The 71,729-nt window shown below is 42.7% G+C and overlaps 4 protein-coding genes across 5 annotated transcripts in view; 3 read left to right on the top strand and 1 right to left on the bottom strand.

Annotated features, from left to right (window-relative positions):
* LOC147300625 (kelch-like protein 10) overlaps window positions 1–2,828 on the top strand; it is a 7,459-nt gene extending 4,631 nt beyond the window's left edge. For both annotated transcript variants that reach the window (XM_086285072.1, XM_086285071.1), the window contains exon 5: window positions 496–2,828. In XM_086285072.1, coding sequence (XP_086141198.1) covers window positions 496–858 — 363 coding nt within the window. In that variant the 3' untranslated portion in view covers window positions 859–2,828. The remainder of the gene's footprint in view (window positions 1–495) is intronic.
* A 24,968-nt stretch (window positions 2,829–27,796) lies between these two features.
* LOC147300624 (TELO2-interacting protein 1 homolog) lies at window positions 27,797–35,457 on the bottom strand. Its single transcript, XM_086285095.1, has 5 exons — window positions 35,225–35,457; window positions 33,944–34,114; window positions 30,323–30,471; window positions 29,863–30,003; window positions 27,797–27,963 (listed from the first exon to the last, which is right to left on the bottom strand). Exons 3-5 carry the CDS (start codon window positions 30,374–30,376, stop codon window positions 27,895–27,897), a joined length of 264 nt encoding a protein of 87 aa, XP_086141221.1. The 5' UTR covers window positions 30,377–30,471; window positions 33,944–34,114; window positions 35,225–35,457; the 3' UTR covers window positions 27,797–27,894.
* A 2,377-nt stretch (window positions 35,458–37,834) lies between these two features.
* On the top strand, window positions 37,835–66,610 carry LOC147300622 (uncharacterized). Its single transcript, XM_086285057.1, has 7 exons — window positions 37,835–38,085; window positions 40,868–41,083; window positions 41,465–41,560; window positions 43,170–43,325; window positions 45,352–45,567; window positions 52,675–52,926; window positions 63,322–66,610. Exons 1-7 carry the CDS (start codon window positions 37,923–37,925, stop codon window positions 64,356–64,358), a joined length of 2,136 nt encoding a protein of 711 aa, XP_086141183.1. The 5' UTR covers window positions 37,835–37,922; the 3' UTR covers window positions 64,359–66,610.
* On the top strand, window positions 46,304–52,301 carry LOC147300623 (uncharacterized). Its single transcript, XM_086285101.1, has 4 exons — window positions 46,304–46,331; window positions 47,594–47,809; window positions 49,836–50,051; window positions 52,078–52,301. Exons 1-4 carry the CDS (start codon window positions 46,304–46,306, stop codon window positions 52,299–52,301), a joined length of 684 nt encoding a protein of 227 aa, XP_086141227.1.
* Window positions 66,611–71,729: the final 5,119 nt, after the last annotated feature.

Genomic DNA, 71,729 nt, shown 5'->3' with positions numbered 1-71,729 from the left:
GCTTGAGTGAAAAAAGGTCTCATACAGACTTCCACAACAGCTGGCTTCTACTTTATTTTACTTTCTCCTTTTAATTCAGAAGTCATTTTCACACACCACTGCACCCTGATCTTTTCTAGACATTCCCAACAAATGCGGGCCTGTGAAAATGCAAATACTGGGACGTTAATGGGCCTTTTTTAAACAACTTTTATGTGTAAACTCCATATAACAGCATGAGAATATGTCAGGTAGCTGTTCGCTTTATCCAGGTAAAACCCTAAACCAATCAGAGTATTTCCAGTAGTCAGATCACACCTAAGGTAAACAATTTCCTTGTATCTGCTACATATTAAGGGCAACTTTGGACAATATTGCAACTTAATTCTTCCGTCACTTTCTGGAGTATCTGTGCAAAAGCAGCTAAAGACATATAGCAGGTGCATTTTCTTACAGGGGTACGGTGAAGCTGGTTACACTTACATTCAATCATTTGAGCCACGTATTTACTTTTAGGTTGGTGGCTTCGATGGAAACAACTATCTGCGCACCGCTGAGGCTTACAACCCGCATACCAACACGTGGAACCTCGTGTTCTCTATGCTGACCCCCCGCAGCAACTTTGGCATTGAGGTAATTGATGATCGCCTCTTTGTCGTCGGGGGTTTCAATGGCTTCACCACCACTTCGGACGTCGAGTACTACACCGCTTTAACCAATGAGTGGTATGAGGCGTGCGACATGGATATTTTCCGCACAGACTTGAGCTGCTGTGTGATGTCCGGACTTTCCAACCTGACTGAGTACACCTTTCCTCGTGACTTCCTGCCACTTGAGGATGTTCTGAAATTAGCAATGGAGTCACCAGAGTCCACGTAAAATCTTTAAAGTGCAGTACTGCCATGTGTCAACATCTGAGTCTCGAACATGAAGGACTGAAATAAATCTTTAGAGCATTAAACTGCTGGTGAACTGGACATTTTATGTATGTATCTCAAAAACTTTCAGTAGGAGAGCCTGCACTGTAGATACTGGGTTTTATTAAGAGAATGCAATTGCAACAATAACAAATTGAAAAGATTTTTTCATTCCCTGTAATGTATGGCTGCTGAGCAGCCATACCAGACATGCACACAGGGTGACCAGATCACAATAAGCCGCATGTCGGACTTTTCAACTCTTGCTAGGTAAACACCATAAGAATAAAGGGAAGTTTTCACTCTCCCTTGTTATTTCAGCTGCGGTTCTGTCTGGTAACAGTCTATAGGTTTGAGTAAGGATGTATCCAATATTTTACAGTTGTACTAGCCAATACCCAATAAAGCAATTCTTACTTTTATACCAAACTAGTCAGTCTCAGCTTAGTCAATTTACTCTTTCACAGTAGAGCCTATTTTCTGAATAGTCTTCTGTCTAAACTCAAGATTAAAGAAAAAAAAAAATCTTAAAATTAACTAAAAGCGAGGCTGTCTCTGCACTGCACAAACCAAACACAAAATGTCGGCATGTTAGCCAATATTATCGTGCACCCTTAATTATAACACTGGGCTAACCTGGCCAAATTACAAACAAAAATCAATCACAACCAACATGGACTGTAGTAGCCGTGGAAGGAGAGAGGAAGTCCTTTCCTATAGTCCATCTGACCATATTGGCTTTACTGGCCAATAAAAGCAGTCCACTCAGCCATGCTCTTCTTGTAAGATGATGTGAGATCTCTCTCATGGATTTTGTCCAAGAGAACCTCCGTCTGTATGACGGAAAGCAGAGTGGCTACACACTTTGGGTATGTAAGGTGAAGGGTGTAATAGTAGGCCATAAGGTATAAAGCACCCTCGGTAACCAAGTCTTTTGGAAATGTGGTTATTGGCACATCTCCTACCGCTAGGATGCAGTTGGATGGACTCACAATCAGGACTGGGCAGGAGAGAGGACGTTTCATCAGATAGGTATTAGGGTCTTCTTGGTCCTTTAACACATAACACAGACATACTTTTGTAAGGATGATGCACTTTTGTTTCAAACACATAACTAAAGCTAATGTAACCCTGGTAAGATTTACAGCAATCAGAAGTACAGGGTTCTTTGAATGCATCGTAGTCCTTGTCTGATAGTTTAATTTCCGGGCTTGCCCTGAAGGCACCATCTGCAGCTCCGTGCGCGTGAAGGTGTGGTGTAGAGGAAAAAGGACGGCAAGGAAAAACTCCATGCTGCCGCGGAGCACGGTTTTTTCCAGTTGAAAGAGAGGAAAGAGGTTTAATTAACATTTGTGAGAGAGCTGTCGTTAGCGGTGAACCACAGATGGGTACCTACCTGAAAGGAGCCGGAGTATTTCTTTGAACTTTTTGAACTATTCTGACTGGTTTTTTTTTTGAGGTACAGTTCCATGGGTGCCAAGTGAGGAGCTGGTATCGTGGGTCTAAGACACTGTTGCTGCTGTGGAGGCCTTCTCTGTGTCAGGACGCCGACACGTTGATGCCTGCCGTACCAGGAGGGCGGTAGGGAAAAAAACAAAAGGAAGCCCACCTGAGAGATACCTTATCATTTTCTTTGCTACTTTTTCTCCGCCTGAGATTCAGGTCGTTTTCAGTTCTTAACCCAGGACAGTGGGTAACTGAATAAACTGACACCATAAGGAACTGGACACTCACGTGCTATTTTCTTTTCTTTTTCCTTTTCTTTGGGGTGTTGAAATATTGTGTTTCTTGTCTTACATCTATTTTGATTGTTTCAATTATTTTTGTGATGCATTTGAGATGGTTACTGCATTTGAAGGTATCCCTACATTGAGGATGAGCAAAGGGAACTGATCCAAAAGGAAATATATAAAGCAAACTTTGTTTCATAAACCTGTGGTCGTGCGTGTTATGTGGGTTGGAAGTCTCATTGCTCTTACAGAGTTGCTACCGCCAATCTCCTTCCCAAACCTAGATTCGGATATTGTAGACATTGCACTTGGGCGAGCAGTATAGATCATCTCTTTATAGATAGAGGGACACACGTCCAGGTTACATAAAAAGTGGCGAGCCAGCCAGGAGATTGGTTAATAGTAGCTTTCTGATCTTCCACCCCACACTACGCACGTTTGAGATTTTTGAGATTTGTTCCACTGAGTCAGGTATGGATATTTGCAATCGTTTTGAGGTTAATGGTCAAAACTCCCTGTATGTAACAGGTATAGGACCAGAATACACAGATGAGGAAATAACTGCTGTGTTCAAAGTTAATGGAGATATTTCCAAATTAGTGAGGATCCCTGACGAATCAGGACAACCAGAGGGTAGAACCCTGGTCCAGTATGCATCTGACAGGTCTATCTCTAGAATCGACCCCATTACTTTGGGTACCGTACCAAGTCCAAAGGACCCAGCTGTGATGTGGTTTGCGAGGACCATTAGAGATGTTTGTCAGGAAGTGGTGGGGAGGGAGATAGCTTGCAGATACCTGGACGAACTAAAGTCTGTCGCAGGCAGTGGCAGGAAAGGTTTCTTGAATGTGCTTCAGGAGGAACTGCATGGGAACCAGGGCACATCACATGACGTACGCAGTAATGCTACACAGCCCTATGCAGCTCAAAATGCTAACACACCTAATAATGATCAAAATGAGCCTGCAGAGCCCACACATGTTTATAGTGCATCTGCTAGTTTACCAACGAGCCCAGTCCACATCAGTGAGGATGTTTTTAACCCCCCCCCCAGATCCAGAGAGTGATTGTGGAGCATGTCATCCGAAGTGAGTCCACCACTTCACCATCCCCACAAATAAGGTTGCGCACCTTCTCTGGGCGGATGCCAAGGCCAAATGGTGAGGTGGACTACGAAACATGGCACACCCAAGTTGATCTTCTCCTTAACGATCCTTCCTTGAATGATGCTCACAAGGTGAGAAGGATTCTTGAGAGCTTGCTGAGTCCAGCAGCTGATGTTGTGAAGCCTCTTGGCATCTCTTCACCACCAAGTGTCTACATCACTCAACTTGACTCTGCTTTTGGTGTTGTGGAGGATGGAGAGGAGTTGTTTGCGGCATTTCTCGGCTCTAACCAAGATAGTGGAGAGAAGCCATCAGCATACTTGAACAGGCTCCATAGCCTCCTCACAAGAGCAATTTCTAGAGGGGGAGCCTCAGCTGGAAATTCCAATGATCATTTGCTCAGACAGTTTTGTAGGGGCTGTTGGGATCAGAGCATCATCATCGGCTTACAGTTAGAGTGCAAAAAGGGAAATCCACCAACATTTCCTGAATTCCTCCTCATGCTGAGAACTGAGGAAGACCGCCGTTCCACAAAGCTAGATAGGATGAAAAAGCATTTAGGTGCTTCGAAAGCTAACATGTATGCCCACCATGTTTTTGATATGCCCTCTTATGACTGTGAGCCTGTCCCACTGACTAACTCAAAGCCGAATGAGACATCAAAGCTTGAAAAGAAAGTAAACGAGCTAACTAAACAGTTGGAAAAGCTAAACAAAAAGCCACCGAGCCTCACTCATGATAGTAATCCTCCCCTAGTGGTAAAAGCAAAGCGAGATGAAACCTCTGATATTGAGAACAAGATAGCTGAACTGACAAAGCAAGTTGAAAAACTAGCACAAAATCAGAGAGAGAGTACTGAAAAGACCGACTGCTTTGCAATCAGTAGTAGTAACATGAAGAGGGGCCTTAAGGTGCCTGGAATGCCGAGGCCGTGGTTTTGTTTTAAGTGTGGGGAAGACAACCACATTGCTGCTCATTGCTCGAATGAACCCAACCCAGCACTGGTTCGCAAGAAAAATGCAGAACTCCGGGAGAGGCAGGATAAGTTTTTAGCTCAGCAGGCTGCTTCCCCATTCACTTTAAACTAGTAGCAGCTCCTGTAGTGGGACGTCCAGGAGCTGCAGTTGATGATAACCCCTGTCCCAACAGATCAGTTGATGGTGCTGGAACACAGAAGAAAGTCATAACCCACACAATGACTGAAACCTACCGTTGCACAGAGCGATCTATACCTGCAGGGCTTGTAGGTCCTCGTTGTGCGGCTTCTGTCTTTCTTGAGGGTGTGCAGTGTGAGTCCATAATGGACACCGGCTCACAAGTTACAACAGTGTCCGAGTGTTTCCATAGGAACCATCTGTCTCACTTACCTATACATCCAATTCATGCCCTTCTTGAAATCGAAGGAGCAGGTGGACAGCAGGTCCCCTATCTTGGTTACATAGAAGCGCGTGTCACTTTCCCGCTGTCTGTTTCTGGCAGGAAAGAGGAGCTAGTCGTGTTAGCACTTGTGGTGCCAGAGTGTCAGTTCAACAGCAGGACCCCCCTGTTGATTGGTACCAATGTGTTATTACGACTTTATGAACAAGTACTTGAACAGGATGGTCCAGAGGTTGTTTGCAAACTCTTCTCTAGAGATTTTGCAGTGATCTTCCAGCATATTGCCCAGATCCATGACCTCAACAACCATGCTCATCCTGTCAGGTTACATGGTGGAAACCCCATCACCATCCCTGCAAAACAAAAGTGCTGCATCACAGGTGATGTCAGGTTGAAAAGGAACAGTCAGACCACATTTGTGCTTGAACCCAATGAACATCACAGGTTGCCAGGTGGCGTGTTCCTTGAAGCTGCTCTGATGGACATTCCATTTAAGTCTAGCTGCAAGGTCCCGGTCGTCCTGCGCAATCTTAGTGACCATGATGTTACGCTGCAGCCAAAATGCATCATTGCTCAAATATGTGCAGCTCAGCAGGTCACATCACTTGGACCAGTGAAAGGTGACTCTCATCACAATAAGCCTGACAGTGACAACCTCGAGTTCAATCTTGATGATTCACCAATATCTGAACAATGGAAAGATCGTATCATCACCAAGCTTAGATCTATTCCAGAAGTCTTTGCTGTGGATGACCTGTCATATGGTCACACCACTGCAGTGAAACATCACATCAGGCTACATGACGAGACTCCTTTTAAGGAGAGGCCAAGGCCTATTCATCCCAGTGACAGGGAGGCAGTCAAGGAGCATCTTAAAGAACTGCTTGATGCAGGAATCATTAAAGAGTCACAGAGCCCTTTTGCATCCCCAGTGGTCTTGGTCCGGAAAAAGAATGGTTCTATCAGGTTATGCATCGACTACAGGAAGCTAAATGCTCGAACCATCAGAGATGCATACGCTCTTCCGAACATTGAGGAGACCTTTGCTGCCCTTAGCGGTGCTAAATGGTTCTCCGTCATGGACCTTAAATCTGGTTATTACCAGGTTGAGATGGCCGAAGAAGACAAGCCTAAAACCGCTTTCACGTGTCCCCTCGGCTTCTTTGAATTCAATCGCATGCCTCAGGGTGTCACGAACGCACCAAGCACTTTTCAGCGCCTTATGGAAAGGTGTGTCGGTGACTTGCATCTCAATGAGGTATTGGTGTTTCTGGACGACTTGATTGTCTTTTCAGACACATTGGAAGAACATGAAGCACGACTCATGAAGGTGCTGAACCGTCTTAAAGATTTCGGTCTAAAGCTTTCTCCGGAGAAATGTCACTTCTTTAAGACGTCAGTAAAGTATCTTGGTCATGTCGTGGATGCACGAGGAGTTCATACTGACCCTGACAAGATATCCGCCTTGAGAGACTGGCCTCGTCCTTCAAATAGGAAAGAGCTTAAATGTTTCTTAGGCTTCGCTGGGTATTATCGGCGGTTTGTCGAAGGATATTCCCAGATAGCCAAACCTCTTAATAGCCTGACAGCAGGCTACTATCCACCAAAGAAAAGGGGCAAAGTGTACAAGAGGGAACGCTTCACGACTCTTGTGAGCCCTAATGCACCGCTCGGTGAGGAGTGGACTTCGGAGTGTGAGAGTGCATTCAGAACCCTGATCAAGAAACTGACGTCTGCGCCCATCCTTGCTTTTGCGAATCCACAACTACCATATGTTGTACATACTGACGCTTGTCGCGATGGATTGGGGGCAGCGCTCTATCAAGAGCAGGAGGGGAAGCTCAGAGTTGTCGCGTATGCCAGTCGAGGTCTTTCCAAGAGCGAGAGAAACTACCCTACGCACAAACTCGAATTCTTGGCCTTAAAGTGGGCCGTTTGTGAAAAGTTCAGTGATTTCCTTTATGGGTCAAGTTTCACTGTGCTTACCGACAACAACCCCCTCACATACGTCTTGACATCTGCGAAGTTAGATGCTGCTGGTCATCGCTGGTTAGCCGCTCTTTCTACTTACCAGTTTACCATCAAGTACAGAGCAGGGCAGGCCAACCGCGATGCAGATGGGTTATCCCGGCGGCCTCAAGGTCCGCCTCTTGAGGATGAAGCTTTCACTAAAGAAAGAGAGAGAATAGAGGACATGAAAAAACGGTTCATGGAAGCAGGAGATGACATGGATCATGAGGTGTTCTCTGCATTATGTCAACGTCATCTTGTGATGGTTAAAGATGAACGTCACCCTCATTCAGAGCAGCCTGTCATTGCGGAGTCTCTTGTTGTCGACCCTTCTGTAGTGCCTGATGTTTTCGATGAGGGCACTTTACCATCCATGGCTAACTCTGACTGGTGTAATGCTCAAAATAATGATCCGTCTCTCTCACGTGTCATCACCTTTGTGAGGAGAGCTGTAAAACCCAGTTTCAGAGAGACAAACCTTGAACATCCCGATGTCAAACTTCTTTTTAGGGAGTGGAAAAAACTTGAACTCAGGGATGGTGTCCTGTACAGGAAGTGGTCTGAGCGAGGCGAACTGGTGTATCAGTTGGTCTTACCCGAACAGTTCAGAGAGAGGGCACTGCAAGGAGTGCATGATGATGTTGGCCATCTCGGTTCTGAGCGTGCACTTCAGCTTGCTCGTGCCAGGTTCTACTGGCCGAGAATGGCCAGAGACATCGAGGAGAAGTGCAAAAAGTGCGAACGCTGTTTCAGGCGGAAGGCTGTGCCTCAGAGGGCCGCGCCTTTGGAAAACATTTCTGTTACTTATCCACTTGAACTTCTTTGTATGGATTATCTATCCCTTGAGCCGGATGATAGAGACACGAGAAACATTTTAGTCATCACCGACCACTTTACAAAATTTGCTGTGGCGGTGCCGACTAGGGATCAGAAAGCCAGAACTGTTGCGAAGGCTTTATGGGAGAACTTTATTGTTCACTACGGGTTCCCCAGTCGTCTGCTCAGCGACCAGGGCAGGGACTTTGAGTCTAAGACGATCAGAGAACTCTGCACACTGATTGGAGCAGACAAAGTTCGTACCACCCCGTACCATCCCCGGGGAAACCCAGTGGAACGATTTAACCGGACCCTCCTTGGTATGCTAGGGACCCTGGAAGAAAGAGACAAATATCATTGGAGAGATTTTGTCAAACCTCTGGTCCACGCATACAATTGCACGAGAAACAGTACAACAGGCTATTCGCCTTACGAACTAATGTTTGGTAGGCAGCCCAGACTGCCAATTGATCTTGTCCTGGGAATCCAACCTGATATGGCAAGTCACAAGACCCACTCAGAGTATGTCAAGGGCCTTCGTCAACGCCTACAGGAGAGCTACTCATTAGCTGCTAAAAATGCCAAGAAGATGGGAGAGAAGAACAAGGCTAGGTTTGACAGGGAGGTCAGGGCAGCTGAACTCTTAGAAGGGGATAGGGTCTTAGTGAGAAACGTGAATATCAGGGGGAAACACAAACTGGCAGATCGGTGGGAACAGAAAATCCATGTTGTTGTCAGACGGATTAGCGACAGTCCTGTTTATGTAGTCAAACCTGAGACAGGGGAGGGGCCACACCGTACGTTGCATAGAGACCTTCTTTTGCCGTGCGGGTTCCTACCTGTAACTGAGATCAGAGAGCAAAGTTCTTCCACTGACGCATCGAGGAAAATGAGACTGAGGGGCAAAACAACAAAAGGCGTGCAAGGGGACACTGATTGTCAGGAGGACGAGTCGTACAGTGATGAAGATGAACTGTATCCTAATACATGGATGCCAGAAATCATCACGAAGGGTCCTTTCCTGCAGAGGGAAGGAGGCTTCAATGAGCCTCAGCCAGTTTCCAGGGTATTAAACCCAGACACCCCTTCTTTTGTGCCCCAAAGTTCCGCACACTTACCTGAAAGACCTACTCACGAGCTTCAACCAGGAACTCCTTATGTTAGCTCTGAGAATAGTGGTTCAGTTACACATCCTACTTCACACTGTAGGACTCCGGACCATATTGTCATTGATATTCCTGAACCTGATGTGACACAAATCTCACCTGATGAAGAGAACACAGATCTCATCACCACAGACCCTGTAGTTGCAGACACTGACAATGTAGTATCTGAGAGTCAAGAGTCCGAGAACGCAAGTGTCCGGCGTTCTACTAGGGAGAGACGTCCGCCTCGGAAACTCACCTACGATGAGCTGGGGGAGCCTTTAACCTTGGCCATTAGTTCATTCTTTCAGGCTTTAGGGGCTGCTATTTCACATGTGTCTGTACCGGTAGGGGCAGGTATGCATGCTGGGACTCATGCAGTCTAGAGGGGGAGAATGTAACCCTGGTAAGATTTACAGCAATCAGAAGTACAGGGTTCTTTGAATGCATCGTAGTCCTTGTCTGATAGTTTAATTTCCGGGCTTGCCCTGAAGGCACCATCTGCAGCTCCGTGCGCGTGAAGGTGTGGTGTAGAGGAAAAAGGACGGCAAGGGAAAACTCCATGCTGCCGCGGAGCACGGTTTTTTCCAGTTGAAAGAGAGGAAAGAGGTTTAATTAACATTTGTGAGAGAGCTGTCGTTAGCGGTGAACCACAGATGGGTACCTACCTGAAAGGAGCCGGAGTATTTCTTTGAACTTTTTGAACTATTCTGACTGGTTTTTTTTTTGAGGTACAGTTCCATGGGTGCCAAGTGAGGAGCTGGTATCGTGGGTCTAAGACACTGTTGCTGCTGTGGAGGCCTTCTCTGTGTCAGGACGCCGACACGTTGATGCCTGCCGTACCAGGAGGGCGGTAGGGAAAAAAACAAAAGGAAGCCCACCTGAGAGATACCTTATCATTTTCTTTGCTACTTTTTCTCCGCCTGAGATTCAGGTCGTTTTCAGTTCTTAACCCAGGACAGTGGGTAACTGAATAAACTGACACCATAAGGAACTGGACACTCACGTGCTATTTTCTTTTCTTTTTCCTTTTCTTTGGGGTGTTGAAATATTGTGTTTCTTGTCTTACATCTATTTTGATTGTTTCAATTATTTTTGTGATGCATTTGAGATGGTTACTGCATTTGAAGGTATCCCTACATTGAGGATGAGCAAAGGGAACTGATCCAAAAGGAAATATATAAAGCAAACTTTGTTTCATAAACCTGTGGTCGTGCGTGTTATGTGGGTTGGAAGTCTCATTGCTCTTACAGAGTTGCTACCGCCAATCTCCTTCCCAAACCTAGATTCGGATATTGTAGACATTGCACTTGGGCGAGCAGTATAGATCATCTCTTTATAGATAGAGGGACACACGTCCAGGTTACACTAAATTACAACAAAAGTTGAGGTTCTGAGAAAACACATCTGAAATTGCTACTTTTAATTATTCTCGATGGAATTGCTGTTCACATCTGTCTAGCCTTCCTGAAAAACAGAAAACCAAGGCTACATTTAATTAGGTATCATTGAGGTGATAAAAATGTGCTACCACGTAATGCATCCATGTTTGTATTTACTGGTCACAGAGATCTAACCTGTGAGAACCCTCATTCCAAAAATGTGTTTTAGGTGCCTTTTGAAGGCTTAGAACATATAATATGTGAATATAAAATACTTTGGCACTCATCAGAAGCATTTTTTAATACTGTTGTCCCAAAAAGAACAAAAACAAAAAACAACTACTACATTTTACACAACTCACCTCAAGGACATGCACCAGAGCCTCACTCGCATCCCGTGCCCTCTTTGGAGGAGCAGAGGTGGATGGGAAGAGTGATGGCAGCACATGTAGGATCTCAAGAGCCTGTTCAGCTATACAGAAAAAAGAATCATCATCTCATTACCACACTTAAACAAAATCCTCAAGCATGTCCAGCAAAATCGCTGGACATGCTCGTAGGCAAGAAGTGAAGCAGCACATGGCGGGGAGAAATGAGGGGTGAGAACAGACACAATTTTGCACCGGAGGTTTTCGGGAAGCTTTTATTTTGGTATTTCCGTTGATTCGTACAATAAATTTGCATATTAGCCTAAACATTTAGGTTTAACATTTAACATTTAGATTTAAATATAATATTTAGATTTAATATTTAACATTTAGATTTAATATTTAACATTTGATGAAAAGTTACAAATATTTTACTAAATGTTGTAAAAAATTACTCGAAAAAACATGTTTTTGTAAGGTTTTGAGCTAAATGTGGAAAAATGTTGCCGTTAATTTCAGCATGTTTCAGTTTACAAACGGCGCCCCATAATTATCAGACTATTTTTGCCGATTACTGCTCACAATTTCTTTGTATTTTGACTTCAAACAACATTTTTTTTTGCGATTAAGTGTCAACAGAGATACAGAAAAGTGGTTACACCTAAAAAGCAAGGTCACTGAAGGCAGCGGTGTGGTTGTACAATGGTGCTGTAACCTTGTCCTGTCACCAGGGGGCGACGTCAAAATATCTGCTGTTGTCTTGTTGGCCCTTGGCTTACGGTGCATTCCAGATTGAGTCGGAAGTCGGAATTCCTGAGCTCCCAGTAGTAATTTTCATCTGGAACTCCCCCTCAACTAGTATTTCCTTCTTGGAAAGTCAGAGCAGGCAGCCTCAACAATCCAAGATGGTGACAGAGAACATAAACATAATCTGCTCTGTCACTCACCTGTATTTGTGACTCATGATATAAGCCACATGCTAAGCACTTACCACATTCTATCAATGAACGTGCTGCAGCTAAAATAAATCCCATCTTACTTTGCTTTTCTGACTTTCCTGCTGGAATGCACAAACTCGGGAATGACGTCACTGCCAAAAAGGACCACAGACATCAGAACATTGACACAGCTGCCAGGTTGGAAAAGTGAAGCAACAAAACAAAAAAACTGTACTCCATTTACAGGCCACCAGGGGGCGACCCCTGCGTCTGTAAAAGACTTCTGGCCCTATAGAGGTCTCTGGGACCTCTGTGAACAGTTCCCTGATGTGTTCAAGGGTTCAGTTTCTCATTTCAGAACACAGCTGAAATGATCAAGACTCACTGAAGGGGTGTGAAATGTGTCTAAATCTAGGGAACAGAGGCCTGATCGACGATATGTTCTGCAGACTCGTGTCTTTGTTCATAAACAGAAAAATGAAGGTAAAACACAAAGGCTTCCTTCAGTTTGACCTCTCAAAGGTCAAGGTCAGTCCAGTCTAACATGTTTTACTTTAACATGAAACGCTGCTATGACCGAGTCTCAAACAACAGAAAATCCAGAGTCTGCTCATCAGCTAACGACTCTGTTTTATGCTGTCGGTGGGTTAAATATCATGAAACGCCTCATTCAGTCAGCTGCATGTTCTTTAGAACCAAACTGGCTGCTCGAACTGATGAATGATACCACACTGAGCTCTCTGCAAGGGAACGAATGAGCTCGATTCCCTAAAATATCAGCCAGCGAGTCCAAACACACTGATTTTTACTAACGGATAAAATGATGTTAACTTTTCTATCAACTTCTTTTGCTCGTTATCACCTTATTAACTGTTCGGGGGTGAGAATGAAGCCTTGTACAAACTCTGGGTAAAGTAGTGTTTAGAAACGAGAACACTGAACGGGAAGTTAAAACACATCATAGACACCTCAGCTTCACTACTGGAACTTCAACATTATGCACTACACACTGTACAGTAATGCCACTGTTTTGCACATGTCTCAACTCTGTATATTTTTATATATTTTATTTTATTTTTACTCTATTTAATTTGTAAAAATGTGTATACACACACACACACACACACACACACACACACACACACACACACAGAAAAACATTTAGTATACACATCCAGAAATGCATATACTATTATATATTGTACATATATTTATTAGTTTCAGATTAGCCATCCTTGTATTTTGCTTTGTTTACGTTATTGTATTTGCACAACTCTGTTGCTTGTGAAGCTCGCACACAAGAATTTCACTCACATGTACTGTACCAATGTACCTGCACATGTGATGTGACAATAAAAGTGATTTGATTTGATTTGATAAAAGAAAAAGGCGCAGCGGTGTTCCTTCTCCGAGTGGGGGGGCTTCTTCCGTCTCCAGGCGTCTTCAGGAGTTTTTAAGTTTCCTTGGTGTAGAGGCTAAGCCTACGCTTGAAGCCACTGAGGTGGTCGTTAACGGGGGTGACGCGATGTCACTGGTATGCATGAATGTTCACAGTCCAATAAATCCAGCAGTATGTATCTTGTCATTTTTGGTCTTTATTCCGTATCGACATAGCATAACAGCGCAACGGTCACAAACTGTTTGCCTTCTCAATGACACACCTGACGCCGATTACGTGCGTCTACCTTAAATACCTTTACATTACATAATCAAAACAGAAAAAGGTAACCTCTAGTGACCACATAAGGTATTAACCCAAGAATGGCTCCTACACCCCGGCCCCTAATTGAAATGGCTATCAGACATGGCAATTCTAATCACAAAGAAAATAAGGAGCCACTAATAGAGTCTACTTTAGACCTATACATTCACATAAATAAACATAAGTAACACACTTTTAGATTACAGTCTCATGTAACAAGCAAAGTTTGGTTACAGGTCTTTCCAGAATATTAGTCTTTGTTTTTAAACGTGCAGATCGCACGAGTCCTTTTTTGTCACAAATGGCTTCCAGAACTCTTCCAAGTGGCCAGGAACCACGCGGTGCAGAAGAATCCATTATAATGACTATATCTCCAGGTTTTAGATTCTTCTTCTTTTGGTTCCATTTTTGTCTCTCCTGTAACAAAGGCAGGTATTCGCGTATCCATCGTTTCCAAAAAAGGTCTGAGATGTACTGAGCCTGTTTCCATCTTCTCTTCAGATACATATCCTGAGGGTCAAATAGTCCGGGTGGTAAAGGTGGTTTTCCTTTCATCAGGAGGATGTGATTTGGTGTAAGTGGCTCTAGGTCTTTTGGATCATCAGAAAGCTTTGTGATGGGTCTGTCATTTAAAATTGCTTCAATTTCACATAGAACCGTATTTAAGCCATCGTCGTCCAACTGTTGTTGCTGAAGAACGGATCTCAGAATCTTTCTGATCATACGAATTATCCGTTCCCAAATTCCACCATGATGTGATGCTCCAGGCGGATTAAAACTCCATCTTATTCCAATGTGTCGCAAAGCATCCGCTATTTGGGTATGTTTCAGCGATTCAAGAGCCTCCCTTAACTCTCTGTCTGCTCCGACAAAGTTGGTTCCATTGTCCGATTGGATGTGAGCGACTTGACCTCTTCGACTCACAAAACGACGCAAAGCATTAATGCAGGCATCTGTGTTTAGAGAGCTAGCCACTTCCAAGTGCACTGCTCGGCTGGCTAAACAGGTGAAAATGACTCCATAGCGTTTAGCTGTACCTCGTCCTCTTTTCACTTCAATAGGTCCGAAGTAATCAACCCCGACATTGGTGAATGGTGGGTTATCTGGCAAGATTCTTTCCTTGAGTAAATCTGCCATCTTTTGCTCCAAGGCTTTTCCATGATATTTCCTGCAAAAATTACATTCTGCGATAACCTTCCTTACAGCTGAGTTGGCCTTTGTGATCCAGTATCTTCTCCTTAGTGTGGATAAGGTGTGGTTACGACCGCTATGACCAAGCTGTTGATGAATGTGCTTTAGGATGAGACTTGCTACATGTTGATCCTTTGCAAGAACAAAGGGATGCTTTATTTCTTCTGGTAAGGAGCCCTTTGTCAGTCGTCCCCCAACTCTTAAGAGGCCTTTATCGTCAAGATAAGGATCTAATCTATAAATTGAGCTGTGCCTGCTCACAGAACCTTTCCCACTTGACAACGTAGCAACCTCCTCTCCAAATCGTTGTTGCTGGCAAAATCTAATAATGGCAAGCTCAGCTTCCAGAAGATCCTTTGAAGATAGTCTGTACAGTTGCGTTTTCTTTACTTTCTCCTTTGTAGTACCTTTACAAATTGGGTTATCTGAGTAAGGTTGCGGTCTTTTTTTCTTATTTCTCATTGAACGAAGGATTTCCTTCAGTCTAAGGAACCAAGCAACAGCAACCTTGAGCCTTCTCCAGTCTGAGAAGTACACCATCAATTGACATGTAGCATCTAGCAAGTCTTTTACCTGAGTAACATTTACTGTGGCCTCACCTTTGACTTCAGGGTCCTCTGGTTCTAAGGAGCATTCCATTAAATTGGTTGGCCAATCACTTTCCGGCTTCTGCAGAAAGCTTGGTCCTTCGATCCAGCGGCTGCTATGAACAACGTTCCCAGCCTTGAGCCCTCTTGTAGCATCATCTGCTGGGTTTTTCTTCGAGCTTACATATCTCCATTGTGATTGTTTAGTTGCAGTTGTAATGAATGAGACTCTGTTTGCCACAAAGGTAAGGAATCGTTTATCCTCATTCATTATATATTTTAATACAGATGTACTATCTGTCCAAAATATAGATTGCTCGAGTTTCATTCTCAACTGAGCCCTTAACATGAGATCCACTCGGACGGCAACTACAGCAGCTGTTAGTTCCAGACGTGGAATAGTGACAGGTTTTAGAGGTGTTACTCTTGCCTTGCCCATCAAGAACGCGACGTGGATGGATTTCCTATTATCTTGCATGCGCAGATATGACACGGTTCCATATCCAGATTCACCAGCATCTGAAAAATGGTGTAGCTGTGCATGTGAGAGAGGTCCAAACTCTCTTGGTTGTATACACCTTTTAACCTTGAAATGGGAAAGCATTTGCAAATCACTGAGCCAACCTTTCCACTTTTGCAACATGGTTTGGGGTATTGGTTCATCCCATCCCAGTTTCCTTTTGCAAAGCTCCTGCTGCATTCCTTTGGCAGGCAGCAGGACTGGTGCAAGAAATCCCAATGGATCGTAAATGGAACTTGATATTGATAACATTCCACGCCTAGTACAGGATTTTTGAGGGATATCCATTTTGAAGTTGAATGTATCAGTTTCCACGCACCACTGCAAGCCCAGAGCTCTTTCTACCGGAAGTTTGTCTCTGTCAAGATTTAATTCTTTCAAGTCTTTAGCCCTTTGCTCCTCAGAGATACTTTGCAACAGGGTGCGATTGTTACTGACCCACTTGGTCAGTGTAAATCCTCCCCTTTGACTGTGCTGAAAGATCTTTGACCAAATCGACAGCATCTGAGGTGGAGGCCACACTCTTTAAACAGTCGTCCACATAGAAGTTCTCTTTCAGCGTTTCACATACCTTGTCTAGGAATTCAGTCTTATTGTCCTCAGCTGTTTTTCTCAAAGCGAAACTGGCGCAGCTAGGGGAAGATACTGCACCGAACAGATGAACAGTCATGCGAAACTCAATTATGTCCTTGCTCAGATCTCCATCTGGCCACCATAAAAAACGCAGAAAGTCTCTGTCTTCTTTGGCAACTTTAACTTGATAAAACATTGCCTTTATGTCACCCATAAATGCGACTGGATCCTGTCGAAATCTAAGCAAAACCCCAAGCAATGTGCTTGTGAGATTAGGACCTTGTAAGAGCTGCTTGTTTAATGATGTCCCCTGGAATGATGCCCCACAGTCAAATACAATTCTTATGGATCGTTTTCTGGGATGGTAAACTGCGTGATGAGGAATGTACCACTTCTTTCCATTTTCGCAAGACAGCTGCTGTGAAGGTATTTGCTCTGCATATCCATTACTTATCATCTCGTCCATAAAGTTTTTATATTCTTTATGCAACTGTTCATTGTTGAGAAGTTTTCGTTGTAGACTTTGCAATCTTTGTTTAACTATGGAGAAATTGTTTGGCATCTTTATGTTATCCTTTTTAAAAGGTAACTTCAAACAGTAGTGTCCGTCTTCCATTGTTGCAGATTTTTCCATGATCTTCATGAACTTAAGGTCCTCCCTTGACAAACCCTTTTCCTCTGTAACCCTTTCATTAAAGTCATAGTTATATTGACTTTTCAGCATCTCCTCCAGCTTACAAACAGATATCCTATTTACAACTGTTGGTGGGTGCTCGCTGTCCAAGTTGCTTTTACCATCTTCCATGGGCCCATTTATGACCCAGCCCAATGCTGTTCTTATAGCATATGGGCCATTCCCCTGGCTATGAATGACCTCCCATGGTTCCAATAACTTGGGAGCGTTGCATCCAATCAGCAGGTCCACATTAGCCATTATGTGGGGAATTTGAACCTTTGACAGATATGGCCACCTGATCAGATCTTCTTCCTTTACAAAGTTATCCGTGGTGACAGGCATCCTTTCCTGTGTTAGGATTTCTGGAAGTTCATAGAAGGCATTGCTGCCTAAACCAGAAACTTCAAGACCAGTAAGTGAGTGGGCAGAGACGACCTTTTCTTGACCCATCGTTTGTAACAGGAAGTGAGTTCTTTTGCCCACAAGATTTAGCTTTTGCATGAGGTGCTCTGAACAGAAGCTAGCTGAACTGCCAGGATCTAAAAAAGCATATGTCTGTATGACATGACTACCTTTAACAGACTTTATTTGAACTGGCAGAATGGAAAGCAAACCGCTTTCTCTTCCGGCCCCTGTATGACCACAAGTTTTTACATTCTTTGAAGAGGAGGGCTCTCCATAGCATTCAGGGCTTACACCATCGTTATCAATATGGAGGACAGTGGGATGACCTTTACCACACGTTCTACATATCAAACGCTTAGCACAGTCCTTGCTTATGTGCCCAGCACCTAAGCAACCAAAACACAGCCCTTTCTCCTTTAGAAAAAGCATTTTGTCTCTGTGCTTCTTCCGCTGAAACTGTTGACACTCCTCCAGTGTGTGTCATTGAGTACAGCAGACACAAGATGGCTTTACTGTAAAGTCATGGCTTGTTGTAGTAATCAGCCTTTCCGTACTGTAGGTTTTTTTCATGATCATGGGTGTGGCTGTAGCAGCAAAGCTGTTCCCTTTAATTTGTTTGCTTGGTTGTGACTTCAGTCTGTTGTCAACCTTTGAGACAGGGATTGTTGACGTTACATTCTGAATGTCCCCAAACAAAGGATCTGAAAGAATTTTCACCTGCTTTTCAATAAATGCAACCAAATCTTCAAACTGAGCTCTGTGTTTAGAGGTTTCCAATATATCATATGCGAACGCTCTCCATTTCTCTCTCATTTTATATGGCAACTTGCACAAAATGATTTTCATGTTCACTGGCATGTCCAGTTCCTGCATATGTTGCAATGTTTCCATGACATTACAACTCCCACGTAAGAAAAGAGAATATGCTTGCAATGATTTCACATCTTCATTTTTAATTGCAGGCCAAGATAACGCCTTGTCAATATAAGCAGTTGCAATTTTATATTCATTTCCAAAGTGTTCTTTGAGCAGTTGCTTTGCTTGTATATAGCCTTGTCCTGCAGCCATATGTTGACAACTGCGTACCAGCTCTCTCGGCTGTCCTGTTGTAAACTGCTCCAAATAATACAAGCAGTCCCTCTTATTGGCCTTTTCTTCCACTCCTTGTTCAAACACATTAATGAAAGAGATATACTGAAGAGGATCACCATCAAATACAGGTATTTTCCTGGATGGTAATGACGATGCACGCTGATGCTGAACAAGGGTTGCAGTTATTTCATTTTGTCTTTGTAAAATGGTACAAATGTCCTCCAACCGTCCTTCTGCCGCTGTAGGAATTGACCTGGGCGATGGAGGATCCACATTGTGAAATTGCATTGTGATGACCGTTTCAGCTTGTGGCTCACCTTCAATTTCCGTTCCTGGCAGGATCATTGCAGATATGTTGCTTTCAGTCTGTACTATTTGCACTGCAGGTTTATCTTCATTGACTGGTGTACTAGGCTTGACTGTGGCTGAAGCAGCTGTTTTCTTGATTTCCCTTTCATAATATGAATTCATAGCATTGGACGATATGTTAGATATACTTTGAACTTCAGCAGCTTGGAGAACAGCTAACTTTGCAGAAGAGGCAGAAAGCAGCGCTTCAAGCTCAAGCTGTTCACGTTTCCTCCTTAGCTTTAGCTCTTGCTCCTCCAAAGCATGCTTCTCTTTTAAGACTGCCATACAAGCGAGTAATGCTGCCTTTTCTGCTTTTGCCTTGATTTTGGCAGAAGAAGTTGTGCTCACTTTACCACTAGATGAGCTTTTAGTGACTGAAGATTTACCAACAACATTTGAAACACTGTCCTCTGGCTTAACGCCATCATCAACACCATGATCATCCTTTAAATGTAAATATATACAGAACTTGAGGACATTACCTACATGTAAATATCTAAATAATTATAAATTTGTTGTGTTTTCTTTAACAATGTCAGAAGGAGAGAGGCACTGAGGCACCGTCTTCCGCCCCCCGACGCTCCTGCTGCGCCTCCTCCTTCTGACAGGAACTGCTTACAGAACAAGCATGAATGATGCCTGAGTGGACACACACAACTCACAAGTTCCTGGCTCTGTCAGCTCCTCTGCAGAGGGTTTCCCTAAGAAGGTGGACCTAGCAGGGTCACCGGGGGACGGGGAGCTGTGCCTCACGGCCCTCACTTCGTCGGAGAAACCCTCATGCAGAGTTCAGAAACTTGTGTGTTGAGTATGTCGCTGTGAGCCTCCACCATTTAACTAGTGGGTGAAGCCTGAACTGTCTAGAGACAGACCAGACCAGCTGCACAACACAGACACTTCAAACCTGAGGACAAATCTGAGAGAACAGAAACAGGAAAGGAAACTTAGCTTAGAACCATGCAGCGCTACAGGAGACGGCAGCACTGCAGAGGTGAGGACCGGCACCTGTTTGAAAGAGACAAATGCACACAAACACACACAACAACGAACGAGAAACAAACACAGAGAGAGGAAAAAGTGGTTATACAGAACTTGAGGACATTATCTACATGTAATTATCTACATAATTATAAATTTGTTGTGCTTTCTTTAACAATGTCAGAAGGAGAGAGGCACTGAGGCACCGTCTTCCGTCCCCCGACGCTCCTGCTGCGCCTCCTCCTTCTGACAGGAACTGCCTACAGAACAAGCATGAATGATGCCTGAGTGGACACACACAACTCACAAGTTCCTGGCTCTGTCAGCTCCTCTGCAGAGGGTTTCCCTAAGAAGGTGGACCTAGCAGGGTCACCGGGGGACGGGGAGCTGTGCCTCACGGCCCTCACTTCGTCGGAGAAACCCTCATGCAGAGTTCAGAAACTTGTGTGTTGAGTATGTCGCTGTGAGCCTCCACCATTTAACTAGTGGGTGAAGCCTGAACTGTCTAGAGACAGACCAGACCAGCTGCACAACACAGACACTTCAAACCTGAGGACAAATCTGAGAGAACAGAAAAAGGAAAGGAAACTTAGCTTAGAACCATGCAGCGCTACAGGAGACGGCAGCACTGCAGAGGTGAGGACCGGCACCTGTTTGAAAGAGACAAATGCACACAAACACACACAACAACGAACGAGAAACAAACACAGAGAGAGGAAAAAGTGGTTATACAGAACTTGAGGACATTATCTACATGTAATTATCTACATAATTATAAATTTGTTGTGTTTTCTTTAACAATGTCAGAAGGAGAGAGGCACTGAGGCACCGTCTTCCGCCCCCCGACGCTCCTGCTGCGCCTCCTCCTTCTGACAGGAACTGCCTACAGAACAAGCATGAATGATGCCTGAGTGGACACACACAACTCACAAGTTCCTGGCTCTGTCAGCTCCTCTGCAGAGGGTTTCCCTAAGAAGGTGGTCCTAGCAGGGTCACCGGGGGACGGGGAGCTGTGCCTCACGGCCCTCACTTCGCCGGAGAAACCCTCATGCAGAGTTCAGAAACTTGTGTGTTGAGTATGTCGCTGTGAGCCTCCACCATTTAACTAGTGGGTGAAGCCTGAACTGTCTAGAGACAGACCAGACCAGCTGCACAACACAGACACTTCAAACCTGAGGACAAATCTGAGAGAACAGAAAAAGGAAAGGAAACTTAGCTTAGAACCATGCAGCGCTACAGGAGACGGCAGCACTGCAGAGGTGAGGACCGGCACCTGTTTGAAAGAGACAAATGCACACAAACACACACAACAACGAACGAGAAACAAACACAGAGAGAGGAAAAAGTGGTTATACAGAACTTGAGGACATTATCTACATGTAATTATCTACATAATTATAAATTTGTTGTGTTTTCTTTAACAATGTCAGAAGGAGAGAGGCACTGAGGCACCGTCTTCCGCCCCCCGACGCTCCTGCTGCGCCTCCTCCTTCTGACAGGAACTGCCTACAGAACAAGCATGAATGATGCCTGAGTGGACACACGCAACTCACAAGTTCCTGGCTCTGTCAGCTCCTCTGCAGAGGGTTTCCCTAAGAAGGTGGACCTAGCAGGGTCACCGGGGGACGGGGAGCTGTGCCTCACGGCCCTCACTTCGTCGGAGAAACCCTCATGCAGAGTTCAGAAACTTGTGTGTTGAGTATGTCGCTGTGAGCCTCCACCATTTAACTAGTGGGTGAAGCCTGAACTGTCTAGAGACAGACCAGACCAGCTGCACAACACAGACACTTCTAACCTGAGGACAAATCTGAGAGAACAGAAAAAGGAAAGGAAACTTAGCTTAGAACCATGCAGCGCTACAGGAGACGGCAGCACTGCAGAGGTGAGGACCGGCACCTGTTTGAAAGAGACATCGATGTAGCGGTTCCGAATGACAGCAATATCAGGAAGAAGGAACACGAGAAGCTGGAGAAATACCAAGGGCTCAGAGAAGAGCTCGAGAGGATGTGGAGGGTGAAGGTAACGGTGGTCCCCGTGGTAATCGGAGCACTAGGTGCGGTGACTCCCAAGCTAGGCGAGTGGCTCCAGCAGATCCCGGGAATAACATCGGAGATCTCTGTCCAGAAGAGCGCAGTCCTGGGAACAGCTAAGATACTGCGCAGGACCCTCAAGCTCCCAGGCCTAATATATATATATATATATGTCCATTTAATATGCCCATTTCACTTTTCCATTGCTAAACTGTAACATCTACAGTTACCGGTAGCAGTTTTAGAAAGATATAAAATTAGTATTTAGCAGAATTGAGTTTAGCTTATCGGTGTGCCCCTCCACAACAGTCCCAGTTTCCCTTTGGGGTAAATTAAATTCCCACCCCTGCTCTTGACTGAAGGTGGCACTTGGTTTTTCCACTTTATGCAAAGAATGGATCAAATTGCTAAAACTGTCTTCATGAAGCTCTGACTGGGGTTTATCCCAGCTAACAAAAAAAGAAAAAGAAAAAAAGAAAGAAAACCCTTGGCTGTGCTAAACTTGCTTTGCAGTCTGGTGTGGTGACAAGAAATATTTATATCAAAACTTGAATTACCTCCAGCTCTGATACATTGTTATCAAATTTAGCTTCCATAAACACTCGTGTGCAGAGATTTCTGCCAAACTGGCTGAACCCTTTTCATCTTCTTCTCTCTAAACATCAGACCATGTGTCCCATGTGTGGGCGCTGAGACACCTGTAATGGATCACAACAATTTACATATCACAGCTCACTTCAAGCTGCTCCTTGCTGTCTAAAAATAAATAACTCCAAGCTATGGTGGTGATGGAAATTAATATCAGGCCTAAATATAAACATATAAATTGGGGCAGGGTATAGGGGAGAGGCAGATCATGCGTGCACGGGGAGGCCTCCCAGATCCTGTGTTTAGAAAGAGAAAAACGTGCCGTACCTTGTCCGTCTGAGCTTCATGCTCAAATGAGGACTTACCATAAATATTTCCGACAACAGAAATGGGAGAATGTTATCAAACGCAAAGGTTGAATGCACACACATGGCACACGCATGTTCAAAATACATGGGTCTTTAATGTGGCATGTACAGTCTTAAAAATAAATAAAGACAAGCTTTAAAATGTTACATGTCACAGCTATGCTTTCCTCCACTGGGACACTTTGACTGTTTATCTAAAAATAACAGTCTTCACAATTCGCACGGCAATAGTAGCCAAGCTCACACGGGAAACATTTTTCTTCTGTTTTCCTCACAGAAATGATCACAAATCTTAAACCCACAGAATCTGTGATCTAAACATTTTAGGGAGTTGTTCTAAATGTTGAACAACCCAGAGGACATTTTAGATTCTTTCAGCTAATTGTTTTGGTTTCACCTCGTCTTCACTCTCACTTTGCTTATCAATTTCCAGCAGCTGAGCATGTTTGGTAAATTCAGCATATACAGTAGTATACCTACCCAGCTCCAAAAAGAGTTAGCATTATACTTTTTAAAAGAGAAAGTGTGCACACAATGTCTCACTTCATGCTTGCTCTTCACCAACCTTTGGTGTCACTTTGTCATCACTCGTGTTGTTGTTATTGTCTTATTTGTTACGATTTAGGGTCTGTGAGCATAAGCAGAGGTTTTTGCTCAGGTAGTAACTGTGACCTCTTTTTCAGAGGCTTCTCTAACATTTAATGGTTGTAAAATATGTCAAACTTTTTGATAAGGGGTTGCACTGAGGATTTTGGACGATGGTGTTTAAGTGTTGTCACTGCCCAGGATTCGTGGACACAGATTCTTGTTCACTTAGTCGCTGTTTACAGTTTAAAAGTCTCCATCAGAACAAACACTTCTAACTGTACTTTGCTCCTCATTGTCTTTGAAAAGCAAGAGCTGATAAAACAGTTAATGCCCTTTTGTCTTTAAGTTTGGTATAGTATTCTGTCTTAATCTATTTTGTGTTTTATTTACTATATGGGGAAAAGTCCTGTCAGCCCTGTGCTGAGAGGGCTGTGGTCATCAATCCATCCTGTTCTAATAAAGCCAAATTTCCGGAAGACTTTTAGATGTGTTCAGTTTTATTCATATAGCACCACTGTCAACAAATCTTTTATCAAGGCACGTCATATTGTAAGGTAAAGACCCTACAGTGTTAATCTAGGACAAATGTTCACTCTGATTCATTGATGAAGCGAATGCAAGTCAGTAATCAAAGGAGAGTTTTTAGCCATAACTAACTACATATGTATAGTATATCATGAGTGGACAGACATGGATGTAAAGCACACCTTAACTGTTTGGCTGAGCCAAAACAAGCACAGCAGTGGTCTGGATATTGTTAAATGTGCAAATATTGTTTCACTTTTTTGTATGTCAGGTGTCATGTTTGAAGAAAGCACTTTGAAGCCACTTGAATGTATATGAACACATTTACATGAGCACAAACTGACAAAAAGGTTATGCTGTCATTATGTTTTAGTATAGTTTATGAGTTGCGGACAATAAAAGAATATTAAAAATCAAATGTATCAATGCTCTTGTGTACTACTTGTGCACAGATAGTTTTAAGTCGTTTTGGGGGCATAAAGTGTAGGAAATACACGTGTAAAAGTTCAGGTATCCCTTTAACAAGGCTTTTTCTATTGCTTGTGCCTTGATGTGGTAGAGATATCTCATTATAATTAAAAAAGAGAAAGCTTTTAATCACTGTAAAATCTGAAATTTCTATAGTTGTGAAATAACAGGAAGATTTCTATCATTTAATCATTTATTTATTACTTTGGTATAATTTAAATAGCTGTGAGGAAGGTCTTTATCAGCAGAGGAAAATGCAAAACTTATAAAACACAGTTAAATGTCCAACATTTGTGTTCTCCCTCACATTTTCCTTTGGGCCGGATTAGTCCTTGCTTGGCCCCGGGGCCTTACACCCCTGCACACACACACCTTTTTTTTTTTCTTGCTGTGCACCAACCAACTGATGTTATTTTAGCCAAAGGGACTAGTTTTTATTTGCCACTATTTTTCAACATTTATCTCATTTTCACAATAAAAACTTAAACAGTGAACTTGCAAACTAATCCTATGAAGACTAAGAGGAAAAAACAAAAAGGTCTTGGCACATGCTATTTTAAGACTTATTTCCTGCCACTAGAGGGAGACAACACTACATATTTGTTACCTTTCTTGATCGCTGTACTGGACTGTATGACAGCCCTCTGTCATATTACACATAATCATTGTTAGGGTGATGGAAGACATGTCCTAACAAGCCAGGTTTAGAGGAGTATTAGGTATTAAAGCAACATACTGTGATAATCTGTTTATTGGAGGCTGGATTTTATTACTCTGTAATGTTCTGTAATGTTCAATAACTGGTATTGTAACTGGTATGTGGCTTCCTGCTGTCATTCTGTTGTGTCATGAATTGATGTGCACAACAGTTCATGTTCAATAACTGGTATTGTATATATTCTATATTACATACAACACTTCGGTGTAAGCAAAACAATTGTCAAAAATTGAAAGTGAGGAGATAAGAGCTAAGATGGTTATCGTTAGCAAGAGTTTGGATGTTTGTTTGTTTTTTTATGTACAAAGGCAAAGTAAGTAAGTAAAAGTAAAGTAAAATCTATTTATATAGCATGCTTCACAGATAAAAATCACAAAGTGATTCACAATACAGAGAATGAAAATGAATAAGAATGAAAATATAAGAAATAACAATGTAAAACAACATAAAAACAACTAATTAGTTGACAACTTGTGTATATAAAAATGTCTTTAGCTGCTTTTTAAAAGAAACAATGGAGTCAACCGTGGTGCCACTGCCTGAAAGGCCCGATCACCACGAGCTAGCAGACTCTGACCTGATGACCTTAGAGCTCGGGAAGATGAATGAGGTTTCAGCAGGTCAGACATATACTGAGGAGCCTGACCATGTAGGGCCCGAAAGGTTAAAACTAAAATTTATGTAATCAGCAAACAGCTTCATGTAATGTCAGTGTAGGTTCTCAGTCATCCAGGTCACAGTAGTCTAAGAGCATGAAAAAAACAACAACTGGACTCCTCTATGTTTCACCTGGTTCAGAAGGCTTCCTCTCTTCTAAGACCAAATGGTGCAGAGTCCCGTGTATTTAAACGCTAGTGGGGATGGTCACTTAAGAGGGTCTTTAACCCACTATTCAAAGTCTAGTTGCTTTCTTTTCAAAGCTCCTTAGACAACTTCATGTGATCTTCAACTGTACTTATTTGATTATTCTGATTTTTAATTATAATGTGATAAGACATTATTTTACCATTAAAGGCTCTGTCTTTATTTCCACGTGTTGTATTTTGTCCCCATTTATCCTTTGTCAGGCATCCAATAGCTTCACATCAGTGTTTGTAATCATTTTCAAGTAATGGTTTTACCTGTGTAAAATTATTACTTGAAACAGTAAAGAAAGAAAAAAAAAGCCACCTCTTTCCTATTGGTGGAAAAATGTACCATGTTGAGCAATAAAAAAAATGGCAACACGTGAGATTTGGTTGTTTAGGAAGAGGGGAAAGTTTTGGGAGTGATGGCAGCGAGAGAGAGTTTTGAGATGTGAAAGATTTGTGACGTTTAGCGTGGAGCTTATAGTTAGTGTGTTGTGTGTTCGTTGCTTTGTTTTGAGTGTCGGTGAGGGTACTAATGAATGTCACAAAAGCAGATTGCAATGTAAACACTGTCTCCAAATGGAAAACTGGATCCCTGTGGAGTTCTCTTCTGTCTTGTGGCGGACAAACTATTTTTTTATTTTTTTATTTTTTTACAGGCACAAATAATTTGTGTGGCATCTTATTGTGACACTTGATCGTTCTCTCATTTTAGCTATCGTAGTACTTTTTAATGGTTGTCCAAAAAAACCCCACTACATGCACTGGCTGCATTTTTAGATAAATAGTTGTATATAACTTTATTTACAAAGTTTGTGCACAAGTTTTCAAAATTTACAATTTATATTTGCATTTCAAGTTATGAAAATAATTCACTAAACGTGTCTGTGGTACTACTAACTACTACTCGGATTTTTTGTTTTTCTGTGATTTCAGATCAGTTGTGTTAATACACTGCGCAGGTGACCAAAAATTACACAAGCAGCTCATAATTGCATAATTGGGAATGTAATGGCAGAAGCCTGCAGGCCTTGAATATTTTCAACATGCTAATGGGAGTATGTTGAGCACAAAGTAAACAAAAACAACAACAACAACTTCTCTGATCTTATCAATTAAACGGCCTCCTTCGCTGTCACCTCATGATTCGCTGATTGAACAATCACGTTTCTCAGTTGGGTATAAGAAGAGCTGCTTGCAGTCGTAGCTGTGTGTGCAGTTTGGACCTGAGCAGCATCCTGCTGGCACAGCTGGCTGTGGTCCGTATCATCAAAGTCATGTTTAAAATATGTTGAATGACAGAGCTGCCACAGTGAAGAGGCATTTTTAGTAATAACATCACCGTCATGCATTTAGGATGTCAAACTGTTTCACAGTTTAAGGTTTTTATAATAAAACAGAGATGCCCTGACGATGATACCAATGGTTGATTTTCATTGTTATACAAGACTGCCACCTGGTGGTGAAAGAGTTTCAATGAGTTCTTTGACTTTTTTGGCTTTTTCTGACGACGCATCTCCCCACACACAGCTTTAATGTCAAATCAGGCTAACAACCTAATTGTTAACCTTAGTATAGAGACGTCTTCATCTCTGTACTAAAGTACAGACACAAACTTGTATTGCTGTTGTCTCAATCACAGGAAGAAAGCTGACTATAACTCATTCATTTAAGAAGAACCATTAAGTTTATTCCTACAAGAAAGTTACAGCCGTGTAATCAAATAGGCTTTGATAAGATAAGATAAGATAAGATAAGATAAGATAAGATAAGATAAGATAAGATAAGATAAGAGGTAATCTATCTTCAATGTGGTTTTACATAAATGGGCTTCTTGTTGCACCAATCTCCATAAAGTGAGGCGTCATACTAAGAATAGTTGTCTTGCTCTGATTTGTCCATGTTGTGGCTGCTTTGATCATTGCCAGAGCCCAGGTACAGTTCTCCTCACAAAGTCCCCACATCTTTCACCCAGCACAAACAGCACCTGGCATGTAATGTACAAAAATGTAATGTACAAAAGCAGCAAGCTGTCAAAATTCAATAAAACTTTACCGTTGTATACTCCTGGATGAATTGTAGTATTTAAAAAACTCGTATATATCCAAAAGCTGATGAAACAATTTCCCAGCAGCAGCTCTGAGTGAATAAATGACTGTTTACAGACTTAACGTGTCTGTATTTGTCAGTTCATCAATGAAAATATGAATAACGAATTTAAAAATATTCCAGCTGATGACAGGAGCTGACGAGTAGCCTAATTTACACCGACAAGTTGAATCAGCTGACACTTGCACCAAAGATCACAAAAAACTATCAGCTTCATTTATCACAAAGTCCTACTTTGTGATTCTCTGAGACAGTTTGAAAAGCAGCCTCTAAGAAGGCATCCACACAGTGATCTTTCTGTGCTGATAGAAGAAATGTTAGTTTAAAGAGTCTTCACATTACAACCCAAAAAAGAAAATAACAGAACTATTTCTGAATGAAATAAGCCTGTTGTTGGGCACCATCTTTCATTTTTTGACTACTAAGTAGTGATGTGACGTTCTGTATCGAGGCTTCGAAGCTTGTGTCGAGTAATGGAGGGGGCGTTTCCGCGATGCGCGTATCGAGGCTTGCTTCATTTATGGGAAGAGCTGAAAATGATGACGTCCGAAGCCTCGCTGCCCGGCTGTACCACGTGACTGGTTCATGAAGTGGTTCGAACTTTGCCGCGAGCTATGACAGCGATATAAACCCCTCAGACTTCATTCAAAATGTGGGTGTTTGATGGAGAGTTGCGGTTAGTGAGAGTTTGGAGGTTTAGAGAGAAAGTCAGGAGAGAATGGAGCCAGCTAAGAAGAGGAGGATGTCCTCCGCTGTGTGGGAACATTTTGATCTTATATCTCCCAACAAGGTATGTAAATTTCCACAGAAGATGTATTTTCATAATACTGATGGTGCAATACAATTTATGTTAAGCTGTCTGTACTTTTGTACAAGGTGAAGTGTTTGCTATGTGCCAGGGAGCTGGGCTATAACAACAACACCTCATCCATGCTTAGGCACTACAGAGCTTTGCATGAGAATAAGGGGAACACCGATTGTGGAGCAAGACCAGGTGAGCCATCAAATGTCATGATAATATAGCATGCAGTAATGTTACTAAATGATATAACAATATTATACAACTGTAATAAGTTACGTGTGTGATATTTATATTTGTGCTTTGTCTTTATTGTCTTTCCTCAGGAGAACAATCTCAAATAGATGAAGACCTGGTTAGCATGGTGATTGAGGACTCCCAGCCATTTAGCATTGTGGAGGACAAAGGATTCAAAAGATTTGTGAAATCATTAAATCCTAGCTATGTTCTCCCCACTAAAAGGTCATAAAAGCAGTGAAAATTTTGTTTTTACAGAATAAAATGTGAACAGGCAGGACTGAGGCTCAAAGCCTCAGTGTGTAGCTGTCCATACCTCAACGTTACAAAAGCACAACCACTGTCCACACCCCCAACCACACCTCACAGTAAATGATCATTTCCATTTTAAGCATTTCCAAATAATCATTTTCCATACTGCCAGTATAAATATACACAGTATGCTGCCATCACTACAATATACATGTTTTACACACTCCTTTAGTTGTTGACATTTACAGGCTGTGTGCAAAAGGCCACACTCTTCAAATTCATGCCAACTAATATTTTTACGTCCAGTAGGTGTCCTACTAGAGCAAATGAAGCTTCAAGAAGCTTTGCACTGGGGTGAACCAATTGGATGAAAAGCTTCAGTGCTTCATGAAGCTTCATCTGCCCATCACTACTACTAAGAGTTTAAAACTAAAGACGACTTGAATAATTTTGACTCACGTAATGAAAAGAGAGGTTTGTTTTACTTACCCTGAAGGCTCTGAGGACTGCTAATGGGTCATCAGCTGTGAGTCTCTGCAGGAGTGCTGGCCAGCAGTGATGAGCCACAGGCAGCAGTTCATTTTCCCTGTCATTCAGCACCTGAACGCACAACTCCAGCACGTCCAGTACCTAAGGACAAAGAAACACAACACACCTAACAATTATCTCTGTTTTGATCCTGATTATATGTGAGCTGAAACTAATTATTGAGGTCTTCATTGAGAGCCCAAACTCCTGAGCAGGCACGACTTCAGCACAGACTTATTTCTGTTTCACTCCTGGACCAGACTGAATGTTTTTCCTTGATGAGCATTACACCACTGAACAGTCCTCCACACAGTTCTGACAGGATGAATTGTACCAACGCTGGCGGTCCTACCTTCACAAGAATGATTATTTTTGTTATTAGTCCAACAGTTGACTCTACATAAAACTACTGATACAGTACCTTGAGTCGGAGCCTGAGGCTGGGATCAGACAGCAGATGAATGCAGCGCTCCATAACATCCTTAGTGATGCTGAGGTGGGAGGGAAGCTCTGCTTTCACATCAGGACTACCAGTATCTTCAACATCCTCACACTCAAGGGGAAGGACCTCTGCAATGGAGCACATGTACAGTTAGACCGCCAGTTTAGCAGTGAGGTTCAGATTTCTATGACTCTTAATTACAATGATCCATCTCCTCTACACTCTGAATCTAAAATAGGGCTGCCGCAAACGATTATTTTGATAGTCGACTAGTCACCGATTATTTTTGCGATTAGTCGACTAATCAGATCATGCATCCATTGGACGTAAAACGTACAGCTTATTCCACCAGCAGCATCTGCTCTTATATAACTATCTTTAGCTTACAGCTTTAAGTGTTTAAGGTCTGTGCTAACTAAAAATAAAGACAAGATGATAGTTTATTAAATTTTAATGAAATTTGCAGATTGTTTCGGTGAAGTTTAATAAACTCAGCCGTCTGCTCCTTGCTATCTAAAATATAACAGGACACTGGAGTATATTCTCGAGCATCTCACACTTCTGATAATCAGTTGTCTGCTTGACGTTTATTCAGCTGTGTAAAAACTATAACTTTAATCTCAGCCAAACCGATTTACTCAGGAATAAATAAAATTATCAAAAAAAGCCAAACAATAACATGTTTAAGTTATCTAAGTGACTTATATATCATGTTTAACCTGAGTAGCGAAAGGGTTTGAAAACGATTTGCAGGAGTCCGGTGTTCTCACAGGCTCTAGGCTGTAGTGATGTGCGGATCAATCCTGAAATATCGATTCCTCCGATACCAGTCATTTATGTTCTAGAATCGATTCTCACATTAAAATATCGATATTTTTTAGTAATTTAGGGTAAATTTGTAGTTTATCATTAACAGCAACACAGTGGAAAGAAACTATAACATTCGGATTGTCTACATTCAAAGGAACTACTTCCTCTTCCGCCTTTCATAGTCATGTGCGAAATACGGCTGTATAAATGTCTCGCAGCCCCTTGGCGCGCGCACTCACAACAATGGCAGAGCGTAATTGTGCGGACGTATTTTACCTCCACAAACAGCTGAGACATGGTTTGCAATACATGTGGCAAAAAAGTGCTCCAACAGTGAGGTGTGGTGGCTATACTTTCCCAACCTTGAGACCTCAGAATTAGGGAGACATTCAAAAGGGCTGTTGGGGGGGTGATAAATACATTTTACAGGGTTTATTTATCGGATAAAATACGTTAAATGTCACCGTTATTATTAGCCGGCCCGGAAACAGCGGGGGTGTCGAAATTCAGAGGCTGCTTCCACCTGAGGACCCGCCCTTCGCGGTCTAAAGAAAGCCGGGTAGTACGTCATGAGTTCCCTCGGTGGAGTGAAACTGCCGTCTGCTCCTTGCTATCTAAAATATAACCGGGCGCTGGCGTAAACTCTCGACCGTCTCACACTTTGTTTAATTAGTTTTCTGTTTGATGTTTATTCAGCTGTGTGAAAACCCCGGAGGAACCCTCCCGAGGGATTAATAAAGTTAAATTTAATTTGATCTAATCTAATAACTTTAATCTCAGCCAAACCGATTTACTCACGAACAAATAAAACACTGAAAAAGCCAAACAATAACATTTTTAAGTTATCAAAGTGACTTATATATCATGTTTAACCCGAGTGGTGAAAGATCGCGGGGGTTTGAAGACGATGTGTCGATCGGCTCAGATATTTGAAGTTTACACAGCTACATTCTCACCTGAAAATATGTTAAAAGTTTTGTTTTTGTTTTTTGCGACCCAGAAAGAGAAATAAGAGTAATATTAAAACTAAGTTGCTGCCGCCATTGTTGTAAACTGGAATTGGCTGGGCCGTGCTATGAATGCTGCAATATGGTTTTTCAATGTTGTTGTCCAGGTGGAAATTTGGGAGAATGGTGGCTCCGGGATTCTCCCGGAAAAATCGGGAGGGTTGGCATGTATGGTTGTGGCAACATCACTAACCTTGTCAAACACCTCAGAGTAAATCATATCACAGAATATGAGGCGCGTATGTTGAGACGAACTGAAGAGGAGGAGGGGACAGGTGCTGCTAGGGCGAGACAGACCTCTCTCATGGAGTCCTTTAGTGCTGCAGGCAGGCAAGGTGTTCAAATAGCGCACAACTTCAGTTTTTTTTATTTCTACATGATAATTCTGCATTATTAAGTGATAAGAACAAGTAATCTGATATCCTGTAATCATTATGATGCTATAATTTGAGATACAATAAATAAAATACGTTTTTGTATAAAGTATCGGTATCGGATCAGTATCGTCGATACCACCCTGAATATTACTTGGTATTGGATCGGAAAGGAAATCAGTGGTATCGCACATCACTACTAGGCTGTATCCCAATTCAGGGTCTGCAGCCTTAAAGGCCGCATTTTAAGGCCGATTACGTCACCGCGACGCGACGAAGGCTGTCCCAATTCGAAGGCTGCTCGAAATGCGGCCCTCAAATGCGTCCTTCATTTCCCTGAATTTTAAGGACGTGGCGGTGTAGACTTCGTTGGCCCAACATATCCCAGAATGCATAGCGCGGCGGTGGGTGTGGATAATTTTGCCGAAAAAAACAGCGGATGAGGGGCGCCCGAAGAGTAAACTTTAAGTACTGAATATTATGTCACTTATTTATGTGCAAATGTTTAATAACGAAGAACATTAAAACATTACTGTTGGCCACATGTCGGCAAAGTTATGTGACATTAGTGACGTTTGTACTAACTTGGTTTTAAAGCCTTTACTTTAAAATATACGCCGTTCAATAGCTGAGCTTAATCTTACAGAGAATGATCAAAGCTCATGTAGAAACAAACAAACAAATGAACAAAAGATTTTCTCCTTCATTTCTGTCAAACAAAGCTGTATGAAACGTTTCCAGCTGTTAGTATCATGGTTGCTAGGAAACCTGGGCTAGACCGTCCCATTTCACAAGCCTCGCACTTCCGGCCTTAGCAGTCTTTAAGTACGCGGCCCTTGAGGATCGTTGAGGCTGCGTACTTTGGCTGCAGACCCTGAATTGGGATACAGCCCTAGTGAGCCTTGCCCCCAGTTAGCTATCGAACTAGTGGGTAACAGACGTCTCCGAAAACGTGTGGTGTCTTGATAAACTGAGCAAATATTTGAGGTTTACACAGCTACATTCTCGCCTGAAAATATTTTAATCGTTTATTTTGTGACCCAGAAAGAATAATAAGAGTAATATTAAAACTAACTAGCTGCTGCCATTGTTGTAAACTGAGCTGCGCTGCGCTATGAATTCTGGGATACAGCTTCTTCTTCTTTGGGGTTTAACGGCAGCTGGCATCCTTGTACATACAGTGCTGCCATCTTCTATTTCAGTCCGTTATTACACTCTTAAATCCTACTACTTATTCCTGCGTCTTTTGTGATGCTTCAAACGAGGCGTCGACTATTAAATCAGTCGTCGACGATTTTGATAGTCGACGTAATCGTGACTAGTCGACTAATCGTGGCAGCCCTAATCTAAAATAATCACCACTACAACATATAGCTTATATTCCACTGGCCCTTAGACAGACCTATTACCTTGGTCTTCAGTGTTATAATCATCCTCTATTCCAATGCCCTCTGTCAGTTCTTTCTGTTTGCGGTAATTCAGCAGGAATTGGTGAATGCTGAGGTCTTCCTGGTCACTGGAGCTCTACCTGGAGCTGGCAGACGTACTGGTACTGCTACAATTGGAAGGAAACCACCTCGCTAAAGGAAAAACAAGACAACAATATCAAAATAGGTTTGATTACAATAAAATAAGTCAGTTAATCAAAATCAGTGTGACACAGACGCTGATTTTTTTGAGAAGAGCCCATTAGTGACATTTAATTCCATATTTTTACCGTGAGGGCTTGTAAAACTGCAAAAACTGCCAACACCTATAGTGCCGCTGTCTAAATATTATTATGAATATGAATTCTACAAGAGAAAACGACTGAGCATTTAAACCATCACAATGTATTAAATGTTTCCAGAGATACTGATAATTTGATAACGAGCAAAGTTATTTCTCCTCAAAAAAGTGGGATCAACCAGTACATATAATATTCATCCTGCTACATTTAGAAAGTGGCAACAACAGTAAACATGAGTAACTTCACCGTGTGTCTATCCGGTCTTTAAGTGATGACGTGATCAATCCTACTTCTGGGCCCAAACTACTCTGCGTTTAATAAGGCTGTTGTGTTTTTAACATGTTTTAATGCTTTGTAACTTGTTCTATTTAATCTCAACAAGCCCCTTACAAAAAGTAAGCAATCACTGTCGGCCTCTCTCAGTTTTCTAGCGCATCTGTGGCTGTGTACCATTCGTGGTGCGTTGGCTCCCTCTACTGGTATGCGCCTCATTCAAATGTCGCCACACATTTAAAATTGCAGGGTGTCTTTACACTGTCATAGCTCCTAGATAGATTTCTTCAGAGACCTGAAAATCGCTGTGATTATTCACCATAGCCTGCTGAGTCTTACAGTGAAAGAACGATGTCAACGTATAGCATCGTTGGTTACTTTAATTATGTTTGGTTTTTTTTAATCAAATCCTCCAAAACAGGACCATTGTGACACAAAACCTCTCACACACTAACACAAACTCTTTATACAGATACAGAGCTTTACATGTATAAATAAGGCAGACAAAAATGCATAAAACACAAGCTATCCACAGACTGTCGGTGGACGCCATGTCACTTTATTTTGTTTTTATCTTGTTTCTTTTTGGTGTAGCCTCATTAAACAAAATGTTTATAAAAATGACCACTTTTATTATGAATTATTAGGAAATTAATAATTCATTATTAATTATTTATTATGAACACACCTGCCACCCTCAAGTAGAGGTGGCAGAGAAAGTGTCCGTGTGACTGAGTCCTGTCCCAGCTCTGCTTCAAGGTCTGTCGGTCCAGCTTGTTGAGGGCCTGAGAGCAAAGACGGATATCCTGGACCAGCTCTGACAAACTGTCCAGGTCTTGACTCTCACACACGCACACCTCGCCAAGGTAGCTACACTGCTGTCTGTCAGCCCATTTGCAGCCAGGCTGAGGTGGGTCAGAGAGCACTCGTCCTGCAAAAACACAAAAGTCTTAACCTGATTGCACAATTATATCTTTCGACAATAAATGACATTGCATGATTTTTGCATGCACACCTGTGACAGGACTTTGGCGAGGTGTTCCAGTGCCGGGTAATCAGCAGGCCCTCTGCAGACAGCTGACAGGTCCACGTGTGGGAGGCAGTGGAGGGGCAGTCTTTTTAACACCAGCTCAAAGCCGGTGGAGCCTAGGGGATTGAGGGACAGGCACACTGCTTTCAAATGGCCTGTGCCTGAACGTTCAGAAGATGTAAAGTTAGTTGCAGTTTTGCTTATGGGTGGGAGTTCAGTGAAGCTTAAGGCTTCAGTCAGCTGCTTGTTAGAGTCACCTGTGAGCGCGCTGGCTAGCAGCAGTCGATGCTGCTGAAGGAAACGAGCAGTGAGGCCGCAGGCCTGCAGAGACCGCTTGGCTAGCACAGGGCAGCAGGACAGCAGACAGGACAGAGACTCAGACACGCCGTCCCCCAGTGGGTTCATACTGAGGTCCAGCTCCTCCAGGCACTTTGAGTGGAAACGAGCAGAAAAAGCAAATGATCACGAGAGCCAATTCTCTCTGACAGATATCATTGATATGAATCAGGTTAGCTTGTTATTAAGATCTAAGGTAGTTATTAAGACCAGAGGTACTTAAATACAGGTTAGATGGTAAACCTGGAGCTGCCACTATTGGCTAGCTGAGGCCCTTACCGGGAATGCAGGTGCACTCTGTCCCTTTAAAGCATTTACAGCCTTCTCCAGGCCGTCCCCTGTAATGCAGTTGGCAGAAATGTCCAGCAGCTGCAGACGAGGCATGTGAGCGTTGTGGCAATCAGCTCAGGGAGAAGGTCGTCAGACATACGGTTTCCAGAAATTCGCAGCTCCGTGAGGCTGGCCTGAAGTTTTAGGGCACGGAGGAGCGGGCCGAGGGAAGAGGCGGCCAAACCGAGACACTTGGAGTCCTGACACGGAGGAACCCCGGTCCCGAACCTCATAGCCGGGAGACACGCTTGTTCTCATCTACAGGTAGAAAGAGATGGTACTTCATAACAGAATACAAAAATGCACTTGTGTGCGTTTTATAATGCATTACCTCTGTGTTGCTCACCCACTGCCAGACTTTGACAGGCCTTCTTGTATCGCTCAGGGAGAGGAGGGAGATCCGAGCAAACTTCAGCCAGAACCTGCAATACAAACCCATCAGTTATCCTGCACTGGTGCAGGAAAGTGAAGCCAAGGATTCAATCCCAAAAACTGTGATTCCTTCAGTGTCTTCTGGAAGCTGGCTCCAAAAGCAAGTCAGCATCCAGTCTGGTAATAGAAATGGTTCTAATCTTTACAGTTTCTCAGATTGTAGTTTCTCAGGCAGCTTAACATAATCAGCCCTTCACCTTCTTACCAGAATCATACAGTCTAAAACCTGCACGCCTCATCTGGGTAATGAAAGATGAAGTCATTGTGGAAGGACCTAGAACCTCCATTCCTTCTATCAGTGATTTAAAAAAGACCTCTGTGTCTATGAGAAAGTCTATTTTATGAATTTGGGCCATACTTTGCCTAAGAAAAGGAGTATGCTCACTGGCTGACATGCAAGCTGTTTCACAGTCATAGCCATCCTCTTGTCACTGTGGGTTTTTTTAAAAAAAAATCCAAGATAGCAACAGTGACAACATTTGTCTTAAACACTCGTGATCAGACTTCATCAACCAATCATGGTAGTCTTCAGCATCTTTTAAATTGTCTGTGGTCCAAGTATGGTCACTTCTGGCTCTCCTCAGTGTCACCTCACCTCTTCATTTGTGTGCAGGACGGCCAGTAGCTGGTCCTGCGGGGAGAGCAGAGCGCCTTCTTTCTGCAGAGAGAGACGAGGCAGGAGGCCACATTTCTGGTAGTAACGCTGAGCTGCCTGCTCACACAGCCACGACACAGAGCAGGAGTTGGCCTCACTGGGATGCAGAGCAATGACCGGCGATTAAACAGAAATTAAAAACAAAACAACAACAACAACAACAAAAAAACACTATACCAATCAGATTGGGATTTATTTTTATATACTGCTCAAACTTAAAAGTTTTCACCGACCTTTGTGGAACTGGGATCAGGAAGACGTCTTCCTGAACCCGGACCCTCATTCTGATTGGTGGAGGAAGTGACGTGGGCATAGGAGCAACCAAAGTTTGAGTTGGAGGCTAGAGTAAACAAAATAAAACATTCAAGCACTGTTAAAACATCTGTATTTAATGTCATCAACTCTTTGTAGAAAGACAAAGCAGAGTCTGTACTAGAGAAATCAGGAGACCTGACGAGGGCAGTATTACGCCTTTTATACCTCCAGCCTACCGTAAATTCAGTAGAAGAAGAATAGCAGCAATGGCGCCATTGAGAGATCACATCGCGATCCTGAATTAAGTTTGAAGATGTTGGTTTGGCCGTGTCGGTTGTTGTTGCAATAATGTCTTCAGTTCAGAATCTTAGAGAGTTTATCAAGGAGAGATTAACTTCTGCTGCAGAAGAAATCTTCTCAGAGTTTGAAAAAACGATCGTCCGGTATGAGGAAGAGATCCGTCAGCTAAGACTGCTTGATATCAGACCCGGGATAAAGTCACACAATACAGGTGTGGAGGTGTGAGGGTTGCGGGATCATCGTGTGATTCACGTGGGCATGATCTAAATGCATTGAACTAGTAATACACCACAGTAAAGTGTATGAAGTTATATCTGTGCAGTGTTGAGAAGGTTACTTTTAAAATGTTTTCCACGAAAGATTACAGAATACATGGCCCAAATGGAGTTTGTAACTATTCCATTAAGTTACTCAATGTGAATAACGTATTCTGAATACTTTGGTCCGGATTACTTTATTACTTGCTTGTTACAACTACTTGAATGTACTATTGCTGTGTGAATTATTGCTATAACTGAAGGCTACTAGCCACCGAGCTAACATTGTTAGCTGGCTTTAGCTAAAGTTATTTCATAGACTAAAGACTGTTAGACTTGATTCATAGCATTAACATCCTGCTAGCTACAAACAATCATGTGCAGTTCTGAAAGCAATCTCAAGTAAATTTTTAAATCGTGATGTAAAATGAGTAACAGTAGGGTGGACATTAGGCAAGGCTGCAGTTTTTGCAGCGATCTCGTATAGAACACAATTTCTGTATCAGTAATAGGTTTTCTTTCTGTTTGCTTTCAGAACTGCACATAATTATTTGCAAGTAGCAGGTTGTAATGCAGCCTTCAGTAATAGTAATGAGTCACACAGCAATAGTACATCGAAGATTCTGAAGTGAGACATAACCTAGATAGCTACATAAACTAATACAAGGTAGTTGTAGTAGGCTTACGTTAGGGCTGTACAATCAATAAAGATGAGGCAGAACCTGGTAGCTCCAAACAGAAGGACCAGTCAAAACAAATTGAGGATGTTATTCCTAAATGAGGGGCTCCCCCTGTTGCATGGACATGGTTTGGTTATGAAAAGTCTGACACGGATCAGAAAACTGTACTATGGAAATTATGCCCAGACTGGTTCCCACCACGGACTCAAACACGACAAACCTCTTCGACCACCTACGCATGAATCATGTGAAAGTTTGTGGAGAGAGTTTATAGATGAGAAGCAAAAAAGAGCCATCAGGTGCTCAAAATAAACCTTAGACTCATACGTTAGAACAGGCTTTTCCCCCACGTGTAATAAATACTCAAAAAGAAAATGGCGGCCGTTACAACATATATCTAAAAATATATAGTGCATTGGTCAAAATACTCGACTCCAGGTACACGACACCCAGCTGAAAACACTTCATGAAAGTCAAGTTGCCCAATATTCACAAAATTTACAGAAAAAGCACTATTTTGTCATATATATCATTATCGGGACGAGAAACGTCTTATATTGGGATATGAGATTTTGGTCATGTCACACAGCCCTAGCTAATGTTAGTCTTTAAAAAAAGAATGTACTTCCAGATGTTTCTTTCGGGTGGAGTCTTTATAGTTGAGAGCAGCTCGGTTTCTGGGTCCATTGTATAACTGACGCCACCAACATTACCAAGAGACTTACACTAGAGCTTCTTGTTGCGTGTTTTGTTTGGGTTTCCGGTAATGCGTGAAATCAACAAAATTAGAGAGGGTATAGCCTGACATATGAAACAGGAAAAGACCATCGTGTAATCCATTTATTTAGAAGTAACTGTATTCTAATTATTACCAAATTATCGGTAACTATCGGCGGCACGGTGGTTAGCACTGTTGCCTCACAGCAAGAAAGTCCTGAGTTCAATTCCACCATCAGGCCGGGGTCTTTCTGTGTGGAGTTTGCATGTTCTCACCGTGTTTGCGTGGGTTCTCTCCGGGTACTCCGGCTTCCTCCCACCGTCCAAAGACATGCAGCTTGTGGGGATAGGTTAATTGGATAATCCAAATTGCCACTAGGTGTGAATGTGAGTGTGAATGGTTGTCTGTCCCTATGTGTTAGCCCTGCGACAGACTGGCGACCTGTCCAGGGTGTACCTCACCTTTCGCCCTATAACAGCTGGGATAGGCTCCAGCGCCCCCCGCGACCCTGAAAAGGATAAGCGAATGGATGGATGGATATCGGAATACAGTTACTCATGTTTTGTATTTTAAATGCATAACGCCGGTACATGTATGCCGTTACTCCCTAACACTGCATCTATGTAAACATACTTACGGCCACTTTGTTAACTACACCCGTTCAACTACTCTTTAATCCAAAATGTAATCAGCCAATCAGATGGCAGCAGTCCATGCATTTCAGCATATAGCGATCAGTGACGGTGATTGAAATCACTTTGATCATGGTGTGGGTGTTGGTGCCACATTGGCTGATCTGAGTATTTCAGAAACTGCTGATCTGTTTAAATTTCCAGCACAAACATCTGCATGATTTACAGAGAGTAGTCCAAAAAAGAGAAAATATGCAGTTCCCTTAAAATGACATTGAGTTCTCTGTACTCGGGTCTCCAGAGTTACCAGCTCTCAACCCAACAGAGCATCTTTGGAATGTAGTGGACCATGAGATTTGCATCATATTTATTAGTAAAATGTTAAAAGATTAGCATTAACAGCATATCTTACCTGCCGTCGTAAAATACTTTAAGCTTTCATGATCATATTCAGATCATGCTGCTGTTCATTTGTTTGTTTATTCACAGTGTGTGATGATCACTGGCAGTCACATCTAAAAATCAGACCCCAGACAGCTGTAAGGTTATCAACATCATCCAGTGAACAAATGACTATCAGTGAATGTTTCTGTGGCAACATAAAACGCAAGCTAAATTCTCAATAGGTGACCGTTTTCATCCTTCTTGAGCTTTCTTATCATCACATTAGTCACTATTTTCTTGTGTCCTTTTGTTGAACACGAAGGTCTGGATGATCAGCAGTTCTGTGACCATGAGAGGAGCTCCAGTCTCAACCAGGAGGACCCAGAGCCTCTACAGACTAAAGAGGAACAGGAGGAAATCTCCACCAATCAGGGAGGAGAGCAGCTTGCACTGAAGCAGGAGGATGAAGGGATTAATGTCTGGACCGGAGAACAGCTGGATTTGTTGTGGAAACCTGGATCACGGCTGACCAGATTTGGTATGTAAAAGTGTAATAAGCAGATTTCATAATATAGAAATGAATATGACTTATAACAAAATGTCACAAAGACACATGGCGTGCATTACCGCCTGGGATACTGCCTCACTGGAGACATGTTTTCTGTTTCAGATTTAAGTCATGTTAGCCCAGAACTGTACGCAGAATGTAGAAAAATGTTGAGACAATGAAAACTGTGGATTATTGGCCACAAGGACCAAGTTGGAGTAGTGAGCTGTACGCCTCATAAATGATGACTTTCTGCATGTAAACAGAATTCTTCTCTGTTCGCTGCATGAGAGAGAATATTTAAATATCGCTCACATATCTGAGAGACCTGCTCACAGTGTGACTTTTTTCTTGTGTGTTCTGTCCATCAAGATCTCCCACAGCAACATGATTGTAAGGAAAATGAGGATCTGGATGACCCGCAGGTCTGTAGCCAGGAAAGGAACTCCAGTCTGGACCAGCAGAACACAGAAACACTATAAAATAAAACTACAATATAAGACGAGAAACGTCTTATATTGGGATATGAGATTTTGGTCATGTCGCACAGCCCTAGCTAATGTTAGTCTTTAAAAAAAGAATGTACTTCCAGATGTTTCTTTCGGGTGGAGTCTTTATAGTTGAGAGCAGCTCGGTTTCTGGGTCCATTGTATAACTGACGCCACCAACATTACCAAGAGACTTACACTAGAGCTTCTTGTTGCGTGTTTTGTTTGGGTTTCCGGTAATGCGTGAAATCAACAAAATTAGAGAGGGTATAGCCTGACATATGAAACAGGAAAAGACCATCGTGTAATCCATTTATTTAGAAGTAACTGTATTCTAATTATTACCAAATTATCGGTAACTATCGGCGGCACGGTGGTTAGCACTGTTGCCTCACAGCAAGAAAGTCCTGCGTTCAATTCCACCATCAGGCCGGGGTCTTTCTGTGTGGAGTTTGCATGTTCTCACCGTGTTTGCGTGGGTTCTCTCCGGGTACTCCGGCTTCCTCCCACCGTCCAAAGACATGCAGCTTGTGGGGATAGGTTAATTGGATAATCCAAATTGCCACTAGGTGTGAATGTGAGTGTGAATGGTTGTCTGTCCCTATGTGTTAGCCCTGCGACAGACTGGCGACCTGTCCAGGGTGTACCTCACCTTTCGCCCTATAACAGCTGGGATAGGCTCCAGCGCCCCCCGCGACCCTGAAAAGGATAAGCGAATGGATGGATGGATATCGGAATACAGTTACTCATGTTTTGTATTTTAAATGCATAACGCCGGTACATGTATGCCGTTACTCCCTAACACTGCATCTATGTAAACATACTTACGGCCACTTTGTTAACTACACCCGTTCAACTACTCTTTAATCCAAAATGTAATCAGCCAATCAGATGGCAGCAGTCCATGCATTTCAGCATATAGCGATCAGTGACGGTGATTGAAATCACTTTGATCATGGTGTGGGTGTTGGTGCCACATTGGCTGATCTGAGTATTTCAGAAACTGCTGATCTGTTTAAATTTCCAGCACAAACATCTGCATGATTTACAGAGAGTAGTCCAAAAAAGAGAAAATATGCAGTTCCCTTAAAATGACATTGAGTTCTCTGTACTCGGGTCTCCAGAGTTACCAGCTCTCAACCCAACAGAGCATCTTTGGAATGTAGTGGACCATGAGATTTGCATCATATTTATTAGTAAAATGTTAAAAGATTAGCATTAACAGCATATCTTACCTGCCGTCGTAAAATACTTTAAGCTTTCATGATCATATTCAGATCATGCTGCTGTTCATTTGTTTGTTTATTCACAGTGTGTGATGATCACTGGCAGTCACATCTAAAAATCAGACCCCAGACAGCTGTAAGGTTATCAACATCATCCAGTGAACAAATGACTATCAGTGAATGTTTCTGTGGCAACATAAAACGCAAGCTAAATTCTCAATAGGTGACCGTTTTCATCCTTCTTGAGCTTTCTTATCATCACATTAGTCACTATTTTCTTGTGTCCTTTTGTTGAACACGAAGGTCTGGATGATCAGCAGTTCTGTGACCATGAGAGGAGCTCCAGTCTCAACCAGGAGGACCCAGAGCCTCTACAGACTAAAGAGGAACAGGAGGAAATCTCCACCAATCAGGGAGGAGAGCAGCTTGCACTGAAGCAGGAGGATGAAGGGATTAATGTCTGGACCGGAGAACAGCTGGATTTGTTGTGGAAACCTGGATCACGGCTGACCAGATTTGGTATGTAAAAGTGTAATAAGCAGATTTCATAATATAGAAATGAATATGACTTATAACAAAATGTCACAAAGACACATGGCGTGCATTACCGCCTGGGATACTGCCTCACTGGAGACATGTTTTCTGTTTCAGATTTAAGTCATGTTAGCCCAGAACTGTACGCAGAATGTAGAAAAATGTTGAGACAATGAAAACTGTGGATTATTGGCCACAAGGACCAAGTTGGAGTAGTGAGCTGTACGCCTCATAAATGATGACTTTCTGCATGTAAACAGAATTCTTCTCTGTTCGCTGCATGAGAGAGAATATTTAAATATCGCTCACATATCTGAGAGACCTGCTCACAGTGTGACTTTTTTCTTGTGTGTTCTGTCCATCAAGACCTCCCACAGCAACATGATTGTAAGGAAAATGAGGATCTGGATGACCCGCAGGTCTGTAGCCAGGAAAGGAACTCCAGTCTGGACCAGCAGAACACAGAAACACTATAAAATAAAACTACAATATAAGACGAGAAACGTCTTATATTGGGATATGAGATTTTGGTCATGTCGCACAGCCCTAGCTAATGTTAGTCTTTAAAAAAAGAATGTACTTCCAGATGTTTCTTTCGGGTGGAGTCTTTATAGTTGAGAGCAGCTCGGTTTCTGGGTCCATTGTATAACTGACGCCACCAACATTACCAAGAGACTTACACTAGAGCTTCTTGTTGCGTGTTTTGTTTGGGTTTCCGGTAATGCGTGAAATCAACAAAATTAGAGAGGGTATAGCCTGACATATGAAACAGGAAAAGACCATCGTGTAATCCATTTATTTAGAAGTAACTGTATTCTAATTATTACCAAATTATCGGTAACTATCGGCGGCACGGTGGTTAGCACTGTTGCCTCACAGCAAGAAAGTCCTGAGTTCAATTCCACCATCAGGCCGGGGTCTTTCTGTGTGGAGTTTGCATGTTCTCACCGTGTTTGCGTGGGTTCTCTCCGGGTACTCCGGCTTCCTCCCACCGTCCAAAGACATGCAGCTTGTGGGGATAGGTTAATTGGATAATCCAAATTGCCACTAGGTGTGAATGTGAGTGTGAATGGTTGTCTGTCCCTATGTGTTAGCCCTGCGACAGACTGGCGACCTGTCCAGGGTGTACCTCACCTTTCGCCCTATAACAGCTGGGATAGGCTCCAGCGCCCCCCGCGACCCTGAAAAGGATAAGCGAATGGATGGATGGATATCGGAATACAGTTACTCATGTTTTGTATTTTAAATGCATAACGCCGGTACATGTATGCCGTTACTCCCTAACACTGCATCTATGTAAACATACTTACGGCCACTTTGTTAACTACACCCGTTCAACTACTCTTTAATCCAAAATGTAATCAGCCAATCAGATGGCAGCAGTCCATGCATTTCAGCATATAGCAATCAGTGACGGTGATTGAAATCACTTTGATCATGGTGTGGGTGTTGGTGCCACATTGGCTGATCTGAGTATTTCAGAAACTGCTGATCTGTTTAAATTTCCAGCACAAACATCTGCATGATTTACAGAGAGTAGTCCAAAAAAGAGAAAATATGCAGTTCCCTTAAAATGACATTGAGTTCTCTGTACTCGGGTCTCCAGAGTTACCAGCTCTCAACCCAACAGAGCATCTTTGGAATGTAGTGGACCATGAGATTTGCATCATATTTATTAGTAAAATGTTAAAAGATTAGCATTAACAGCATATCTTACCTGCCGTCGTAAAATACTTTAAGCTTTCATGATCATATTCAGATCATGCTGCTGTTCATTTGTTTGTTTATTCACAGTGTGTGATGATCACTGGCAGTCACATCTAAAAATCAGACCCCAGACAGCTGTAAGGTTATCAACATCATCCAGTGAACAAATGACTATCAGTGAATGTTTCTGTGGCAACATAAAACGCAAGCTAAATTCTCAATAGGTGACCGTTTTCATCCTTCTTGAGCTTTCTTATCATCACATTAGTCACTATTTTCTTGTGTCCTTTTGTTGAACACGAAGGTCTGGATGATCAGCAGTTCTGTGACCATGAGAGGAGCTCCAGTCTCAACCAGGAGGACCCAGAGCCTCTACAGACTAAAGAGGAACAGGAGGAAATCTCCACCAATCAGGGAGGAGAGCAGCTTGCACTGAAGCAGGAGGATGAAGGGATTAATGTCTGGACCGGAGAACAGCTGGATTTGTTGTGGAAACCTGGATCACGGCTGACCAGATTTGGTATGTAAAAGTGTAATAAGCAGATTTCATAATATAGAAATGAATATGACTTATAACAAAATGTCACAAAGACACATGGCGTGCATTACCGCCTGGGATACTGCCTCACTGGAGACATGTTTTCTGTTTCAGATTTAAGTCATGTTAGCCCAGAACTGTACGCAGAATGTAGAAAAATGTTGAGACAATGAAAACTGTGGATTATTGGCCACAAGGACCAAGTTGGAGTAGTGAGCTGTACGCCTCATAAATGATGACTTTCTGCATGTAAACAGAATTCTTCTCTGTTCGCTGCATGAGAGAGAATATTTAAATATCGCTCACATATCTGAGAGACCTGCTCACAGTGTGACTTTTTTCTTGTGTGTTCTGTCCATCAAGACCTCCCACAGCAACATGATTGTAAGGAAAATGAGGATCTGGATGACCCGCAGGTCTGTAGCCAGGAAAGGAACTCCAGTCTGGACCAGCAGAACACAGAAACACTATAAAATAAAACTACAATATAAGACGAGAAACGTCTTATATTGGGATATGAGATTTTGGTCATGTCGCACAGCCCTAGCTAATGTTAGTCTTTAAAAAAAGAATGTACTTCCAGATGTTTCTTTCGGGTGGAGTCTTTATAGTTGAGAGCAGCTCGGTTTCTGGGTCCATTGTATAACTGACGCCACCAACATTACCAAGAGACTTACACTAGAGCTTCTTGTTGCGTGTTTTGTTTGGGTTTCCGGTAATGCGTGAAATCAACAAAATTAGAGAGGGTATAGCCTGACATATGAAACAGGAAAAGACCATCGTGTAATCCATTTATTTAGAAGTAACTGTATTCTAATTATTACCAAATTATCGGTAACTATCGGCGGCACGGTGGTTAGCACTGTTGCCTCACAGCAAGAAAGTCCTGAGTTCAATTCCACCATCAGGCCGGGGTCTTTCTGTGTGGAGTTTGCATGTTCTCACCGTGTTTGCGTGGGTTCTCTCCGGGTACTCCGGCTTCCTCCCACCGTCCAAAGACATGCAGCTTGTGGGGATAGGTTAATTGGATAATCCAAATTGCCACTAGGTGTGAATGTGAGTGTGAATGGTTGTCTGTCCCTATGTGTTAGCCCTGCGACAGACTGGCGACCTGTCCAGGGTGTACCTCACCTTTCGCCCTATAACAGCTGGGATAGGCTCCAGCGCCCCCCGCGACCCTGAAAAGGATAAGCGAATGGATGGATGGATATCGGAATACAGTTACTCATGTTTTGTATTTTAAATGCATAACGCCGGTACATGTATGCCGTTACTCCCTAACACTGCATCTATGTAAACATACTTACGGCCACTTTGTTAACTACACCCGTTCAACTACTCTTTAATCCAAAATGTAATCAGCCAATCAGATGGCAGCAGTCCATGCATTTCAGCATATAGCGATCAGTGACGGTGATTGAAATCACTTTGATCATGGTGTGGGTGTTGGTGCCACATTGGCTGATCTGAGTATTTCAGAAACTGCTGATCTGTTTAAATTTCCAGCACAAACATCTGCATGATTTACAGAGAGTAGTCCAAAAAAGAGAAAATATGCAGTTCCCTTAAAATGACATTGAGTTCTCTGTACTCGGGTCTCCAGAGTTACCAGCTCTCAACCCAACAGAGCATCTTTGGAATGTAGTGGACCATGAGATTTGCATCATATTTATTAGTAAAATGTTAAAAGATTAGCATTAACAGCATATCTTACCTGCCGTCGTAAAATACTTTAAGCTTTCATGATCATATTCAGATCATGCTGCTGTTCATTTGTTTGTTTATTCACAGTGTGTGATGATCACTGGCAGTCACATCTAAAAATCAGACCCCAGACAGCTGTAAGGTTATCAACATCATCCAGTGAACAAATGACTATCAGTGAATGTTTCTGTGGCAACATAAAACGCAAGCTAAATTCTCAATAGGTGACCGTTTTCATCCTTCTTGAGCTTTCTTATCATCACATTAGTCACTATTTTCTTGTGTCCTTTTGTTGAACACGAAGGTCTGGATGATCAGCAGTTCTGTGACCATGAGAGGAGCTCCAGTCTCAACCAGGAGGACCCAGAGCCTCTACAGACTAAAGAGGAACAGGAGGAAATCTCCACCAATCAGGGAGGAGAGCAGCTTGCACTGAAGCAGGAGGATGAAGGGATTAATGTCTGGACCGGAGAACAGCTGGATTTGTTGTGGAAACCTGGATCACGGCTGACCAGATTTGGTATGTAAAAGTGTAATAAGCAGATTTCATAATATAGAAATGAATATGACTTATAACAAAATGTCACAAAGACACATGGCGTGCATTACCGCCTGGGATACTGCCTCACTGGAGACATGTTTTCTGTTTCAGATTTAAGTCATGTTAGCCCAGAACTGTACGCAGAATGTAGAAAAATGTTGAGACAATGAAAACTGTGGATTATTGGCCACAAGGACCAAGTTGGAGTAGTGAGCTGTACGCCTCATAAATGATGACTTTCTGCATGTAAACAGAATTCTTCTCTGTTCGCTGCATGAGAGAGAATATTTAAATATCGCTCACATATCTGAGAGACCTGCTCACAGTGTGACTTTTTTCTTGTGTGTTCTGTCCATCAAGACCTCCCACAGCAACATGATTGTAAGGAAAATGAGGATCTGGATGACCCGCAGGTCTGTAGCCAGGAAAGGAACTCCAGTCTGGACCAGCAGAACACAGAAACACTATAAAATAAAACTACAATATAAGACGAGAAACGTCTTATATTGGGATATGAGATTTTGGTCATGTCGCACAGCCCTAGCTAATGTTAGTCTTTAAAAAAAGAATGTACTTCCAGATGTTTCTTTCGGGTGGAGTCTTTATAGTTGAGAGCAGCTCGGTTTCTGGGTCCATTGTATAACTGACGCCACCAACATTACCAAGAGACTTACACTAGAGCTTCTTGTTGCGTGTTTTGTTTGGGTTTCCGGTAATGCGTGAAATCAACAAAATTAGAGAGGGTATAGCCTGACATATGAAACAGGAAAAGACCATCGTGTAATCCATTTATTTAGAAGTAACTGTATTCTAATTATTACCAAATTATCGGTAACTATCGGCGGCACGGTGGTTAGCACTGTTGCCTCACAGCAAGAAAGTCCTGAGTTCAATTCCACCATCAGGCCGGGGTCTTTCTGTGTGGAGTTTGCATGTTCTCACCGTGTTTGCGTGGGTTCTCTCCGGGTACTCCGGCTTCCTCCCACCGTCCAAAGACATGCAGCTTGTGGGGATAGGTTAATTGGATAATCCAAATTGCCACTAGGTGTGAATGTGAGTGTGAATGGTTGTCTGTCCCTATGTGTTAGCCCTGCGACAGACTGGCGACCTGTCCAGGGTGTACCTCACCTTTCGCCCTATAACAGCTGGGATAGGCTCCAGCGCCCCCCGCGACCCTGAAAAGGATAAGCGAATGGATGGATGGATATCGGAATACAGTTACTCATGTTTTGTATTTTAAATGCATAACGCCGGTACATGTATGCCGTTACTCCCTAACACTGCATCTATGTAAACATACTTACGGCCACTTTGTTAACTACACCCGTTCAACTACTCTTTAATCCAAAATGTAATCAGCCAATCAGATGGCAGCAGTCCATGCATTTCAGCATATAGCGATCAGTGACGGTGATTGAAATCACTTTGATCATGGTGTGGGTGTTGGTGCCACATTGGCTGATCTGAGTATTTCAGAAACTGCTGATCTGTTTAAATTTCCAGCACAAACATCTGCATGATTTACAGAGAGTAGTCCAAAAAAGAGAAAATATGCAGTTCCCTTAAAATGACATTGAGTTCTCTGTACTCGGGTCTCCAGAGTTACCAGCTCTCAACCCAACAGAGCATCTTTGGAATGTAGTGGACCATGAGATTTGCATCATATTTATTAGTAAAATGTTAAAAGATTAGCATTAACAGCATATCTTACCTGCCGTCGTAAAATACTTTAAGCTTTCATGATCATATTCAGATCATGCTGCTGTTCATTTGTTTGTTTATTCACAGTGTGTGATGATCACTGGCAGTCACATCTAAAAATCAGACCCCAGACAGCTGTAAGGTTATCAACATCATCCAGTGAACAAATGACTATCAGTGAATGTTTCTGTGGCAACATAAAACGCAAGCTAAATTCTCAATAGGTGACCGTTTTCATCCTTCTTGAGCTTTCTTATCATCACATTAGTCACTATTTTCTTGTGTCCTTTTGTTGAACACGAAGGTCTGGATGATCAGCAGTTCTGTGACCATGAGAGGAGCTCCAGTCTCAACCAGGAGGACCCAGAGCCTCTACAGACTAAAGAGGAACAGGAGGAAATCTCCACCAATCAGGGAGGAGAGCAGCTTGCACTGAAGCAGGAGGATGAAGGGATTAATGTCTGGACCGGAGAACAGCTGGATTTGTTGTGGAAACCTGGATCACGGCTGACCAGATTTGGTATGTAAAAGTGTAATAAGCAGATTTCATAATATAGAAATGAATATGACTTATAACAAAATGTCACAAAGACACATGGCGTGCATTACCGCCTGGGATACTGCCTCACTGGAGACATGTTTTCTGTTTCAGATTTAAGTCATGTTAGCCCAGAACTGTACGCAGAATGTAGAAAAATGTTGAGACAATGAAAACTGTGGATTATTGGCCACAAGGACCAAGTTGGAGTAGTGAGCTGTACGCCTCATAAATGATGACTTTCTGCATGTAAACAGAATTCTTCTCTGTTCGCTGCATGAGAGAGAATATTTAAATATCGCTCACATATCTGAGAGACCTGCTCACAGTGTGACTTTTTTCTTGTGTGTTCTGTCCATCAAGACCTCCCACAGCAACATGATTGTAAGGAAAATGAGGATCTGGATGACCCGCAGGTCTGTAGCCAGGAAAGGAACTCCAGTCTGGACCAGCAGAACACAGAAACACTATAAAATAAAACTACAATATAAGACGAGAAACGTCTTATATTGGGATATGAGATTTTGGTCATGTCGCACAGCCCTAGCTAATGTTAGTCTTTAAAAAAAGAATGTACTTCCAGATGTTTCTTTCGGGTGGAGTCTTTATAGTTGAGAGCAGCTCGGTTTCTGGGTCCATTGTATAACTGACGCCACCAACATTACCAAGAGACTTACACTAGAGCTTCTTGTTGCGTGTTTTGTTTGGGTTTCCGGTAATGCGTGAAATCAACAAAATTAGAGAGGGTATAGCCTGACATATGAAACAGGAAAAGACCATCGTGTAATCCATTTATTTAGAAGTAACTGTATTCTAATTATTACCAAATTATCGGTAACTATCGGCGGCACGGTGGTTAGCACTGTTGCCTCACAGCAAGAAAGTCCTGAGTTCAATTCCACCATCAGGCCGGGGTCTTTCTGTGTGGAGTTTGCATGTTCTCACCGTGTTTGCGTGGGTTCTCTCCGGGTACTCCGGCTTCCTCCCACCGTCCAAAGACATGCAGCTTGTGGGGATAGGTTAATTGGATAATCCAAATTGCCACTAGGTGTGAATGTGAGTGTGAATGGTTGTCTGTCCCTATGTGTTAGCCCTGCGACAGACTGGCGACCTGTCCAGGGTGTACCTCACCTTTCGCCCTATAACAGCTGGGATAGGCTCCAGCGCCCCCCGCGACCCTGAAAAGGATAAGCGAATGGATGGATGGATATCGGAATACAGTTACTCATGTTTTGTATTTTAAATGCATAACGCCGGTACATGTATGCCGTTACTCCCTAACACTGCATCTATGTAAACATACTTACGGCCACTTTGTTAACTACACCCGTTCAACTACTCTTTAATCCAAAATGTAATCAGCCAATCAGATGGCAGCAGTCCATGCATTTCAGCATATAGCGATCAGTGACGGTGATTGAAATCACTTTGATCATGGTGTGGGTGTTGGTGCCACATTGGCTGATCTGAGTATTTCAGAAACTGCTGATCTGTTTAAATTTCCAGCACAAACATCTGCATGATTTACAGAGAGTAGTCCAAAAAAGAGAAAATATGCAGTTCCCTTAAAATGACATTGAGTTCTCTGTACTCGGGTCTCCAGAGTTACCAGCTCTCAACCCAACAGAGCATCTTTGGAATGTAGTGGACCATGAGATTTGCATCATATTTATTAGTAAAATGTTAAAAGATTAGCATTAACAGCATATCTTACCTGCCGTCGTAAAATACTTTAAGCTTTCATGATCATATTCAGATCATGCTGCTGTTCATTTGTTTGTTTATTCACAGTGTGTGATGATCACTGGCAGTCACATCTAAAAATCAGACCCCAGACAGCTGTAAGGTTATCAACATCATCCAGTGAACAAATGACTATCAGTGAATGTTTCTGTGGCAACATAAAACGCAAGCTAAATTCTCAATAGGTGACCGTTTTCATCCTTCTTGAGCTTTCTTATCATCACATTAGTCACTATTTTCTTGTGTCCTTTTGTTGAACACGAAGGTCTGGATGATCAGCAGTTCTGTGACCATGAGAGGAGCTCCAGTCTCAACCAGGAGGACCCAGAGCCTCTACAGACTAAAGAGGAACAGGAGGAAATCTCCACCAATCAGGGAGGAGAGCAGCTTGCACTGAAGCAGGAGGATGAAGGGATTAATGTCTGGACCGGAGAACAGCTGGATTTGTTGTGGAAACCTGGATCACGGCTGACCAGATTTGGTATGTAAAAGTGTAATAAGCAGATTTCATAATATAGAAATGAATATGACTTATAACAAAATGTCACAAAGACACATGGCGTGCATTACCGCCTGGGATACTGCCTCACTGGAGACATGTTTTCTGTTTCAGATTTAAGTCATGTTAGCCCAGAACTGTACGCAGAATGTAGAAAAATGTTGAGACAATGAAAACTGTGGATTATTGGCCACAAGGACCAAGTTGGAGTAGTGAGCTGTACGCCTCATAAATGATGACTTTCTGCATGTAAACAGAATTCTTCTCTGTTCGCTGCATGAGAGAGAATATTTAAATATCGCTCACATATCTGAGAGACCTGCTCACAGTGTGACTTTTTTCTTGTGTGTTCTGTCCATCAAGATCTCCCACAGCAACATGATTGTAAGGAAAATGAGGATCTGGATGACCCGCAGGTCTGTAGCCAGGAAAGGAACTCCAGTCTGGACCAGCAGAACACAGATCCTCCACAGACTAAAGAGGAACAGGAGGAAATCTCCACCAATCAGGAAGGAGAGCAGCTTGCACTGAAGCAGGAAACCAAAGGCATCATCATCTGGACCGGGCAGGAGCTGGGCATCATGTGGAACCCTGAAGTAAAGTTGCACAGAATAGGTATGCAAAACTTTAATAGATAGATTCAGTTTTGTATTAAGAAATCTAACTCATGTTGGGTCCTAATCAGACCTCCAATATACGTTATAGAGGCACATGAAGAATTTAAAGACCGACTGCAATAAGGAAACTGACGTAATATTCTAAGAGCCAAAATGTCTAGCCCTCCCAGTGTCGCCCCTGTCAGGACTGTCTTATGTTGAAAATAATTGAGTACAAGAGAGAGGAAGACACCCTACAATGAGTTGAAACGTCAGCTTGTTATTTATTCCTCCATATTCATATTTGTCATTCATATGGTCACTTTGTTTGTCCCTCCAAATTGCAGTCGTCACTCCTTCGCCTGTGCTGCGCCCCTGCACCTGCAGGCACACTTACAGTGAATATCAAATTTAATAACAGGAAATTAACTAGGCATGTACTTTTCTTTCTTTTTTTGGCCACATTTTTCAAGTGACCTATATTTGACAACAGCATATAAAAAAATAAAACAAAAAAAAGAACTTTAAATTATGTTTTTGGTGTGCCATCTCAATGTTTTCAGTGGCCCCCATATGGCCACCCATATGAAAAAATTCTGGAGCCGCCCCTGTACATTATGACTGAGTACATCCACTAAACCTTTTGTGGATAACATAACAATCCCCATGAGGACTGAACGATCAATTTAAAAATAAAATATATCGATTTGAAACTAAGCTTTTAGCAAACCACACAACACTATGATAGGTGTGTCCTTGTGCCATGTGTTTCTGGGTCTTTCTTCTTCTTTCCCTTTGGATTCCAGCACAAGGCCTGTGTAGTGATGTTATTGGTGGACTTCCTGATTGTGTGGCCAATCCAGCACCACTTTCTCTCAGAACTGTATTGCTATTGGTTTCTGGTTTGTACTTGTCCACAGTTTGTAATCCTCTCTGGCCACTGGATACGGAGGATTTGTTTTAAGCAGCTGCTGATGAATGTCTGCAACATACAAAGCGCTGTCTTTGCTTCATGTTTACGAGCTATAGAGAAGTATAGGTGTGACCCTGATTTTAAAAATGCTCAGCTTCAGAATCAGAATCAGAATACTTTATTCATCCCGAGGGAAATTAGGGTTACAGCAGGCAGCACGCTAATGGCGCATGCGCACTTACAAAGGAACCTTCTGACCAACTTTACACAAACATCACATTGGGCAGACATGGACATTATGGACAATGCTGGGCATCCTCTGCACACGGCCATTAACAACCAGAAGAGTCTGTTCAGTGACAGGTTGCTTCTCCCAAAGACAAGAACTAACAGACTTAAAAACTCCTTTGTCCCACACGCCATCAGACTGTTTAACTCCTCCCTGGAGGGGAGAGGGAGGGGAAACAGGAGGACAAAGGAGGGGGGAACAACTAAGCTGTAGTGCCTCTTCACCTCACTGTGCAATACCTTTTGTGCAATACTTTTGTAAATAGTCAACGGTGCAATAGACTCAATACTTGAAATGTGCAATTCACTTGTATTTTTATTTTTATTCCTATTTATTCTATTTATCCCCTTCGTATATTTTATTTATATTGTCTCTGTATTTATATATATGTGTGTGTGTGTGTGTGTATATATATATATATATATATATATATATATATATAATATTCTGTAACTCTGTAACTTCTGTCGGTGCTGTGCTTTTTTGGAAATCGAATTTCCCAGAGGAACCCACCCGAGGGATTAATAAAGTTCTATCTAATCTAATCTAACATGTCAGAAAGGTAGGCTGATAGGAAAAAACAACGAAAATACACTACATGAGGTAAGAGGAGGAGAAAAAAAACTCCACTCAGACTGAGCTCCTAGTGGGAGAACAGTTTGATAACAGAAAAAATACCTCAGCACAAAAGCACATGACTATCAATACACCATAGAAACACAAGACAAGCAACAGGGGCGGGTAAAGGGTAAGAGAGAGCCGGTGTAGACAGCGCATCCGGTCCTGCAGCATCTGTGCTGGTCCAGTTGACTGCTATCTTCCCCGGTAGGGCACAAGCATCGAAGGCGTTGGAAAGGGAGAGGGGATGAGTGAGTGCTTATCAGTGTAAGTGTGTGTGTCTGCGTGTCCATAGTTTAGCTGAGACAGTGTCCTTCGGCCTATCAGGCTAAGTAAACAGTCCTCCAGCCAATCCAGGTGTCCTTGCATGGGATGGGAAGAATAGCCGTAACACAGCTTGGTGAAATTTCTGACCTCTTGAGTTTCAAACATTTTTTAAAATGATGTTGTTTATTTTTTCTTACTTTTTTTTACACTAAATTTACTAACCCAAGGTGTTATTCACCCCTACTGAGATTTTCAAAGGTCGTCAGCTCAATTCTCCTGCTTTTGTTGTGCAAACCACCCATTATCTTTGAGGCCTGGCACGTTTACTCAGAGTAGCTCAGATCCAAGGCAGGCCAAACCTCTGTGTTACAACCTTCAGAAATGCCTGCCGTATCTATACAAAATATCCCACACATTGACTGACCTGCAAATGTGTAAGACACATTCACAATATATGGAAACACAAGTCTGTTTTATTTATAAAAAATTGTGTGAAAACAGAATGAAAAGTTGCTAATACAATGACATGAGTGACATGTGTGATCTCCCCAGCGTTGCATGTTCTCTCCTTTGCCTGTTCATGTAAAAATAGCAAAACATAAAAAATTAATTCTGTCCCTCAGTTCCAGGTTGGTTCATCTCTTCATCTTTCTGCCTTTTGTCTTAGGTTACTCTCCCACACAGTCTGTCTGTCTGTGTCATAGTCTGTTTGCAGCATTCAGCAATGCAGTTCCTTGACTCTCACCACAGATCTTCCATTGTGACTGTGTATGTGAGGGAGTGGCATTGCATTACTTCAGCACAGTGCTGTGCATAAAAGCAGACAGCCCAGGCTGGAGAATCATTTCTTCTTCGCATTTCTGACAAGGCACATCAGGATGGCCTCTGTATCACTGCCTCACAGGAAGAACATCTGCGCGCAACAGGCGCGCATCCATTTCCTTGCTTCAGGAAATGGATGAAGCAGACTCTGATGGAGGAGAGGTTTCATTTGTCCAGCAGGCCACTGATACCTCCTCAGAAGAATCTAAAAAGGAGACGGAACAAGAACCCAACATGCCTCCATGGAAGAGGCACCGTGGTACTGGGAAGCCCAGTCTGAGCCACACGGCAAAAGACGGCACTGTGTGGGTAGAGGAGGACATTGGAATGCCCAGTGCAGTAGCAAATCGCTCGTGCTTCACTCGTGCTGGACCCACAGAGTCTGCTAAGGTCTGTCATTGCCATAGTACGTAGGGCTGCTCAATTAATCGAATTTTAATCACGATTACGATCTGGGCCTTCAACGATCATTAAAAATGACTGAGCCGATTATTAGCCCCTCCCTAATTTATCCGCGACACCTTAAAGGCCGGTCCGTGAAAATATTGTCGGGCATAAACTGGTCCGTGGCGCAAAAAAGGTTGGAGACCGCTGATTAAGAGGACCCGAGGGAAGCTCGGAAAGCTAAGCAGAAGTTATTTGGAGAGTGACTGCCGTTGGTTGAAAAGAGAGTTTAAAAAAAACAAACTTCAGTGGTGTTGCACACTATTTTATATTATTTTTTTAAAGTCATTGTTAACCCTTTAAAGCCGGTCAGAGCAGCACGCTCCGTTTTGCGTAACTATTTTTAAATCCCTGTAGAACCTGAACCGTGTAAGCTAGCGCAATAATTTGTTTTGCATATGAAACCGGAGGAGTTGTACTTACATCTGATGCCATCAGCTTGTCCTCGGTCACGGTTTCGTTCCACATATAGCTTTGCAAAAATTGCATAAAAAGCGCTTGCAGGAACAAAAACATAATATTCCAGAAACACGCTTTGCCGTTCCTATCAGCTGTTCGTAACACTTCCCACAGTGAAATGATGCACATGCTGTTTTCTTTGCAAATTTGCATCATAGGATTGTTTTTTGTTTTTCCTGCAGTATATAAAAATTGCTGTATCTCCAAAATAAAACTATGAAGACACTCAAAATAAATTTCCTGTGGTGGGAAACTATTTTTTGCAACTTTATTGTATTTAAAGTTTTGAGGGATAAGCCCCTTAAATTTCTCCAAGTAGAAATATACAGTGGGGCAAAAAAGTATTTAGTCAGCCACCGACTGTGCAAGTTCCCCCACTTAAAATGATGACAGAGGTCAGTAATTTGCACCAGAGGTACACTTCAACTGTGAGAGACAGAATGTGAAAAAAAAATCCATGAATTCACATGGTAGGATTTGTAAAGAATTTCTTCGTAAATTAGGGTGGAAAATAAGTATTTGGTCACCTCAAACAAGGAAAATCTCTGGCTCTCACAGACCTGTAACGTCTTCTGTAAGAAGCTTTTCCGTCCCCCACTCGTTACCTGTATGAATGGCACCTGTTTGAACTCATCATCTGTATAAAAGACACCTGTCCACAGCCTCAAACAGTCAGACTCCAAACTCCGCCATGGCCAAGACCAAAGAGCTTTCGAAGGACACCAGGAAAAGTATTGTAGACTTGCACCAGACTGGGAAGAGTGAATCTACAATAGGCAAGCAGCTTGGTGTGAAAAAATCAACTGTGGGAGCAATCATCAGAAAATGGAAGACATACAAGACCACTGATAATCTCCCTCGATCTGGGGCTCCACGCAAGATCTCATCCCGTGGGGTCAAAATGATCATGAGAACGGTGAGCAAAGATCCCAGAACCACACGGGGGGACCTGGTGAATGACCTGCAGAGAGCTGGGACCAAAGTAACAAAGGTCACCATCAGTAACACACTACAACGGCAGGGAATCAAATCCCGCAGTGCCAGACGTGTTCCGCTGCTGAAGCCAGTGCATGTCCAGGCCCGTCTGAAGTTTGCCAGAGAGCACATGGATGATACAGCAGAGGATTGGGAGAATGTCATGTGGTCAGATGAAACCAAAGTAGAACTTTTTGGTATAAACTCAATTCGTCGTGTTTGGAGGAAGAAGAATACTGAGTTGCATCCCAAGAACACCATACCTACTGTGAAGCATGGGGGTGGAAACATCATGCTATGGGGCTGTTTTTCTGCCAAGGGGACAGGACGACTGATCCGTGTTAAGGACAGAATGAATGGGGCCATGTATCGTGAGATTTTGAGCCAAAACCTCCTTCCATCAGTGAGAACTTTGAAGATGAAACGAGGCTGGGTCTTCCAACATGACAATGATCCAAAACACACCGCCCGGGCAACAAAGGAGTGGCTCCGTAAGAAGCATTTGAAAGTCCTGGAGTGGCCTAGCCAGTCTCCAGACCTCAACCCCATAGAAAATCTGTGGCGGAAGTTGAAAGTCCGTGTTGCTCGGCGACAGCCCCAAAACATCACTGCTCTCGAGAAGATCTGCATGGAGGAATGGGCCAAAATACCAGCTACTGTGTGTGCAAACCTGGTAGAGACCTATAGTAAACGTTTGACCTCTGTTAATGCCAACAAAGGTTATGTTACAAAGTATTGAGTTGTATTTTTGTTATTGACCAAATACTTATTTTCCACCCTGATTTACCAATAAATTCTTTACAAATCCTACCATGTGGATTCATGGATTTTTTTTTCACATTCTGTCTCTCACAGTTGAAGTGTACCTCTGGTGCAAATTACTGACCTCTGTCATCATTTTAGGTGGGGGAACTTGCACGATTGGTGGCTGACTAAATACTTTTTTGCCCCACTGTATTTGTGTGGGCTGAGATTTTACTTTCAAAGAAAACACAGTAATGATCAGATAAGCCCACATCAGACACAGTAATGTTTGAAATGCTCAGGCTCTTGGAGATCAGTAGGTCAAGAGTGTGTCCTCTATTATGTGTGGCCTCTGTTACATGCTGAGTCAGCCCAAAGTTGCCCAGAGTGTTACTCAGGTCTTTAGTCCCTTTGTCCTGAGGGTTGTCCACATGGATGTTAAAATCCCCAACAATAATTACACAGTCGAAATCAACACAGATCACAGACAGCAGTTCACTGAGGTCATTAAAAAAGTCTGTGCAGTATTTGGGAGGCCTGTAAACATTAAGAAACACAACTTTGGACGGGGCCTTCAGCTGTAAAGCCACATATTCAAAAGACTGAAAACTTCCAGGAGATAGCTGCTTACATTGAAATGATTCATTAAATAAGACAGCAACCCCTCCTCCTCTCCTGCTCACCCTGGCCTCACTGATAAAACTGTAGTTAGGAGGGGTCGTCTCGATGAGAACAGCTCCACTAAGCGAGTCATGGACTAAAGTAAAACAGTATGTTGGATGTGCCATGCAATGCTCAATTACATGGGTGGGAACTAGTGTGTTAGCGCAGTTAGCTCGTTAACGTGTTGGCCGTCTAGCCCCATGCACGGGGCGATCGGTGGTAGCTCGTTAACGGAGATTTGCCGTGTTGTGGCGTTAAGGTCATTTCAACGAGATTAACCTGAAAGCACTAGTGGGAACACAACGACTATGACTGCACATTTACGCCGACATCATCCTAGTGCAAAGACAAAAACAACAAGCATGCTACTAACTATAGCCGAGTCATTTAGACAGCTGTTAGCACATGATTCTCCTTATGGGGACCTGATATGTTTAATATGCTGCTGAGAATATAGCCCAGAAGAAGCGGATAGTATAGCTTTTATTTTGGAAAGAGACATTTCTCTGTAATAAACTCTCTTTTCCAAAGATGAGTGATTCCTCAATCAGATACAGGGCTCGCAAAATCGCTAGCCCGACATCCTGGGGCTAGCAATTTTTTCAGTCGGGCTACCAAAATCTATCTCTGCCCTGCCCGTCGGGCTATTGTAGGAAGGAAAAATATATGTCAATGCTTTTGCATTCTTTCAGAAATGTAGCTGGGTAATTATGTCATTGGCATCGGTGAGCCACTGTCAATATGTGACATATTGAAATCCCGTTTGAATTTGCGCTTGTTTTTTTGCTTTCACTTTGCAATTTTACAGGTCACCAGAGAACTTCAATCTATACATCTAAAAACCACAGACCAGGCGAGAAATTTGGGTGTAGTGATGGATGCAGACCTAAACTTAGAAAAACACATTAAGACAATAACAAAATCAGCTTACTATCACCTCAAGAATATTTCAAGGATAAAAGATCTGATGTCTCAACAGGACCTGGAAAAACTAGTCCATGCATTCATCTTTAGTAGGCTTGATTACTGTAACAGCATCTTTACAGGTCTACCTAAAAAATCAGTCAGACAACTACAGCTCATTCAGAACTCTGCTGCTCGAGTCCTCACTAAGACCAAAAAAGTGGACCACATCAGTCCAGCTCTGAGGTCTTTACACTGGCTGCCTGTCCGTCAGAGGATAGACTTTAAAGTTCTGATGCTGGCCTATAAAGCTCTGAATGGTTTAGGACCAAAATACATCAGTGACCTCCTAACCCAGTATGAACCTTCCAGATCCCTCAGGTCATCTGGATCCGGTCTTTTATCAGTTCTCAGAGTCAGAACCAGACACGGAGAAGCTGCATTCAGCTTTTATGCTCCTTATATCTGGAACAAACTCCCAGAAAGCCTCAGATCAGCTGAAACACTCAGTTTATTTAAATCCAGGTTGAAGACTCACCTGTTCTCAGCTGCATTTGAATAAAGCACCAAATCCACACTTTTAAGCTTAAATTTCAAAACTTACACTAACTACTGATCTTATCTATTTCTGATTTTATCTGTCTTGATTTTATATACTGTTTTGTTTGTTTGTTAATTAGTTAAGCTTAAATTTCAAAACTTACATTAACTACTGATTTTATCTACTGTTCTGATTTTATCTGTTTTGATTTTATATACTGTTTTGTTTGTTTGTTTGTTTGTTAAGTGGGATTAGAGCTCTGGGTAGCTCCCCAGCTGGGTCTAGACTGGGTCTAGAGAGTATTTTAAATTCGGGGAATTTAAAACAGAAAGTAGCTCGTCCACATAAGGACTGGTAGCTCCCCTTACGATAAGGGTTCAGATCGCGCGAACAGGTGTGGGATTAGAGCTCTGGGTAGCTCCCCAACTGGGTCTAGACTGGGTCTAGAGAGTACTTTAAATTCAGGGAATTTAAAATAGAAAGTAGCTCGTCCACAGAAGGACTGGTAGCTCCCCTTACGATAAGGGTTCAGATCGCGCGAACAGGTGTGAAATGTGTGTGTTTAGTTAGTTTGTTTGTTTGCTTGTTTTAATCAATTTTAAATCATGCTTTTTATTTGTTTTTGTTTCTAATGTCTCTGTAAAGCACTTTGAATCACCTTGTTGTTGAATTGTGCTATACAAATAAATTTGCCTTGCCTTGCCTTGCCTTGCCTTGCTTACCTTCAGGGTCATACGTCACATGAAAACCAAAATAATTCCAAACGCCAGATCTGAATGAGGGTGGGGGAGGTTCATGTTGCAAGGAGAGCTTAACTTCTGTCTTGCTAGCTTGCCCTGCGCTCTTCATTCTGACTATGCTGTCTGTGTTGAGCGCTCAGTGGATCTGCGTTCGACTACTCCGCCTAGGCTGCACTGTCGAGCGCAGATCCACTGAGCGCTCCACACAGACAGCATAGTCAGAAGGAAGAGCACAGGGCAAGCTAGCGAGACAGAAGTTAAGCTCTCCTTGCAACAGGCAAATTGACCCTCATTCAGATCTGGCGTTTGGAATTATTTTGGTTTTCATGTGACGTATGACCCTGAAGGTAAGCGAGTCATGGACTAAAGTAAAACAGTATGTTGGATGTGCCACGCAATGCTCAATTACATGGGTGTGAACTAGTGTGTTAGCGCAGTTAGCTCGTTAACGTGTTGGCCGTCTAGCCCCATGCACGGAGCGATCGGCGGTAGCTCGTTAACGGAGATTTGCCGTGTTGTGGCGTTAAGGTCATTTGAACGAGATTAACCTGAAAGCACTAGTGGGAACACAACGAATATGACTGCACATTTACACCGACATCATCCTAGTGCAAAGACAAAAACAACAAGCATGCTACTAACTTTAGCCGAGTCATTTAGACAGCTGTTAGCACATGATTCTCCTTATGCTGCTGAGAATATAGCCCAGAAGAAGCGGATAGTATAGCTTTTATTTTGGAAAGAGACATTTCTCTGTAATAAACTCTCTTTTCCAAAGATGAGTGATTCCTCACCAATTCCTCTGACATCGTCTTATTAATCGTTAGCTTACTATGCAAACATGACAAGTGAAATCTCCCGCAGCTTAAACATGTGAGAGGTTGATCGCGCAGAGAATCGCTGAGCTTATGTGAGTGCGCGTGTAAAAGCATTTCAGTTCTGCTGAGCCAAATAAGACAGGTCAGGGTGAAGAAGTGACAGCCAAATAAAAGCTTACCACAAAACGGAGAAGTTATGACAAATCAGACTATAAGGCAAAAAGAAAGTGCAGCTTTATGGTTTCATGGACAAAATAATTTCTGTGGCTGCAATATGACGAGCTATATAACCAGGGCTGCACATAAGTGGTCCACAGGTGCGCATTCGCTGTCAAAATAAAAAACGCGCACAAGGGTTAGGGTTAAATTTAAAAACTGTACTTTTGAGTTAAAATATATATTTATAATTTTAATAAATGACAAATTAAAAAGGCATGAACATTTTTTTTGTATCGAAAAAATATCGAACCGTGACACCAAAGTATCGAACCGAACCGAACCGTGAATTTTGTGTATCGTTGCACCCCTAATATATATATATTGGGGGTGCTAGTAGGTGTTAGGTTCAGGGAATTTACGCAAATTTGCACGGGGTTAGTAAATCTAGTGGTAGGGACTTGCACCAAGAAAAAAGTCAGTATTTCTAGTGTTAACCATAATGTAAACCAACAAGAGGCCACCAGACAGGAAAACATACAAAGAGACTTTAAGAGAATGCTAACTGCCCCAACAGTACTGACCTAAGCCTAATCTTAAAAGTAGAGAGGGTATCTGTCTTCCGAATCCAAATTGGCAGCTGTTTTCACAGAAGAGGGACCTGAAAGGTGAAGGTTCTACCTGCCATTCTCCCCAACTTTCAGGTAATGAATGGTTAATCTAAAAAATAAACAAAAAAATACTGCAGTGAGTGTCCTGTAAAGTTTTTAACTAATTTTAAATAAACTTTTAAATGTTTTGTGCACTTTGATTAAAAATTTTCAGGGATACGACTTTGTTTTGTTTGATTATATATCGTCTTTATTTTCTCATCGTAGATGGTCTGTTTATATTATTTGTAGAGTTTGTAAATGAGCAGCCAAAATGGTTTTCACTGAGTCAGCAAAACTGTTTCTCCCCACAACATGATTTTCATTGGTATATCTAAGCAACATGCTTACCATGTGGAGATTTGCTAATGGTTAAGGCAAAAAATGTATGCTTTTTGATCTGTCCCTTCAGATTTTCCACAACATGACTGTAAGGATGTGGAGGGGCTCACAAATCAGCAGGTCTGTAACCAGGAGAAGAACTCCAGTTTAGGCCAGGAGGATCCTTCACAGATTAAAGGGGAACAGGAGGAACTCAGTACCACTGAAGAGGAAAAACCGCTTGTACTAATGCAGGAGACTGCAAATTTTCCATCTCGTGAAAAAAGTGACCACAGTGAATCAGAACCATGCTGTGACCAGTGCCTTTCTCACAACTCTTCTGACACAGATGAGGATGAAAGCAAGGATGGTAACTCACACAGAAATAAGTCGGAGCAAATCGTATCAGGCTTGTCAGTTCAAAATTCCAAGACAGCTAAGTTATGTAGAACCTGTGGGAAAAGATTTATTTGGAAGTCAGACTTAACTAAACACATGCGAATTCACACAGGCGAGAAGCCACATTGCTGTAGTAGTTGTGGGAAAAGATTTACTAGGAAGAGTCACTTGAATATGCACATGCAAATTCACACAGGTGATAAGCCACATTGCTGTAGCACCTGTGGGAAAAGATTTACTAGGAAGAGTCACTTGAAGAGACACATGCAAATTCACACAGGTGATAAGCCACATTGCTGTAGTAGTTGTGGGAAAAGATTTCATGTAAAATCAAATTTGAAAACACACATGCGAATTCACACAGGCGAGAAGCCACATTGCTGTAGTAGTTGTGGGAAAAGATTTACTGTGAAGGGTCATTTGAATATGCACATGCGAATTCACACAGGCGAGAAGCCACATTGCTGTAGTAGTTGTGGGAAAAGATTTCATGTAAAATCTAATTTGAATATGCACATGCGAATTCACACAGGCGAGAAGCCACATTGCTGTAGCACCTGTGGGAAAAGATTTACTAGGAAGAGTCACTTGAATATACACATGCGAATTCACACAGGTGAGAAGCCACATTGCTGTAGCACCTGTGGGAAAAGATTTACTAGGAAGAGTCACTTGAATATGCACATGCGAATTCACACAGGTGAGAAGCCACATTCTGTATTACTTTAGTACAGTTGAAAATGCATTTCGGAAACCATCCTACATGCTAAGTTTCATTCTTAGAAAATGGTGATGGCAGATCACATAAACAGTGTTTGGATCATTTAAAAATGAGCATTCGGAAAAAAAACCTTCTGTTACGTTTCGGTGTGTCAGTGTTTTGTTTTTGCGTGACTGTTATGTATTTCCTGCTTTACTTTGAAAGTCTGTGTTATTTTAGTGTGTTCAGTTTACGTTTTCCCTGTCTCGTCAGTTCTAATTTGCCCCAGCTGTGTTTCCCTCCTGTGGTCCATTCCCTGATTGCTCCTTCTATGTATTTAAGCCTTGTGTTTCAGTATGTCATGGTCGCGATCTCCCCCGTGTTGTAAATAGTTTGGTGTTTTGTTGTGAATAAATAGTCTGTTGTAAATACTTTCGTTTTGAGACACTTTCGTTTTGGGATTTTGGTGGAGGGCCTTCGTGGTTTTATTTTCCTTATTTTTATTTTCCTGCGTTGCACCCCGGTTGCCTAGGCCGGGGTGTAACATATGGGGGCTCGTCCGGGATCGCTGAGGGGTCCGAGGACCGCTTCAGCCGTCTGTCTTCGCTGGAGGGTCCCGGGATTGCTGGAGGGTCCGAAGGAGGGACAGCTTCGGCCTTCTGTCTTCGCTGGAGGGTCCGAGGACCGCTTCAGCCTCCGTCTGCCTTCGCTGGAGGATCCGAGGGACCGCTCCAGCCTTCTGCAGCTGGTGGGCTGCGTGTCCGTGTGTGCAGCTGGTGGGCTGCTCATCCGCCTTCGCTGGAGCGTCCGAGGGACCGCTCCAGCCTTCATCCGCCTTCGCTGGAGGGTCCGAGGGACCGCTCCCGCCTTCGTCGTCTGCTGGAGGGTCAGTGGGACCGCTCCAGCCTTCATCAGCTTCGTCTGCCTTCATCCGCCTTCGCTGGGGGGGAGGGTCCGTGGGACCGCCCCAGCCTTTGTCGTCGCTGGAGGGTCCGTGGGACCGCCCCAGCCTTTGTCGTCGCTGGAGGGTCCGTGGGACCGCTCCAGCCTTCTGCAGCTGGTGGGCTGCGTGTCCGTGTGTGCAGCTGGTGGGCTGCGTGTCCGTGTGTGCAGCTGGTGGGCTGCTCGTCTGCCTTCGCTGGAGGGTCCGTGGGACCGCTCCAGCCTTCATCCGCCTTCGCTGGAGGGTCCGTGGGACCGCCCCAGCCTTCGTCGTCTGCTGGAGGGTCCGTGGGACCGCTCCAGCCTCCATCAGCCTCGTCTGCCTTCACTTCAGCCTTCGTTTGTTTGATCAAACATTTCACTTGGGGTTACATGTTTGATTTTTGGGTAGGGGGAAATGTTACGTTTCGGTGTGTCAGTGTTTTGTTTTTGCGTGACTGTTATGTATTTCCTGCTTTACTTTGAAAGTCTGTGTTATTTTAGTGTGTTCAGTTTACGTTTTCCCTGTCTCGTCAGTTCTAATTTGCCCCAGCTGTGTTTCCCTCCTGTGGTCCATTCCCTGATTGCTCCTTCTATGTATTTAAGCCTTGTGTTTCAGTATGTCATGGTCGCGATCTCCCCCGTGTTGTAAATAGTTTGGTGTTTTGTTGTGAATAAATAGTCTGTTGTAAATACTTTCGTTTTGAGACACTTTCGTTTTGGGATTTTGGTGGAGGGCCTTCGTGGTTTTATTTTCCTTATTTTTATTTCCTGCGTTGCACCCCGGTTGCCTAGGCCTTGGTGTTGTGCCTCCCACCGGAGGATGGTGGCGGTATTTTCCCTTTTTTCTCTCCTAGGAGGTGGACACCTGGGCGTGGCTGCTAAGTATCCGGGTGGAGTCTTTACCTATCCTCGGACTGGATAATTGATGGACCACCTCCAGTACTTAACGTCCGGATGACAGACACCTGGCAGTGTTTTTTGGGGAACCCCGTTGACTCGATCACGGAGTTGTGTGTGTGGTTATTGTAGTGCAGGCTGGAGTATTCACGTGTACCTCTAGCCTTGCCATGTAAATAATTGTAAATAGGTTAACAAGTGGCGGTCACTTTTTTTTTGTATCTTTGCTGTATAACTTTCACTGTCGCAGCCTAGTAGGCGTGAGAAGCCGTTTTCTTTTGTTGAACAAGTTTTCTCCTGTTTTTCGTTAGATAGTTAGGTAAGTGACTTGTCTTTTGTTTTGGCTTCTTTTTATTTTGGTGTAGGGAAGACTAGGGATTGTTTTATAGGGAGTTTTGTTTATTGTTTTGGCATTGCTCACTGCTGATGAAAATAAATGGCTGCTTAAATACTTAAAAAAGGTGTCGTTGTTGGGGTTTGTGCGTGGGTGGGAAGTGAGTGGGGCAAACTATTTGTTACGTTTATTTACTTGCCGGGACCAGAACGTAACTGAGCTTCTGAAAAGGTTTTCAGAAGCTCAGTTTCTTTTTTCACACATGGACAAGAAAAAGTGTTTGTCTCGCAACATGAAATGTTTGCACCTTTATCACATTTTCTGACATCATTTTTTATTGTTTATGGGCTTTGTCTTTACTGAAGTTTCTTCATTTTCTTTGGCATGGCCTCAACAGTGCTTGAGATATTTTTGGGTCTTGACATAAAAGAACTATTTCTCAGAATCACACTTGGAAATATCAGTTTAAAAAAACTACCCGTGTACATGCGGTAGCCTTTATTGAAATCAGTTTTTTCTCTGAAGTTCACAGTTTGAAGGTGTTTAAAGCATGAGACAGTTTACTAACTGTACACTGTTCGCTAACTTGCACACTGCCAGAACTCCTGTTGGGATTTTGTTTTTGTTTTTAATGAATTTATACACTAGATTGACATTAATGGGAAGTGCTTTGTAGATGGAAAGGGAATATTTTAGGGAATGACAATGTTAGGCGGTTGATTCAAGTTCTCGTATTGTTTGTGACCCATATACTTAGGTCATTTATTATTCATATTTTTAACATAGCTTGCACTACTGTTATGTGAACACCTGTTGATACCCAGCTGTTGTTTTGTAAAAGGACCTCAGAAGAGTCCCGGGAGTCTTCATCTTTATTTATCTTGATTGGTGTTTGGCCTGCATGTACTTATGGCGAACACCCTAGTGGGCTTTTCTTTCTTCTAAATCTTTGTTAATCTTGTATGTTCAATAAAACTGTTGGCATCACACTTCACTCATCTCCTGTAGATTTTGTGTTTTGGTTTCAATTGTGTTCCAAAAGCCTGAATCAACATCTTTCCAGCCTATAGAAATTCTGCAAAGCCTTTAAAATTTGCGACCCCACAATCCTGCTGCTCTTTGAAAAACTAACAGTACTTCCAAACGAGCTGTTAAACAGGGCTTCGTGTGATCTGCCTTTTGGTGATCAACTGGTCAGAAAGATTCAACGCATTCAAGTGGATAATCATGCTAACTTCCTTGATTCTTGTCCTCACTTTCCAGGTCCTCAACGGTACTCCATCAATGTCTCCTGAAGTTGTGTGTTTCAGAACAAAAGTGGAGCAAATAATAGCAAACACTGAACACACACCTCCCCTGTCTGCCAAGAGCATGTCTAAGACTTTTCTATACCACCATGTTCAATATTAGATTATTCTGTTATTATATGTTACCTTATATATGTAATCAAAGTAGTTGAATTAGAATACTGCTGTAGATCACATTATACCCTTTAATATAGAGTGTGTGAGCTGTATGTAGTTTAGTTCTCATTATACTTTTGAGTTAACAGAACATATTCACATATTAGTTCATTAGATAAATGTGCAGAAATGAAATAGAAGTTGATTTAAGGAAAAGCAGATGCTGGCTTCACGGTGCAGTTGAACGCTGGCAACGCGAGAGCGAAACACGTCCGTAGGTTTGGTTTATGATACGGCGTGTTCCGGTGGTGCGGCCGTGAAGTGCAGTAGTGGTTGGTGCTAGTTTTAGTACATTGGATAGAGGTTTTGACGGTGGTTTGTGGCGTCAGTCGAGTTTTAAGGGCTGCGGTCATAATACAAAGTAAAATTTTAAGTACATAGAGCAAAACCTGGTTTATGATGTCAGGTATAACTTCGGGGATGCAAGCATCACTTTTATGATGCGACTTTGCCCCGTTGTGGCGGTCATAAGCGCAGAGAAAGGGGTATTTTGGTCTATGGTGCAGTGTGCTTTAAGAAGATCTAACAGTTGAGCTCAGAAGTTTCTGTGTAATCTTCCACTGATGAGGAACGCTCTGTGTGTCTCACTGATGGTGTAACGCGCTGTGTGTGTAAGGCGCGCTCTGGCTATGTGTGAGGCGCGCGCTGAGTGTGTTTCTGTGTGTGAAGTGTGAACACAGTGACAGTGACGGTTGATGTGTTTGATTAGGAGGACATTAGAGCAAAGACACATTTTAGGATCAAAGGTTGATGCCTAGTGTACCTGTGGAAATAATTTTGCCCTAGGAGTGGCGACCCTCCTGTTCGTGGACGCGCGGCCAGGACCGGCGGCGTCCGGGTGCCGAGGTGGTGACTTGGGGAGGTGAGGGCCCCCGCATAGCTACGGAAATAACACTGGAACGGCCGTGTAATCACGGGTTCACATTTATTCCGGACTAGAACAAGACACATTTTGCGAACAAAGGTTGAGTCTAGATTAGTAAAGAAATATAAAAAGGTTGAATTCCTCGTTTCAGTGGTTGAAATTGTTGTGTGCCTGTCCCCTGACGAGTGTGAAATTAAAATAAAGAGGGAATTTGGAGCCACATAGAGATAGACGGGCATAATTGGGTGTATTACTCTGTGGTGTAATAAAAATAAAAAGGAGAGATAGTAAGAGGTGCAGTGGAGAATTATGGAGGAGTACAGAGAGGAATGTGTTGGGAGACTGACGTACAGTTTACGCTGTCAAGGTAGGCGGGTTGCCTGCTTATCTGTTTAACATGTGATGAAAATGAAATTAAATAAATCTCTTAGTGTGTTAATACAGGAAGCTGCGGACCTGGACCAACTGCCCCCACAAGCACAGCGGTCGAAGCAAAATTATAGGTAATGGGAACCACACCCAGCACGAATCAGCAGCTGTGAAAAAGACAGCAGCGAGGAGAGAATTAGAGGAGAAATTAAGAGAAGTTTTAACACATAAAATTGGGGCCAACGGACTTGTGGAGGTTGGGAAGGCGTCCGGAGCATCACAACAAAAAGGTGAAACAAAAACACACAAGCAGAGAAATCTGAGAGAAAGGCTCCTTTTAAGGTAACGCCTAGTTTGAGAAAAGATAAAATTAACCTGCTTTTATACAAATGCACATACACGCAATGAAGAAACAGCTTACACTCATGAACACGTGAAGATTTTCCAGCAAGGTTAAAGAAAAATTAACATACTTAAATGATGAAGTCTATACATTACTGACAAAGAAACCCTCTGGGTTGCAGGACAACAATTTAACTAAAAAAAAAAAAAAAAAAAAGGAACACTGGTCTAACCAACCAGGCAAGACACAACAAATTTAGTGGTTAAAAGATTCAAATTGTGACATGTTTTCTGTTGATTGATTAATAAAAGTGATTACTGAATGAAAGAAAGTTCCTTTTTTGGGCTTTTAAACATGATCTTAAGAATTTTAACAGGTGCATGTTGTCCTGTCAACTTGGTGGGTTAGGAGTTGATTATATCGGGAGACAAAAAACAAAAAAAAGGGGGAAAGAAGGCTGACACAGGGCCTGGCCCCATTGTCTCCCCTCTGAATAACACAGCCAACACAACATCATTTTCCTGTTCGTTTGTTTTTGTTTGTTTTTGTTTTGTTTTGTTTTTGTTTTTTCTATATATATTTAATTACAGGCTGCTTTGCCGGCCCTGAAAGCCGAGGCTGACTGGACTCCTGCTCTCCCCCATACGTGACACTGACCAAATGCTGCAACAGCTGGACCCACAACAACGACCTGAGAATGTCAACAGACCTGCAGGAATGTGATCTCATGCAGCCGAGACGGAGAGCACTAAACCTAAGGCCCGTTTCACTACACGGGGGAAAATTCCCAGACTGCGTCAGCTGACAGAGCTGTGACGAGACGCCCGCCAAGCCCGAATGAAAAGTAAGGCCGAGCGAAAGAATGCTGACCTTGATAACTTTGCATTCACACTGTGCAGGACAGTGATGGACCAACACGGATGATCGGGTGGCGAAAAAGGGCGTGACCGAGACAAGAGGAGTAACTGAGGACAGAAGGCACCTCAGAATGGACAAAAACACAGAAGAAGATGCAGGTTTCACCTGCGGTGAACATCGACACTGGAGAAAGGACTGCCCCAATTGGGGTCAGAACCAGGACGGACTGAATTTTGAGCAGCAGCAGCAGCAATGGTCGCAAACAAACTGAAAAGGAGGGGGGCAGGACCCCAGGGCATGCTTCAGGCCGTGGTTTACCCAGAACACCAGAACAGGAAAGTGATGAACACACACACACACACACACACACGTCTCCAAACACACAGATTCAGAATGAAGTGAAATACACACATGAACACGTGCACTCGTTGAGTGAGTGAGAAATGACACACACACACATATACACACACACATACACACACACACACACACACACACACACACACACACGGGAATGCTGATTCACTGAGAAGTGATGCACACACATACACATGCACACGCTTGTGCAATGAAGAGTGATCCACACGCACACACACATACACGCTGATGCAATGAAGAATGCTTTGCTTATGCTGATATGCAAAATGCTGCACACAAACATCCCAATGCATAATTTTTATGAGGAGCCATTGATTACCATTAAATACTTAGAATGTGTTATATGTCACCCAGAGGGCATTTATGTAGATTTTAGGAATAAGGTCTAAAAAAGTTTGGTTATGAAAACAATGTCTGTGCGTGATGTCTGTTTATGGCTCAAGGCCTTGACTGAATTCTTTGCTGTGCTTCACACAGCCCTGATGAGGAACAGTGGCACAGAGTGAAAATGATGAATTAATAGTGTAAGTTTAGGTCGGAGTACGGCATTTTCTGTGATTGAGTTTTAATTCAAGGAGGAACAAAAGGTGTTACGGCACCTGAGGTTCTCATTCCCACACAATATTGTCCCGGCAGGAAGCAAAATGTTCCTGTGAATTTCTGGTTGATTGTTTGGTTTTGTTTAGCGCTAGCTTGATTTTATCAGTGAGCTTTGGCTTGTGTTCTTTCTCGTAAGCGAGAGAGGGATAGTTTTATGCTTGGACATGTCTGCAACGGGCCCTAGTTTGTGTTATTTTAGTAGTATTTTGTTGGTTATGTCTGTTTTCGTTTTTGTTACAGTGCACTGAGATAAGAAAATCTGAGAGGTGTGATCCACCGGTGGTGATATGGTGATATGGTGATATGTTGATATTTTGTGAGTTCATGATTTAACAATCAGCTCTTTAAACAAGGCCTGAAAGATTGAAA

Source organism: Aulonocara sp. 'chitande type north' Nkhata Bay, unplaced genomic scaffold (genome assembly GCF_057382095.1).
Source record: "Aulonocara sp. 'chitande type north' Nkhata Bay isolate Kocher_YH1m ecotype deep benthic unplaced genomic scaffold, A_spYH_male_GT1.1 unmapped_scaffold_23, whole genome shotgun sequence".
NCBI lineage: Eukaryota > Metazoa > Chordata > Actinopteri > Cichliformes > Cichlidae > Aulonocara > Aulonocara sp. 'chitande type north' Nkhata Bay.
The sequence above is the reverse complement of the archived record's forward strand: the minus strand, read 5'-3'. Positions and strand labels throughout refer to the sequence as shown.

Bases quoted from the DNA above. Each gene is read 5' to 3' on its own strand.
- LOC147300624 (XM_086285095.1), bottom strand. From the start codon at position 30,376: ATGGAGCGCTGCATTCATCTGCTGTCTGATCCCAGCCTCAGGCTCCGA. The intron at 30,004-30,322 runs GTACTGTATCAG...CTTTGTCCTTAG, and splicing joins GCCTCAGGCTCCGACTCAAG to GTACTGGACGTGCTGGAGTT. The intron at 27,964-29,862 runs GTAAGTAAAACA...ATTACATGCCAG, and splicing joins CAGTCCTCAGAGCCTTCAGG to GTGCTGTTTGTGCTGGGTGA.
- LOC147300622 (XM_086285057.1), top strand. From the start codon at position 37,923: ATGTCTTCAGTTCAGAATCTTAGAGAGTTTATCAAGGAGAGATTAACT. The intron at 45,568-52,674 runs GTATGTAAAAGT...CTGTCCATCAAG, and splicing joins ATCACGGCTGACCAGATTTG to ATCTCCCACAGCAACATGAT. The intron at 52,927-63,321 runs GTATGCAAAACT...CTGTCCCTTCAG, and splicing joins AGTAAAGTTGCACAGAATAG to ATTTTCCACAACATGACTGT.
- LOC147300623 (XM_086285101.1), top strand. From the start codon at position 46,304: ATGCGTGAAATCAACAAAATTAGAGAGG. The intron at 46,332-47,593 runs GTATAGCCTGAC...TTGAACACGAAG, and splicing joins AATCAACAAAATTAGAGAGG to GTCTGGATGATCAGCAGTTC. The intron at 47,810-49,835 runs GTATGTAAAAGT...TTGAACACGAAG, and splicing joins ATCACGGCTGACCAGATTTG to GTCTGGATGATCAGCAGTTC.